Source organism: Diadema setosum, chromosome 18 (assembly GCF_964275005.1).
Source record: "Diadema setosum chromosome 18, eeDiaSeto1, whole genome shotgun sequence".
NCBI lineage: Eukaryota > Metazoa > Echinodermata > Echinoidea > Diadematoida > Diadematidae > Diadema > Diadema setosum.
In genome coordinates, this window is record NC_092702.1 from 18788292 (window position 1) to 18860380 (window position 72089).

Below are 72089 nucleotides of genomic sequence, written 5' to 3' on the forward strand. Positions count from 1 at the left end.
AAAGCCCGCTGCACACTATACGACTGACGACCTTACGACTGACAGACTTTGGATCCAAAATAAATCACAATAGCCTCGCAATACAAACACGCTTGTTTACTTCAGATCCAAAGTCTGTTAGTCGTAAGGTCGTGAGTCGTATAGTGTGCAGCGGGCTTAACTCTCAGTCGAAAAGTGAAACGCTACCGCTCGGAATTGTGGGATTTTTAAGGAGTGTGCCCTTAGTGTTGAGCGGGGATAGTTTCCAGGTGCGCTGTACTTTCCCCGTTATGTTTGTGTAGGACAAAGATGGGCTAAGACAAGAAAGAAGGTATTTTCTGTAAAGAATCATGAGTAAACGTAAGAATTGGTGCAATGCATTAAACTGCATCAATAGCTACACCAAACCATCAGCAGGTTTATCATTATTCAATTTCCAAAAGACTGGGCACAGCGAGTTTTCATCTCGCCTCCCTGGTCACTGCGAGCAGTAGACTCGCAGGTCGTGCTACACTCGCACTGTGACTGTGCACGTCCACAAATTATTGCAAACTGCCTTTGCAAAAGGCAAACTCTTGTTTGATCTATCCCCGCTCAACGCTAGTGGGCAGCAGCCACTTCGTTTCACCAGCGGCTGTGTAAAATCGGGAGAGTTGATCATCTTATGGAGTGTACGATCTTTGCTGAAAGACTTGTTTGGAATATTGAGTATGGCGTCGTTATGACAATTTCGTGGTGAACAATGCGTAGGAAAGCAGAACTAAAACAAATGTACTGTATAACCCCCCCCCCCCAAACAAAAAAACAAAACAAAAAAAGAAAAAAGAGAGAGAGAGAAAATTGGTTATAGAGTAAATCTGCTCTGAAAGATAGTAACTTTAATGTGGTAATTTGGGACAATGTATTGTGATTGTGGTGATGATGTTATTTATGGCTGATAATCTACTCAGAACAGCATAACAGTGCCTCTCTTATATTTCCATTGGTAAAGAGCATGGATGCTATGCAAGACGTGCTCTTACAAAAGCATCCAAATTGGTTTGAATGCGAGATTAAGATGCTGATGATGATGAAGGTATTATAGTACACTTTTGTACTTTGAATGAAAATGATATGATAACTAGAAAAGAAGAGTGCAGACCTCCACCAAGCAGCTCATTTCCACCCATGCATGAATGCTCAAAATTGCTAAATTTCCCAATAAAACTATAGAAGCCTTTTGTTTTATACACCACACAGCTTCCTTCATGTTGCATGCAGCGCTGTGAGCTGAGCACGCACCTTGTGCGCGCGAGCAAACCTCAAATAGTGCAGCTTGAACTTGATGTCATCGAGTCTCTATTTGACAAAAGATAAAAAATCTTTCAAGAATCCATAAAAATTCTCAGATCACTAAAAAAAAAAAAATAATAAAAATCTGTTCCTTGTGTCATTATCAACTTTTCCTGTATTCAAATTTCTTCAAACCCATTCACAACTTTTTGAGTTATTTTGCAAACACACAAACAAAAAACAAACTAACACCGATGAAAACGTAACCTCGTTCCTTGGCAGAGGTAATCATAGTAATTATCGTCATCATCATGGGCCATTCTATCACAATCGCTATTCCATAAATACAAATCGTTATTTCCATAGCAAGGCTTATGACATTATGTTGTGACACTTTTTTACACATTTCTCTTTCAGTATTTCACCTTTACTATGACAGTTTCGCTTTCACATCACAACCATCTGAAGAAATTGCAGCAAGAAAAGAAAATGATAGCAATATGTGTATCATTAATACATTCTTTTATTCACATAAATACATTCTCTTTCTCACAGCACATGTACACTTACCACATAAGCCACTTAAATGGCTGGTGAATGTATTGGATTTAAGAAACTAGGAATTATAAGTAGGCTCAGTAACAGTTTCGTAAAAGATTAGGGGGCATTTACAATAGCAAAGACCGATTTTGCAGCTATATGACACTAGCCGAAACCCAGAAGGACTTTTTGACTTTTGAATCCTCCACTTTTGTTTTGGTAATTGCATGTAGTGTGTATACCACTGCCCCTTGTGGTGGGGCATGCACAGTCATCTCAAAACGTGTGTAGCATTTTATCACTTTCATATAACCAGTGTATGACTGTGCCCAAAATGGGTGAGTTGTATAGCCTTATACAAGGAAACCCCATGATAACAAGGTTGCAGCCAGGACAGCTGATTTCACCTCGTTACAAACATACTAAAAAAGAGACCAGGTAAATAACAGTAACCAAAAATTGGGACTGTTGAATTCACCTCTTTGAAAGCAGAACCTCCTCGTAAGCGAGTTCGTTTCAACAGGGTTTCCCTGTTACTGGAATTCCCCCTATTGAGTGTTGAGCAAGGATTTATTTTGACATAAAAACAAATAGCAACAGAGGAACATGGTTTCAACCAAAACTGCACCTCAGAAGAATTCTTTTTTTTTCTTTTTTTTTTTGTTGTTATGGAAATTTTTTTGCTAATGTGAATGCCCCTGTTTCATGAGATGAAATTCCCAACCCATCAACGTATACATTGGCGTTTAGTATTAAACATCACATTTTAGCCACAATGATTAAGAGGCCAGTGGTAGAACATTGTGACATTGATTACCAATTATGAGGAATTGTGGTGATGCAATGTGAAAAGTGTAGAAAAATGAATGAATACTGATAATACAGAAACAAAGAGGAGTAGCTTGTTGTGCAATTGTCTCTTAAAAGCATGTACAGTTTACACCTCATGACACATAAAGAAAAATATACAATATATTCCGTTACAAGTTCATGTATTTACAATTTGCACAACTGTACTAAGTATATTACATCATCACCGTACATTGGTTTTGCACAAATGCAGGAACATAGTACTCTCAGATGAAAATTCTACAGAAGAGTTCAAATTGATTCTCTCCAGCTTGTGACCTGCACAATTCCTTGAATACAGCAAAGATGCTCCTCAACTTACACTTCTCAACATAACCATAAAAATGTCCTGATGAATTGCATCCACTCACATTTACGGAGGACAGTCAACTCAAATTCTCATGCTGACATGTGGCTATGCATGTGGCTGATACACCATATTGGGATATACTTTGTCACCAACAAAAATATGATTTCGACCTGCAAAGATACTGTATGACATACATTCGTTTTGCCTCACTGCAAACACATGTATTTCTCCTTTAAAGGGAAGATAAACCCCAAGAACAATGTGGATTGAGTGAAAGCAGCAACATTAGTAGAACACATCAGTGAAAGTTTGAAGAAAATCGGACAATCGATGCAAAAGTTATGAATTTTTAAAGTTTTGGTGTTGGAACCGCTGGATGAGGAGACTACTAGAGGTTATGACGTATGAGTGGACTACAATATCAAGAAAATATAAAGAAAATACTACAAAAATCCAGATTTCATGAAAATTACAAATTCCATCAACTTGATATTGACATATGTTAAGGGTAGCAATTATTCCCCCTGCTTTCTGAAAGCGGTTGGTCCACTGCTCTTTCATAATTCTAGAAAAGTGAATTTTTGTTGAATATCCTTTATATTTTCTTTGTATTGTTGTCCACTCATACGTCATATCCTCTAGTAGTCTCCTCATCCAGCGGTTCCAACACCAAAACTTTAAAAATTCATAACTTTTGCATCGATTGTCCGATTTTCTTCAAACTTTCACTGATGTGTTCTACTAATGTTGCTGCTTTCACTCAATCCACATTGCTCTTTGGGTTTACCTTCCCTTTAACTCCTGAGTTCAAGCTGATTTTGCTTCAACACCCATTTCCAATTGACACCTGCGCGAGTATACTCGGATCTAGTCTTCAACGGGTTAACAATATGAGCATAATTGACATCACTTTCCTGTCTTCATGTTTTTTCCTTTTGTTCTTCATGCGATCCTATCTATTGATCTCTGTCAAAGACTCCTCATTTCACACTCCAGATAATCTTAACATAATGCCTGTAGACGGTCATCTGATATCTTGTACAAGAGGACTACGTTTCAGTGGAAGAACATCTTACACATGTATTACGAGATGAGATTTTGTGATTATTTTTCCAGAACTATGGGTAATTACCATGCTTAACGTAAATTTCATTATGCATGTCAGAAATTTTCCAGTTATTTTGGTGTGACCAGGGGCAACTACCATCCTCAGTGTAGATTTCATTTTGTCGCTGGGGCGACGGAAAAGACCTCATATCTACAAAACGACAAATGTTCAGAAGAGCAAAAAAAATGGTAGCCAGTATATCTAATGGGACAGCCTTTCATTTGACATGCTGTGGTGGCTTCATTTTTAGGGTATGACAACTAGGATTTGGACAGGACATCACTTAACTGATTATCTACCCATTAATCAAAGAGAGTCATTTTCACAAAAAAATTTGAGATACAAGGTCTTGTCACCCCAGCAACGATATGTTAGTAATTTTGCTAGTATGGCAGAGAAGAAAAAGAAAGAAAGAAAACTTCAAGACTTCTGTTTTCCCATATATAACCTTATAATTGATAGCTTCTATCTCGCAAACATACTTTGGAAATAGTTTAAATGTATATTGCATTCAATAAGGACATTATTAGGTGCATCCCTTTGGTGGTGACATATAATGTGACATCTCGTTAACACCATTCACTGTCTGATCATGATATCACCGCTCCGGTGGCCATCTGCCGCGAGCGGCCGAAGGAGTTTAACCTCTGACCCGCGACGTCGGTTTTAATGCCCTGGGCCTGGAGGGACGCCTGTTTCTCCCGGCGCTTCTCCAGCTCCTTCCATCGGCTGTCCTCGTTCTTTTTCTGTCCCGAGTCGCAAATCGATTCGAATGGGAAGAGATGAGAATGGAAATGATGTCAATCTATCAAGTTTTGGGGAAGACTTTGCTGAAGATATCATTATCTTGTCATCTCTACATATATACAAGGCACCTAAGAATTTCACTGCGTATCTTATTGTCGCCTGGCCGGCAGAAGGGCCCTAGCATGAAATTTTTCACACCAAAATCGAATATTGGTTTGTCACATTCGACAAAGGTGTGAAATAACTTTGATTTGATCTAACCATCATTTTGTGCATTTTTTTTTCAGCGCACAAGAATTAGAGCCCTTCTGCTGGGTAGGTAACATAATGTAAAGAAAGATGACACAGAACTGGTTAAATTCATCGGATTTGCAACAGAATCTGAAAGTTTGTGAAAATTTGCCAATTTGAGTGAGAAACTGGAATTTAATGTTCCCAACTGTGACGCTGATTACAAACTCATATGAAGATTTAGTGATTAAAGGACATTTGAAAATTCTGCAGCCAAAAAAACAAACAAAAACAAAACAAAACAAACCCAAATTGTTTATGAAAAACAAAAACAAAAATGAAACCTGCGAATGACTGAATCTGGCCTGGTCAAAAGTTACTACGGATGACTTAGAGGACCAAGACTTCAAAGTTTATGTTTTAATCATCCACTACGGAGCAATTGATATAAGAATCAGTTCACTCATTATGTCCCAGACACCAACTTGCTGTGGTTTGGGTACTGCATCTTCTTTATACTGTATTTTTGTTACAATTTTAAACAGAATTAAAAAAAAAATAATAATAATTATAATGTATGAAGAATGATGCCTGACAGGTAGGGAGCAAACCTTCTGGGTGGTGAGCTCCTTGGTGCGGCGGGCAGACTGCTTGGTGGGTGAGATCTTCATCTCCTCTGTCGCCTTCAGACGCTCCTGCTTCCGCTGCTCCAGCCGAGCCTGGAGGTCCAGGAGCTTGGCATCCTTCAGCTCCTCCTTCTCCAGCTTAGCCTTGCGCTTGTTCTCCAACCTTGTGGGAGGGCAGGGGGTTTAAAACATTACCCATGGTGAGTGTGACAAGGTCACAGAGTTTAGGAAGGGAGGGGGATGAATGGAAGGGATGGGAAGACAAGAGGTTACAAATGAGATTGCAAACATTATCAAGAGCATTACTGCATGGTACTGGCTTTCGACATATCTGTCTGTGTGTTTTGCTTCATTTTTTGCTTCTTTCCAAACAGCACAGATGTTAGAATATAAAGAAGTATTGATATTTTTCTGACTTGGTATATTTTCTATCCCATGCACACTATGAGATAATCTAACATCAATCAGGTCTGGAAGAGAAAAACTTTCTGAAGTATATATACACACAACCTGACAATACCACACTCTTCATCCCTCATGCCTTGTTTCGCTCAGTCCTCACCCACAGACAGACAAAAATACAAATTTTCAAAAATATAATATTCACACATAGCTAGCATAAATGATTGCAGGTTGCACTAAAAGAATACCCAAACTAGATACAAAAAGAGAAATGATGTCAGATTGATGTTTCTTCTTCTTCCACCAGCTTGTAAGGTTTGGGGGGTGTGGGCCATGCCCTTTTCTGTCTTCCATTTCCATCTTGTATTCCCTCCGGCTTTCCTGTGTCTCTATTTAAGTTTTCCTGCTGCCTTGAGGCTAACATCTTCACACTGTTCAACTTTAAGTGAGGTGAGGCAGGTATCTATGGCAAGACTATTCTTCTGGCCTGCCTCTTTATTTGATCTATTCTAGCCTTCATTCTACAGCACTGAGTATACGTGGCCACAGGCAAATGTACGAATTGACATGTGAAGATGACTAAGTGTTACACCACATCTGTTCTTTAAGACAAGCTTTTTACAGAGAATAAAATTGTTTTTGTTTTTTTTTCAAAGAGATTCCCACTGTTTCTTTCAACCCTGACAAAATGATATAACGCAGGATTTTTGGAATTACTGTATCATTGCTTTGCTTTGTTTTTTGTTTTGCAACAGTCAATTCATATCAGTGACAGAAAAAAAGAGGGGAAAATACAAGATACCATAAATTATTTCTAGGTTAAGCTCTAGCTCATCCAGTGTAATGGAAATGAAATCCTGCAATAAGGATTTCTTCACAAAGCCCATCTACGACAATCAAACTTCAGAGACATGGTGACCCCAACACCGAGAGAGACAAACAGAATTCAACTTGACATCATTACATCAAGTAAGAACACACCAAAGGCCACACTGTGTTCCTGTGCAACTACGGTGTGATTGTGGTGACAGCTACCAACAGACAACCTTAAAAGTCCCATGTAGGTATATGGGTGCAAAAAAAAAAAAAATGATGATTGTGTACTGCACGCTTGTGAAACTCATTTCACTTTTCTCATAGCTGAAACATGACTAGTAACAGCACTTTCCATTATGTGAAAGAAGTTGTCAGCACAAAATCTGAACTGATCATCTCGGCTGATCATACATTGTTGCTTATAATATAGGTAAGCTACTATTGACCAGACTGTTCTAAAAAAAGAAAAAAAAAAAAAGAAGAAGAATCAAACTTCAAGACATAGGTCAGTCTATCTAGTGCATTACTGACTATACTTTCACTGATTTTCTTTACTTAGATTACCTACTGCTGGCTAAATAAATTGAAATGAACATTAATATGTCTAAACAAGTTGGAATAGCAAGTTCCTGTAGTTGTGACTTCACATTCAAAGTGAAAAAAAAGACAGAAAAACAACAACAAAAAAGCTATGTAAAGGTAGCCAAAGAAAAAAAAGGTATAGACCATGCACCATGACCTTCCACCTCAATTTACCACATGCTCAAGTGAACTTTGACCCCTGAGAGGTGTGTACACCACACCTTTACTATGCTGCTTGCCATGCAAGACATTTCAACACTAAACTCTGGCCAATCTTGGTAATGTGATGAGTAAGGTGGGTGCATAGCACAGAGAGAAAGACACAAAATTCCCTGCACCCAATGCCGATACTCACTCTGCATTTTCTCGCTCCTGCTTCTTTCTTTGTGGTGATGTTTTGCATTTAGGAGATAATTCAATATGTGCGCATAAAATACATATCAGTCACAACCCATCACCTATTGATTGTTTCATATGATACCCTGTTTACTTTTAATTTCATTCGTAGACTGCACTTCAACATAAAAGTGAGGTTAGCATATGTAACTACACTTGATACAAAAAAGCATTTTGATTGTAGAAACAAAAGTGAAATCTGCTTTATCAATGCATCTGCTATCCTCCCGGCTGTAGATATTCAAACTGGAAAGTACTGATGATGACTCGTCCTCTCTAACAGAACTGATATTGTTTCTTCTAAAACTTCACGATAACTTGTGGACAGTGGCGTATCTAGGGGGGGGGGGGGGGGGCAAGGGGGGCACGTGCCCCGGGCGCCACTCCTTGGGGGCGCAAAAAAAAAGAAAAAAAAAAACGAAGAAGAAGAAGAAAAAAAGGAAAAAAACGAAGAAGAAGAAGACAAAAAAAAAAGGAAAAAAAAAACGAAGAAGAAGAAAAATAAAAGAAAAGGAGAAGAAGAAGGAAAAAAAAAACTCGCCCGGAAGGGGGGAGGGAGAATGGGGGGGGGGGGGGGGGGGGCAGAAAACCAAATCAAACAAGATAAAAACAAAACATGATGATGACGCAGACAAAATGACAATGTTTATTGTGTTCACAAAAAAATCCCATGTTCTGTGAGCTGAAATACAAAAATTTTCGGCTTGCTCGCTGCGCTCGCTCGCCAAAATTTATATAAAAAAGAAGGTAAGAACAAAACGTGATGATGACAAAGTGACAGTGTCTATTGTGTTCACACATGTCATTTTATATTTAGCAGGCAAAATGTTTCACGGAGCAGCGGCTGCAATTTTGTTCTGAAGCGATCGCCAGTTGGATTAAAAGAAGGCGCCAACGGTTTCGAACATAGGGGGGGGGGGGGGGGAAGGGGCGCAAAAAAACCCGAATCAAACAAGATAACAACAAAACGTAATGATGACGCGGAAATATACAAATTTCGGCTCACTCGCTCGTACTAATTTAGAGTATTTTTTCAAGTCCTCAGTTTGTTGGTATATACTCTGAATACTCTAAATTAGTACGAGCGAGTGAGCCGAAATTTGTATATTTCTGCGTCATCATTACGTTTTTGTCTTATCTTTTTTGATTTTTTTTTTGCGCCCCCCTCCCCCGTTTGTTCGAAACCGTTGGCGATTAGAAATGTAAGATGTAATAAGCAAAAAATGACAAGAGTTTCATGATTTGTAAGCTGAAATACAAACATTTTCTGCTCGCTCGCTACGCTCGCTCGGCAAAATTTGTATGAAAAAAAAAAAGAGAAGAAGACAAAATGTTAATGTCTATTGTGTTCACTCATGTCATTTTATATTTAGCAGGAAAAATGTTACACGAAGCAACGACTGCAATTTCATTCGTTTTGAAGCGATCGCCGATTGGATCAAAAGAGGACGCCAACGGTTTCGAACATACGGGGGAGGGGGGCGCAAAAAAAAATTCAAAAAAGATAAGAAAAAAACGTAATGATGACGCAGAAATATACAAATTTCGGCTCACTCGCTCGTACTAATTTAGAGTATTTTTTTCAAGTCCTCAGTTTGTTTGTATAAATCGTTATCTATAAGGTCGTCACTATAATTGTGAGATTTAATAACCAAAAAATGACAAGAATTCCATGTTTTGTAAGCTGAAATACGAAAATTTTCCGCTCGCTCGCTGCGCTCGCTCGCTAAAATTTATATAAAAAAGATAAATAGAACAATACGTGATGATGACGAGGACATATTATACAAATTTCAGCTCACTCGTGCGCACTAATTTAGAGTATTTTTTTAAAGTCCTCAGTTTTTTGGTATAAATCGTTATCTATAAGGCCGTCACTATATCTTGATTAGAATTGTAAGATTTGGTAAGCAAAAAATGACAAGAATTCCATGTTTTGTAAGCTGAAATACGAAAATTTTCGGCTCGCTCGCTGCACTCGCTCGATGATCTATCAAAATTCATTACATCTAAATCACCCTCAAAAGATCCCTTTTAAGTGCTTGAAAAAGCATCATGTGGACTTTGTTTGAAGTCCCTACCGGGATGGTGTTGGGGTTGAACACTTTTTCAGAAATTAGGGGCGCAATTTTCGTGCTTGCCCCGGGCGCCGTTTTCCCTAGATACGCCACTGCTTGTGGAATACATCAGAGGAACACTGACATGTAGCCACATCATTTGATAAACAGGACAATGCATTTGGAAGGGGAAAAAACTTATCAGTTGGGGAGTTGTGGGGGAGGAAATTTAGATCACAGGGACCGTGTTCAAGTGCTCAAAAGCGAACAAAAGTGAACCCATACAATGTGTACTGTACCATACCATGCCAGATTAGGAGTGTTCAAGCCCTCTGTGGAGAAAGCATACCTCATGAGTCATTTTTAGAAGGGATTACACATTTTGTAGCAACGGGGTAATGCACCTGGCGAGCTTACGCTACTTACATTTGTCTCAAACAAATAAAATCAACTCTTGGCAGTATGACATATGTGCGAGTTACGCATATCCTTCTCATGTCAACTTCTGCTACGGTTGTGGTACTCTTTTGGAGCATATTGAGAAGTGGTCCACTTTTGGCATGGCATAGTATGGCACGATACACTTTAGGAGCATTCGAGCGTTCCTCTGGTGCAGGTATGGTACAGTTCAGTAAGCTTCAGGGGAGCACTCGAATGCCCCCATGGTTACCATGGAGATGGAGGACTCACTTCATTGCGGCAAGGTGGCCCTCGGTGGCCCGGTGTTTGGAGATCTGCTGGAGTTTGTCCATTAGGAGCCGATCCTTGGCTTCCTTGGCCCCCAGGATCTCGTCTCGCTTCGTCTCCCGTTCCTCCTCACGGGAAATCCTCATCAGTGACAGCCGCTCGTTCAGCTGTGGAGAGAGCAAATCATATGACACCTCTAGTTTAATTTAATCGAGAATGCCAGAATGGGCAAAAATGCTTTTCCAAATAATTTGGAAAATAATAGATCACATAAAATCTCTAGTTTACAGTAATCCAGAATGTCTGAATGGGCAGGAATGCTTTTCCAATTAATTTGAAAAAAGAATAGATCACATAACACCTCTAGACTACAGCAATTGAGATTGCCTAAATGGGCAGGAAAGCTTTTCCATATAATTTGGGACAAGAACAGATCATTTGACACCTCTAGTTTACGTGAAAATGCCTGAATGGGCAAAAATCTTTTTCCAAATATCGTGATATTTGCACATTGAAACGATATTGACAAACGGCAAATACCATTTATCTCTAATCTTAACTATGAAAAATGTGACCATACTTTAAAGTGACAAATGTACAAATTTGGATGCTTTGGAAGAAAAGGTAAACTTACATCACAGAGAAAACAGTGACAAAATTTGGGCATTAGTTCTTACTTCAACCCTGTACACTGCTTACGAAGTAATAACTTAACTGTAACATTCAACTGTATTATTAGATGAAAGAGAATGATGTTCTAATTACACTAACTAAAATCAGAGCGACAAACCGGTTTCCAAAGTTCGAGAAAAATGGATATCTTGGTCTGTGTTGCAACTGATTGACAAATTGCCCTACATTGACTTTGTCAATCAGTTGCAATGAAAACATCTCAACGGAGGAATGGATTTGGTCTCTGTTCTTTTAATTTTGATAACAACAATGACCCTGAACTGTCAATTCTGCACTATCTGAGAAAAAAAAAAACCAACAACAACATTCATAGATGTATTCCGCACAGGCTTTTACCAAAACTATACCTCAGCTATTGACATCTCTGATAGGAGGGCATGTCCTGCTGTAGCCGTCCAATCAATGAGCTTGGTTCGGTCCTTGGGCGCCGCCTCCAAGGCACGGATCTGTTGGATCAGGTCGATCTTTCTCCTCATTTCAGCCTCAGCCTGGATAATTTGGAGAAAATAAAAGGCAATGATAATTTCAGGGTTCCAAGTCTGCTGATGATAGCAGATAAAGTGATAGATTTGTGTCATAAGAACTACTGAAAAAAAACAAACTAAAAAGGACAGTGTCACTCATTGCAATGTGGGATATCATGTGAAGCTACAGGCATCACACTCAACAAAGTGATTTTGTAATTATGACACCATAGTCAGGGTAGCCTCTTCAGTGCAAACAAGGCCCTGTCTTATTCATGAACCCAGAATCTACAGCTGTATTCATTATTCCTTAGACATTCAATATTGTAAATGAACTCTTTTGAGCAAGGACTGCAATCATTTCAAACTTGATTACAAACTATTATAGACCATTGTTTCCATTTTGAGGATGTCCTTAATAGACAGAAAGTCAGAAAGTGTATGCAGCCCTAGCATCTCCATCTTTGAAAGTAGTTAATTACACTTGGTAACGTTCTGTTCACAAATAGCTAGTCCTCAGCCAACAGGCACAACAACGTATAAAACAAGATTTCTGCTTCTTCTCCAATCTAGAATATGAGACATATGTAGAGGTTTGCAATATATGATATTAGACCCAATCACCCTGTGACAATTTTTATGCTTGTGCTCAACTTGTATAACGCTTTGCTTCGATGATATACCTACATACTCTTTTGTCTGCAATGAGTCCAAACTGAACATCATTTGCCAGTTAGTTGTGTGATATTGAATTCACTCCATACAAAGACTTTGGCATTGGCTTCCTGCACTCAGGAGAATTGTTTGTTTGTTCTTTTCCAGAGCTGCCAACCATTGGAAGGACAAATTAGTACTCAGCAGCTCCAAAATTCGTATTTTTCCACCAGAATTCGTATTTTTTCAATCTCCCTCTCTTTGCTATTTTGAATCAAACTCGTCGACTTATGAGGCCTACAGGCTCTAAACATAACGTTATGACACATGCCGAAGCATCGAGCTGGTCACCAGCACGATAAAGATGCCAAACTACGCAATGTTCAGCATTGATTGATTGCTTTCTCCCAATGAATGTGTACAAGTGCAAGTACACCTGTATGTAACTCCAAAAACTAGCTGGGCTGATTATGGAAGCTTCCACTATCTAGCAGGGGACGGGGAATGCTTTCATCTTCTCAAAAGAGCTTCTGTGTGAGCGGATGCAAAACTCTGTTCTGTGTTTCCAATTACTGTTTACTATTAAAACATAATCATGCGTTGTTTTCAGGCTTTTTTCTTTTTATTGGATTTTAAACATCAGTATTTTCCGAAGTATTCCAATTCCTTTTCCCCTGACTGGAATCGGAAAGTCTGCTACAACGATGATCGCAAAATGCCGCGCTGTGTGTGGAAGCGCCGATATGCAAACACGTGGCTTCACTTTCAAGTTTAAAGGAATGCGCCATGTGCTCCTGCCTAAGAGGTTACTGCAAGTTCGATGGATCGAATGCGCCATAGCTGAGCTGAGCCGAATGGCTTGTTTACGGTAAACATGCAGTTTACGTTCGATACGAAGAAATCATTACGTCTTTCACCAGGGAAAAACACACAAAACAAACAAACAAAATACACCCACGAACGAATGTTGATAGCCAAAACTTTAAAAGTATTAAGCAGTTTTGATGAGCGTGAACTTAAATTAATTGTCATTACACGGTGTATTTTGCTGTCTAACCAGGTGATGACTGCATCTCATTGGACTTACTCGTAGTGAATTTGTCTGGGCATACGAGACCTTTCATGTATTTCTGTGATTGCATTTTTAATTGACTTGAATAATCAATCCGTTGTTTTTTTTTTTTTTATTGTTCAGGGAACATTAGATATTCGATCAAGTACGCTATAATCGACTGTTCGATGTTTCCTACTATGCGCCAAAAGAAAGGCCATAGAAATAGAATCATATCTTTGCAATGATTCCTTTAATTCAACTAATGAGCTGGTTCTTCGATCGATATTTCCAGGATATTTACACGCTGTTTATTCAAGTGCGCGCATTCTTTCGTCTGGCACGCACCTGGGTGTGGCACCTGCTTTTGTGGAAATTTCCACAAGGGAGAGGGGTGGGGTGTCAAGTTTCTTCGAGCCGAAGAGACTGCATACACAATCTCTTCGCTTTTATTCATTGTCATTCGTGTTTTCCCCTTATTCTTTGCTGATATTGAACATTTAGATTTAACTTTACGAAGGTTACTATAGCACATGGTTCTTTTTGTTGTGAGGTGTATGTAATTTCTTTTTTTTTATCATTCTTGAGAGGGGAAAGAAGAGTAAGGGGGAAAGAAGAGTAAGAGGGAAAGGGAAATAAAACAAACGTCACGTACGCTCAGCATTCACAGGAAGCCGTCTTTTTACACCAGTCACCAGCATAGTTATCATCATCACCATCAGACATCACTCAAGATCATTTTAGCCTTTTCCTATATAAGAAACACGCTTAATCCCTCGAGATAAATACCCAGGAAAATAAATAACAAATACAAAGTATCAACACCTCCCAACAACACAAACATTTAGAAAATACAACAAAACAGCACATCGAAGCGGCTGGGATCAAACTCCGTCGCTTCTGCCATTTGAAAAAGTATTGCTGCGAAGCGGAGAAATCGCCGTTACGAAAATAACAGTGCGAGACACTTAAGAGAATTACGTTTAAATACTTCAAAGTATAAAGGGAACGGATAAAGTGATATAAAATGGAAGAAATCGTACCAAACGAGGTGTGAGAAACGACAGAAATAAAACGAAGTTCAGTAGTAAGCTTCGGCCCTAGGCTAGCAAAAGTTTGCAGCACCGAAAGCTACGCGAAAATAAATACACAATGGAAACTCGGTATTGCGACGAGATCCTTGGGATCAAGTCAATAAACGATACAAAACAAAAGAAATTAATTCATTTTGACCGGAAAATAGTTTGTTATAAGTATTCTGTTATATGAGATCTCCTTTAATAGGCCTAGAAATACATCGAGTTTCCACGATACTCGGGGAAAGAAAGTTCGAACGCTTTTCACCTTCACATACTGCAGTGCACATCACTACACAAACAGAAACTCACCTCTTCCTTGCAGAAAATGATGCAATAACGTTATAAAAAAACACACAACACTCTAAAAATCATTTTGTACTTGGGAGGCAAGGAACAAGCGGATGAAGAAGAAGAGAAAAAGAAGCAGACATTGTACAACCGTACGCTTTCTACCCCGTGGCAGCTGGCTACAGTGCTAGTGTGTAGCTACTGCAGTATACTCACCGACGCTCCCCAGCCGGCCACACATGGGGATACCACGGCGATCCATGTAAACATCATCCAGGGTCGACGGTCCGTAGGCGGCAGGGATTCACGCGCGCGAAGTTCTGTTCGGTGTACACAGTACGCAAGCAGCGATATGCGTGTGCGCACACTTTTCTATTCAGCGCTTTCTACATACGGTGCGTACGCGATGCATCGATATCCCAGCTGAGAACAGATAACATGGCACATGCGACGTGCGTTTACCATTTTTTTACCCATTATTTTTTCCCACTGTGAATTCATACTTTCTAAGGACGTTTTCGTATTTTCGTATTCCCTTCGATTTTTCGAAACAAATACGAATTTTTCGGAACGGTTGGCAGCTCTGCTTTTCCATCTGAGAGGATGGCTGGATAGCCCATATTCAGCTACGTTAAGCTGGTCTTCCATGGGGTCCAGTTGGATGTGAGGTGGGACCACTTCACCGGGTCAAACACCCTGCTCTTTGCGATGAATGAATGAAGCGGGATCTTTTATGTGCATGAGTTGTTACTCTCTCATACACGGGACCTCCATTTTATGTCCTATCCAAGGGACAGAGTGTTTTGCCTCTTGCTGGAGGGGACGGTATGCTTACACACAACACTGCTCAGTCCAGACTCGGGTTCGAACCCGGGCCGCGTGATCATGAGGCAGACGCGCTACCGACTGAGCCAACTCATCGCCCTTAATAACAGAACGAATAACGGCATATCTGCCATTGGGCTGTTACTCCCATTATGCTGGAAATACATTGCTCCAAGAATGACTTCAAATAACTTGGTTACAATCCTTACCTCTTCCAGTGCTTGCCTGAGGAGTTCCTTGCTCTCACCACTGACTTCCTCAACTATTAATAGAAATAAAGATAATATCATGCAAGATATGAAAGCATATGGAACTAGAAATGTCGCTATGGCGACTGATGCCTCCGCCATAATGCATGATTCTTCCAAAAGGTGTATAGTACAATGTCTTCACAATGTGTGATGACAGTTTCACATAACTGGCAAAATATTGAAATGACAGGTTTGTCAGAAATATCTTGAATGTTCACTTTCCTTGAACTGGGTATGCTATAATTGTCTAAGAGTGCAGGTACACATATTTAGGGAATTGAGAATTTTTATTTGACTTCTGACGGACCCTTTTATAAGTTTATGCATTGAGTAATTTCCAAGGTATGAAGATAGAGTGTAATTAAAGTACAAAATAGTTTTTTTTTTTTTTTTTTTTTTTGGGAGGGGGGCATTGAAACCTATCCTTTGACCCTTAACCTTTGACCTTTGACCTTCTGGCTGGAAATTTCCCGGAGAATCTCCATTAGGTAATGCATGTATATATTAAGTTTTAAAACTAATAATGCAAGCATTGCATATACTAGTATATGAGGGAAATAGTAAAATTTTGAAGAGTTGACCTTGACCTTTGACTCCCCTGACTATTGACCCACCACCCCTCAATTCCCTAGATAATCCCTGCCAGTCAGTACATGCGTATGCACCAAGTTCCATGAAGATACATTGAACCATTTGCGAGAAAAGTGATATTGCAACATTTTCACCTAACCTTTGACCTTTTGACCTTTGACCTTATGACATGAAACTCTCTTTGGAGAATCTTTACGCAGTAGTACATGTCTACACTAAGTTTCAAGAAAATACCTTTGGGCATTGCATAGATATGAGGGAAATAGCAACATTTTTAGCATTTGACCTTGACCTTTTGACCTTTGACCTCTTGCCGATGTCACTAAAATCTACTCAACTAATTGTCCCATCATACATCATCCTTGGACCAAGTTTGGTGAAAGCTGCTTCATCCAGTTTTGAGTTATCACGTAAACAGATAAATTTTAGGATTTGTCCTTGATCTTTGACCTTTGACCTCTGTCCGATTTCAGTAAAAAACTTATCAAGTAATTGCCCCATCATACACCATCCTCCGACAAAGTTTGGTGAAATTTGCTCGATCCAGTCTTGAGTTATCGCGTAAACGGATACAATTTCATGATTTGACCTTGACCTTTGACCTTTGACCTTTGGCTGATTTCACCCAAAATCTTATCAATTAATTGCCTCATCATACTTTATACTTGGATCAAGTTTGGTAAAATTCCAGTCAATATTACTCAAGTTATCGCGTAAACGAAAGCGGACGGACGTACGGACGGACGGACAACCCGAAAACATAATGCCTCCGGCACCACTTCGTGGCGGAGGCATAAAAATAGCATATATATCAAAAAGAAAACAGAAGCAATGATTACAAAGATAAAATACATTCCTGTTTTCTACATCTTGATACAGTCTTATCCTTTGACTTACCTGCAGGGAGGATTTGTATGGATGGATGAGCATGTATATATTTTTTGTTTAGGCAGCAAACTCTATGGCTCCATGAATAACATAAATAACTACATTCTGTGGAGGAATTAGCTGAACCAATACTGAAACTTTAAAATGTGATGTGATTGCCCAATGTGTTATCTTTCATGAATCAAGTTTAAGGGTGTAATTTATTTCTCAAACAGACAAATATGTCAGCCCTCTTCAGCTGATGAAAATCTACATCCACACTCTCTTTTCCTTTTATGGGGGTGAATTAGACAAAACAGAGTACAAAACGGAAATAGCTACATGCTATCTTTTTGCACCATGGCTCAAAGGCAAGTGCCAGCTTTCTACTTGCTCCCTAACAAAAAGAGACAATCGAAAAAAGATGGTGGCCTACTGCTTTCTTGCTCACACCCTCACAGATTAAAAGCAACTTAGAATTAATTTCAGAATAAAGAGGAAACAAGTTTTTGATAAATCCCCACCACTAAAATTTGTGCAAACAATCTAATCAATCACCCTGCACTTGAAAGATCATTACAAAGGAATATTACTTGGAGAACACACTGAATGTCACAGCATTCATGTCACAAACATGTGCTCTGGAAATAAATGCAGAAAGTACTCACCGATTTTCTTCTTGTACTCCTGAACCTTGACCTTGGCCTGCTTGGCGTTCTGGTGGCCAGAGATGATGTCCTCCACCACCTGTTTCATCACCTCCTCCTCCTTCATCCTCCGCTCCACATATTCTGCCATCATCTTCTCCGCCTGACACGGGAAAGATGAAAAATTCATACGTTTACTCAAAATTTCGGCGTGAATGATCTCACAGGTATCATACATTAAAGATTCATGTGCTGTTGACGTAAGACAGGGATTGATTTCTGGAGTTCCAAGCACAGTGAAATGGAGCCCTGTGTCACACAGTTATCATAGATGTCACACATTTTAGTCAAATATGAAACATGACTGAACCGTTTTGCACGCTAAAAAAGATATGGACAAGGTCCATTGCCTGAAAGCATGAATCAAGGATCTGAATAAAGAATGTGCCCTTTGCTTCATCATAATGATAGTACTACTACTACTACTACTACTGCTACTGCTGCTACTACTACTACTACTACTACTACTACTACTACTACTACTACTACTACTACTACTACTACTACTACTACTACTACTACTACTGCTACTTCTACTACTACTGCTGCTGCTACTACTACTACTACTACTACTGCTGCTGCTGCTGCTGCTGCTGCTGCTACTACTACTACTACTACTGCTGCTACTTCTACTACTACTACTACTACTACTACTACTACTACTACTACTACTACTACTACTACTACTAGTACTCATAATAATAGTAATAATAATAATGCAATGACAATGACAATGTTATCATAATAACAGCGCACTGGAGCATTAAGTCAAGTCATATCTCAGCCTGGACAAAAGACTATTCCTCACTCCTCACCTCTTTCTTCATGACCTGAACCTTCTCCTTGTTGTCCTTGATGAGGGCCTGTCGGGCCAGGATGGCCTCCTCGTGGCTCAGCTTGCCCTCAAGACGCCGCCGCTCGATCTCTGCCAGCTGCTCCTCCGTGTCCCTCTGCCGCATCGCCGTCTGCCAGTCCAGGAACTGGGAGGCGTCCTTGGCTCCCGCCTCCAGCATCTCAAGTCTGGGATGGAAGGGGGGGGGGGGGGGCGGGGGTAAATCAAGGCACACTGGCATTCAATGGGGGGGGGGGGGGAGATTCCATCCATCTAAACTCTTCTGTGTCCCTGTGTGTACAACACTTAAGAGGTTTTCTGTGCCAATAGGCAATGAAACCACACACCAAGGGTTAAGGAGCTGCCAGGAAGAGGCATAGATTGAATCTGCCATCTTCACATTTACAAAGAAAACGAAAAAAGCCAAAACATTCACACAAAGGAGGATGTCATCCGTCATAAGGAAGCAATGAATTATTGTCTGAAGAAAAGGTGCATCAAAATGTCAATATTGCAGAGGAATTCACTCCAGTCTAGGAGAAAAATGCTAGGTCCCAATGATTCCATTAAAGCAAAATGCAGCTCTAGGTTGACTAGGCAACATCAAACAAATGGAATGCTAAAAGTTTGTTGAAATCACACATAAACTAAGAGATCGAACATTCACAATCCTACGTCTTGAAGACACTGTGATATTGGTTACAACTGATAAACTGCAAATTAGATTAGGTGACGATGTCACTAAGTCATACAACTTTCTCTGTTCTGACCTGCACACAATAATTTTTCATTCTCAGAGAAAAGCAGGAAAATTTATCCATATCGTTGGCATGAAATCATTCAACAGTTGTACTAAATTAGCATTAATAACTACACAAGAGGAGGGGACTGTCATAAAAAAAAACACAAAAAATTTTGCTCTCAACAAAACAATGAGAGAATTGAGATGCTGCACAAGCTTCTGCTATCAGAGAATGTGATAGAGGAGATGTATTGTGAAAAGGGGGGGAGGAGGGGTAGGGGATCCTAGAAATCCCATAAAAGTTTCTGGATTATTTCTTACTTCTTCATCTCATCCTCCTCCCTCTTCTGGTAGAGCTGACCCTCCCTCAAGATGGCGGCCATGTTGAGCTTGATCGGGACGTTGCTGGTGACGGACTGGGGCGGCTTCCTGGCCTTGACCTTGTTGAACTGGAGCTTGCTCTCCTCTTCCTGGAGGATGGCCGCCTGCCGCACCCGGGTCTTCTCCGACTTCTCTGTGTTGGCGCACGAGAACTGGGACTTGGCCGCGGTCAGTAGGGTTTCCTTAAGAGAAACAGATTAGAGGAGATGATAAAGACCCTTGCTTGCAGCATATGGGTCGGTTGCCAAGTTTTGTCAAGCTCATGGCAAGGCTACTTGTGGCCTTTTGCAGACCTTCCAACCTTTCTGACTGAAAAAAACTGGGATGATTTGGCTCAAGAGGAGGAAAGAAAGAGCAGTTCCCACGGGATGATGATGACCAGCATTTACAAGATTAGCCATTTATCTGTAGAACATTCAAGTGCATCATAGGCGTGTCTAGTAAAGTCATCATGAAAAATAGAAAATTCCTACTGGAACAAGATCTGGGAATGGTGAAAATTAAGGTTCTTTCCTCCGAATTCAGAATGGTTGGGAGATCTGCTTTTGTGTCATAATTTTGTGTCATAAATGATTTCAAGAATTTATAAGAAGTACACATACTCACCACTTGTGAAATATATATGCTGGGTACTGTGTACGCCAAATAAGAATTTCGCAAGATAAGAATTTCGCAAGATTTTCATTTTCGGGAATTTTGCAAGGTGGGTGCTATTAGCGAATTTAAAAACACACGAAAAATATGAACTCTGATCCTGTCATGAATGTGATGTGTACACATACAATTCTCTGTTCAGTACTACTGTACATCACAATCGCGAATGTAACCACTCACGAATTTGTCAGGAAGTCCCGATTTGCGAAAAAAATTAGACTCGCTAAATATATAGCGTATACAGTACATGTATATGTTCGAATACGTAAAAATCAAGATTGACAACGATGAGTCAACTTACCTCAGCTCGTTTCCTATTCCTCTCCTTGGCCTCCTGAACTAGGCTGTCCTCTTTGGGACCGACATATGTCGACTTTGGAACCTGGGCACAGAATGCAAAGGAATCAAGATGAAATAAGAATTTGGATATCTTTACTGACTGAAATGTTTTGTTGCGAAAATAGGTGTACAACCTGGTCAGTAACAGAATGCTCTCTTGACATGTCCACTTATATTTTCATAACTTTAATCATTCTGTAATTTCACCGATGATTCTACCTTTGATACAGTTCATATCCCCAATGGTGAAGTGCGAATCATCTCTGTGAAGTTACTGTTTTAGCTTGAATGAGATAATCACAAAATATTATTCTTATGCAATGTTAAGAAAAAAAGAACATGAAAAAGGAGAGGAAAAAAGACAAGCATCATGTCATGTGATGGTTAGTTACTATCCAAAGGTGGTCAAAGATGGAGGGACAACAATTTTTTTTTTCTGTTTGGTATTGAACTCACCGGCTTTGACTTTTTGACCTTCGGGATGACTTCTGGTACTGGAACACTCCTTGGCCGTGGCTGAGTTAGATTAAATGGCTTAATATCTAGAATCAAAGATAAGAATAGATCCAAGAAGTGAGTGGACTTGTATGTGTGCACAAATGCAAATACAAATTGCCTTGTCATTTCTGTGAGTGCTTAAACAAAGCATGCTTATTAGTCTGCAAAAGCATGATATCACTAATATTAGTTGTAACCACATATTAAAATTGACAGCGGTGATGACATCACCACCTCACAATAGTCTCCCATTGAACTGTGCACAAATCTTCAATAAATTTTCGGGTTTGACATAAAATCTACTGCAGCAGGATGTTTTCTACCCACCAAATATTTGCAGTCTTGTAATAACCTCACAATGAGGGGGAAATGGATTGCAATCCTGACAATCAACCAAAAACATGACTCTGGTGGTACTTTTCTGTACAAACGGATGGCAGAGCTGTAAGGCAATTTTTGTGCCCAAACCAATATGGGAGAGGTGAAAGGTGGTGACATGATCACCTCTCCCAGTTGCATATATTCAGCTAAAAACAATATAAAATAGCAGTGAACCTTGACATTTCTATACTTTCTTGTGTTATTACATCCATTTTTGATGAATCCAATATCATTCTGTTTGTCTAATTTTACTCCATTCATTATCCCTTTCTTTGCTTTGCTCGCCGATTGTCACACACGCTAGAGGTGCTTTCTTCTCCCAATGACACAGATGTCTGGAAACAGACGTCTAGAATCTTGTCAATGAATAGAGATTATCTACTCGCCCTAATCCCTACTGTATCACCATGGCCTTCCTATTATTGGTCTGAGGCACATTGCTACACCCCAGTGGGCTTGCTAACATTCCAACTAGGTAAAATTTGGATGGATTACTGAATGTTGATGAAGTGGCTTGGCAAATTAAAGTAGAGTGCTCAGCACATAAAGAGTTAAAGTAGGTGTGATGAGAACATGGTGTGGAATTGCACTTTAAAATCATCCTGAACTCACCTGTTGGTGTCTTTGTTTTCTGTCTGGTTGCAGATTTGTTGGCAAGCTTGTCTGCCAATTGCTCCACCAATTCCCCTATCTCAGGTAGCCATCTAGAATACAAACAATAAAAAATGGTTGTTCATTGATTCAAGAAAAGAAAGACAGCATCACATTACACTTTAATTCTCATACAACCTGAATTTTGCATAGATATATTACAAACTCAAAATGAATGACTGATTATCAGCAGAAAAATCAATCATAGAAAGTATTTTCAAAGTCTCTCTTCATGGAATAAATTATGAAAGTGCATACAGCAGCATCATCCCTTTGACTGAACAAGGGCTTCACAAATGTTTGAAAGTATGAACAAAACTGTAAATATTTCTTACACCCTTTTTTCACTTAGAAAAATGACAGTAATAGCATACAGATGATGACTGGCTCATACTAATGCTACAACTTGCATCGTTATTGGTTTCATGAAATGCTCCACTCTGCAACTGAAAATCAAGAAGCTCACCTTAAAATTGGTGAGACTAGTTCCACTTGAACGTAGCTACTCTCATATATCTTGGTCCACTCATCTTTCATCCATGTTGTGAGATATGTCTCGTTGAAGCTGAATGCAAGGAACTGTGAAAATAAACCAAACGCTATGACTTTAGCACGTTGTATCTTATAACTTTGTAGCACGATATGAAAAAAAAAATCATTGTGAGTTTTAAAACACAGAAAATCAAATGAAGTACTAACAGAGAGCAACTATGATAAACAAATGCTCTGTACCAGATGAAATGAATAACTTGCTGATGAAATTATATCTAGCCTTTCCAAAGTGCATGATATAAAATTTGATACAAATATACTTTATATCATGCTTATAGGGTAATTCAGTAATACTGTCCGTGCCATGTTAAATTTGCAGTTGACCAGACAAAGTATGCCCTCCAGAATGTAGAAATTGTGATATGTTTAATAATCCATAAAGGATAGTAATCAGCAAAACACATTTTAATATGTAAAATTGTTTCTGGACCCTTTGGTACCCTGCATTTTAAACTTCTTGTGAGAGAGCTGCAATGTGAATTGATGTACTTATTCTCTTTACTGTAAAAGTGGATATTTTTGCGTGAGTAATTTTTTTTTTTTGGTGCTCAGCTGGGTAAGATGAGTTTCACATGTTTCTAATTCCACAGAATCAAGACATCAACTATTGAAATATATGGCAAGCAAAAACATTTGTGTGCTATTATTTTCACGCTAGATGCTGGTTGTGTGAAATGCACAAAAATTTCAACACCACAAAAATTTTCTCTTTTAGGGTAAATGAATCGCCACACTATAATCAGGCCTAACTGCTATTTTACAACCATCATTTGTTGGTCATGTTTTATGTTATGAATGAAATAATTGTCTTAACGAGATCGTATTTAGAAACAGGAAAAGCACACAAGAAACTTCCTGCTGCTAAAGCAGGCATATTCTCTAACTTCTCTTGAATGTTTTCTGAGCATGTTCATTGACATTGCGTCTATAGATTTTCTTGTAAAACTGAAGCAGCAAATGGTAAATATTGACTACAGAATACACGAGATGAAAGTCTTACCTTATGCATTTTGTTGACATCTTGTGATCTGATGAATTTTCTAAAATTTGCCATCCCTAACTCATCAAGTCTGTACAGCGCTAGGTAGCATAAAACTGCCAAGAACAAATAAAAGCAGATGTCAGCATGATACTGAAAAAAAAAAAATAACAGAAAAACAGCAGAATACATGACATAATCATTTGGTTCAAGTGACAACAAAACAAAGAAAGTCAAATGTTGCTTTGATAAAATTAAAACAATACAATGAAAATCAACTCTGCTGCCAGGAATAAATTACAAACAATCCCAGGACCTAACATATGGATTTAACATCTACAGTAAAATGATGACAAAATGTCAAATTGCCACTGCATACTTTGTTTGTATGGTTCCTTGTTTCTCAGTGAGGGTGTTTAATGGTTACTGTCTATGGTATTGACAGGGCTGTTGGGTACAACATGAATGCAGAAGAGACACAGAGGTACAGTCATTGCTCTTAATTCATATGTTGTGATCATTTCAGAATTTCCCGGAATATCAAAACAACTACACTAACATGTTGGCTCACCTGTGTAGAGATTTTTGTCGGCGCGGAGACAGTTTCTGCCATCCCGGACATAAAACGCCCTGACGACAACCTCCATGATCCGGCCGTGTCGGACACAGCCCGCAAAGACCTCTGTGATGAAAGACTGCTCATTTTCCCCAAGCTCATCCTGCATGAATACAAAACAAGGAGGAAGACATAAAGCAATGACAGACAAAACAGAGCCAGCTGAGATTCTAGACCTCTTCAAGAACAACAGGCAGGCCAATGTATGCTTTGAGTCCTAAATTTCTAGGGAAGGAATCATCCAGCTGGGGGTGGCGGGGGTTGATATCAAACTGCAAACAGCCTTCAAGAATATGTATTTGAAGGCAGTCATTTTGCAAGAACCCTCTGACTCAAAGAGCACTAAATCTTACTGATCCACGCTAATCACATATTAGGATTCTTTCAACAACAGTACATAGCTCAGACACATTTAGAAAAAGAAAGGGAAAAAGTTTGCTGGGTCTCTACTTCATAAAATAGGTTTAACAAGATAAAATGAATATCACTTTAAAACAAACCACACCGCAGATATGGGATGTCTAGTATCGGTACTGCATTTTGAATTCTCTCACTGCCTTGATGCTGGTTTATAGTAATTATCATTTTGCGTGATACGAGCCTATGTCTATTACATCTAGATGGCATTGCATTTAGATGGTGACTACTTGTGGTATGGTAGGTGTCTAAAGACATTTACACTGTACGTACATTGAAACCGACACTCCTCTTTTTATAGCACTAAGCATTAACCCGTTGAGGACGAGTCCCGAGAATACTCGGGCAGGTGTCTATGGGAAATGCGTGTTATAGCAAAATCAGTCCGTCCTCAACGGGTTAAGAACAAAACTGCATGCATGGGACTATGTGCAATGTGATTCAATTCTTCACTGGGCTACCCTGGGGAGTGAAATGAGGCAAAAACAAGTAATCATTTGCTCTAATATCAAAATATTACAGAAAAAAAAAATTATCAAAAAATAGCAAATAGCAAAACAATGATTCCCTGATACATGCATGTTGGAAACATATTTACATGCACTTCATAGGTAATGGCAATAGAGGGCAGGGTTGTTGGTTTCAAAATACAGTGCAATTGAGTACAGAAAGCCAACGCCCCACATGCTCAGGTTCAAAGCCACAATCTTGTAGTTGTGTGTAAAATCAAGGAGGTTCGAGAAATGGAGACACAACAGTCTTATTCGCTTTGATCCCATGCTCGAAGCTGCCACTCAAAAATATTTGAAGTATGTGATAAACTGGATCTGCCGCTCAGATGCGAAGACAATTGACTCGTGTCTCATTGCATAATCACCAGCCACTTTCCAAGGAAGATATGTCTTTGTGATGGTAATTACTTTTCGCTATCCCTACTTACAAACGATGGGGGGAAGACAATGGTAAAGGCACGGGGGTGCGTGAATAGAAATTGCTCAAACATTGCTGAAATAGATATCAAAATTACTCGACTGTACAGTACGTGTCTGTATGCTAATCTGACATATTCATTTATAGAGAACTATACTTGAAGATGATACCATATTAGTTTCATTTTGCGGAAATAAGGAGAAAAGTGATAAAACCGGCTTTCCACGAGGGTAAAATTTCAAACACTTTCACAAAATACAGCTCAGATTTACACTTTTGCACGTATTTTCGAAAGGAATTGACTTTTGTTTTATATGCTTTATCATTAGGTGAAATTTCATTGCATTTGATATATAAATGAGCAGCATCTTCCTGATATTATGTTAGCGTTAAAAATGAATCTTCAGATTGCTCAGAAAGATGGCGGCTTCAAGCATCGAACATCAAAGGCACAAATGTACCTGTGGAATTCTTTTGTCCATTAATAGAAAACTGACAGCTGATTGAATAATTATAGTCAGTTGTAACTCCATCTCTCGAACCTCCTTGGTAAAATCTACAATGTACCTCAAATCTCTAGATGTGAATTGAGGTAAATTTTACACACAAAAAGATACACCTTAGTAAAAGATATGTAAATAAGCCCTTGTGAATTTAGAGTATTTTCTCCACATGTGAGTAAAATGTCAGGCAAATTGTGAGATATTTTCAGTTTCTATAAAACAATATAGAAAAATATAGAAAAACATTAGCCTAGGGTTTGAACAGTTTGTATAAGAGCATTAAGACACCCAACCAGACTTGTGTACAGTAGTTGTACATCTTACACTTTGTCTATATTCTACACTAAACTACAGGGACATGCTACAAACTGTACAGCTATTGAGCTAGTCATCAACGTTTTGATATCTAACATCAAGCCATTAACTAACTAGACTGATCCTATTAAACTAATTTAATACACACTAAAAACAGCTCCGCACGGCGTCTGGTCAGGCTAGCCATTCACTCACCTCATGGGCCGTCAGGTATCTGTTGACATGCTGGTCGACACCAAAAGCTGTAGGATCAAAACTGTCCAGGATGGTCACGCAGTGACTAAGAAGGGCAGCGTGGTTGTTCATCTTCTGCTTAAAGTTTGTTCCTAATGTCTAGAAGTCTATGTATCTGAGGAGAAAATGTGAAATTCGAGACAATGCACCATTTCAAGGCTGTGGGACTACAGTGTCTACACCATTCATTTGTTCGCGAAGCACTGAACAAACATAGCAACGGGTAATATTTTCATATTTTATGGCTTATATACAATCTTATCGTTATCTAACAGAGATCATACATGGAGGATATATCGACACAAACTGACATCACAAACATCTGATTATTTGACTACGGATATCGAGAAGAATTCCAAATTCTAGGCACATATTCTCACCCTCTCGACCGATTTCAGCAATTTTGTTTACCCGAGCAACAATACGCCCTCTGCGTCAGAAGTAGAGATAGTAAAAATGTAAACATTCGATTTTCGCGCACTCAAAGTCTTACTTTAAAAATTATTTTGAACGTTAAATGGAAAACATTTGTTCTTTGATGACGCGCTGGCACCAGTAAGTATATAACCTCCGGTTATTTATGTCCTATTGATTCTGAATAATAGATCCAATCATTCAAAAGAATCGAGGTTTCTCTACAGGTCCGAGGAGCATACTCACTGCTTAGTCCTATGTGTTCATTTTTGTGAAAGGGTAGTAGGCCTAGGCCTAGCCTAGGAAAGGATGCGATGCACGCTGCCGCATGCCGCGACTACTGCGAGCGCGAGTTGCCCAGTGATTGCCAGTGAGTAACGTTACTCGTTAGGCCTAGATAAAATTATGGTAGAACTAGACTAGGCCCTATAAACTATAATTGGCACTGCAGTGCAGTGCCCCTATTGAGTGCCAACCAGTTTCTGGTCAAGAATGTATTTAGAAAAAATCATAATAATCTAGACAATCGCCCAGTTAGTTATTAGATTAGCTACATTAAATTGTACTCTTGAGTCTCAATTAGTGATAATGAAATGAACCCAGGCCAGTCCAACCAACTGCACAACGAGGGCACATCATTGCATGAGAATTTAATGGCCTGAAAAATTAGTAGTACAGTAAAGCACGCCACCCACAATTTGACCACAATGCTATCCAAAATTTGACCGCTGGCTAATGTAGAAACAGGTTATGCTTTTGTGTGTAGTCGAACTTTTGGCACAGGGCGTTGAACCTTGGTTTAGGTTTTTAGGTCTAGATATTATATGTGATCGTGCATCACAAAACAAACAAAAAGTCGCACCCCTTGATCTTACGTGAGGACTCGAAAAAGGTGAAATGGGTCAACCAAATCAATCTTGAGGTTTTTGTATTTTCTGAAAGAGCTATATACTTCTACATATTATTCTTTAGTTTGGGATTAGCCTGACCAGACACTGTGCTGCGCACAGGGTCTGACATGTGTTAGTGTTTCAACGTTGTAAACGACCGTCACTATTGACGGCAAAATCACATAAAATACCTGTTATTTTGTATGATTTTAAGAGTAATATAATTGCAACACTTACCTACAGCATATTTTCCTGATGGTTGAGTTGAATTCGGCGTTTTGTTGGTATCCAGACCACCCATTGTTGAATTTTTCGGAGTAGATCGTGCGGTGGCATCTTTTCCTTCGAGAGCTTCAAAAAATCAACAAACTACCACGCATGCACATTCAGAAGTGGTTGCTTTTTACCTACGCCCGTGCGCCCGTGCGTTTCATGTGTTACTGTACGAGCTGAAATCTTCGCGTACAGATATTTTCGCGAATTGCTACTTGGAGGACATTTTCGCGTGTTGTTTATTTCGCGGTTACGAGGGTCTAACTGAACTTAGTAAATCGCGCGTTGTTATTTTCGCGTGTTGTTATTTTCGCGGTTCGAAGGCGATTCGCGAAATTCGCGAAAATAAAACCACCGCGAAAATTTCAGCTCGTACAGTATTTGACCTTTTTTAGTCGGGGTCATCCGACTATCTCATCACTTTCGCCCCGACTACCTACGTTGTAGTATACGAGAGTGAATGCCATTCATATAACACGCAGATGAGGAGTGAAGCAGTAAGGACGTTTACAGACCTGATTTCAGCCACAGATTTCGGTAAGTTTTTGACGTAATTGAAAAAAAAAAATCGCAAACCGATTATTGAATGATGGTCATAGATTACGGTAATTCCTTATATTTTAGTTTTCCACGATTAATAAAGATATTCATGAAGGAAACAGTGAACCATAACAACGTCTGCGAAGGAGTAGAGGTGCAGCGCTGTCGCTTCTCGACAGCGGCTGCGTGTAGTTAGTTTGGGATCATAACATGAATGGGAGAGTGTGTTTCCAGCAGTTTTTCTACAACCCTTTTCTGGAGAAAATAGAAGGATCAGATATGTCTTAATACTCTGTAGAGTCCCCTTTTCATTTCTTGAAATCCTTTATGCACTTCACTTTCAAGTCTAATAACTTTTGAAAAGATAACTCTACTACTTTGAAAGTTGGCATTAATCATGGACAGAAGGTGTTTATAGAACATGCTCGATTTCAGCTTAATATGATAATCCCTTCACTGTTGTTGATCTAGTGGTTTACATCCTGTCTTTTGTCCCTTTCATTGCACAGCTAGCTCGGCATGGTAAAGGTTAAGCGCCTGAAGAAATCCTGTACTTCAGAGCCTCTTTTCTCAGTTCACGCTTTTCCAGAGAGCGTGCTTTCTAGTATTTTAGATAGGTTAGGAGAGTCCATTTGAATTGAGCTATACATCATTTTAAAGCTTAGAGTCTGCTCTTTGAGAAGCTGAGCTTAACTAAAAATCCATGTCTGGCGACTTTTTGTTGGTTTTGTGATTTAGGGTCACATATATATCTATTGATTGATGATGATGTGAACAAATGTACCAACAGAATACACTGCTGCCCCAACTAGCTGCAGATCCGCAGATTTTTTTTTTTCTTTCTTTCTTTTTTTTTGAAGGGGGGGGGGTTACTTTTTACAATTATCCCTCTGCCCCCAACTCAAGAACCACTTGTGATTTATGAGTTACCATCTTTGCACTATGAATCATCAAATGATTGATTTTTTGGAATATTTCAAGTGGGAACATCGAGCCCCCCCCCCCCCCAAAAAAAAGAAATAGATAAATAGCGTATCGTACCAATTGTATGATCTAATTACATTGTATGTAGAGATTAATGGTCTACTCCCATTTACCACCAGAATATCCATTGAATTTTATCCGTGCTGAACTCATTACTTGTACCAAAAAAAAAAAGTAAATGTTTTGTAGCAATGTAATTTGGTGTAATCAATAGTTTGCAACCTTTTTTGGTACAGGCCCAATGCTTTGACATGTTGAGAACCGGGTAATTGAATCATAAATCAGTTTCACCTATTAATCACTCCTTTCAGAAAGAAATGAGGATCATTCTGCTTTCTAAGCGTCTCTTCTGCAGCAGCAGTAACAGGGGGACATGCAGCAAGGGGAAAGGCAAGCTCTCATCAGTCAAGGCTAGACGTGGAGGTACTTACTTCATCCTTCTAAGAGATTGTTTTAACCCATTCCATACTGAATTCTTAAATGCCCATAGACTTAATACGCAGGGCACCAGGTTCCCGTACAGAACAAGTTAATACTAGAGAAGCACTTCAAATGCGATCAGTGATGTTCGGTCATACATATATACATGCTGAAAAATCACCCAATTTCCAAATATGTAGAAGCCTTTTGTTACGTCATCAGCTTCTGGCTGCATGGAGCAAAGCACACGTTTTAGTGCGCGAATGCAAACCTCAAAAATGCGCAGCTTGAACTCCCAAGTTCATTGACCTACCTGCCAAAATGTTGAAAATCCTTCATAAAATCCATAAAAAAATTTCTGGATCACTACAGAATTGTAATCATCTGTTCCTTTAGTCATTCTCAACCTTTCCTGTAAGTTTCATTCAAATCCATTCACAACTTTTTGAGTTATTTTGCATACAGACAAACAAACAAACCAACACTGATGAAAACATTAATCTCCTTCTTTGGTGGAGGTAATAATGTACATGTACTACCGGGTACTCTTCTGATATCATTTTAACAGTTCAAGATCAAGATCACCATTTTAAAGGTCTCTTGCAAGGTCTACTTTGTGTCAAATCAGGCAATATGGGGCATCTATGAATGTACACTTTGATAATTAAATTGGGCTTTGCCTGTATGGTATCAGTTGTGTATTGAAGTGAGAAAGATAAAGATGATAGATGGAATATTATTCCGTATGTTTGTTTGTTTTTTTTCAACTGAGGCACTGCATGTCTGTATATTGTAAAGCTTTTATGTTTGATTATATGTTTTTCCCCAGCACAAATTGCTGCCGTTACTGCCGTTACAGCTGGGTGAGTTTGCTCTTCTCACGTCACAGCCTATTGCCCTGTGCAAACTGTACCTCCTTTGTGTCTTTTCCCACAGAATGAATCTCTCACTGAGATTATTTCAATACAATACTCTTTTATCTCTTCACAACATCATGGTGTGTATATTTCGATGTACTGCCTTTGTTTAGATTTTGCAGTGTCGCTGTGGGTTGATGTATGCAAACATGAAATTGAAATAAGTGACAATGTGTGCATTGTGGCATAGGTTAGGAAAGGATTGGTCCAATGCTGCACATTGTTGTTTCCATGCAGTGGCAGCCACAAATCTACAGCATTTCTGAAATTGAGGTAATTAATGTAAAGAGAGAACAGAGGCCAAGTATGACATTTTTATGAAGGGGGACAGAGTGAAATGCAGCTCTTGGATGATAGTTTTGTTCAAAGAGGATGGTGCGCAAAAGATGGTACGGTATATTATCTCAGTCAATGGAATCAGACTTTACACCAATGATGAAACCATTCTACTCCTAAGGGAGCATTCTAGCCAGCCAGGCATTTTTTTCTTGTGTCCTCATGCTGAAGGTTCAGGAGAAATTGTGTCAATTATTGGAGTCATTAAGTTTACATTAAAAAAAAAAAAAAAAAAATCATTATAATAATTAAGTTTAGTTCAAAGGTGTGTAGTAAATCTGCTAAATGCAGTTCTTTTTATTACCAGTGCACCACTAAATACAAATGTCATCAATTCTGTCCAAGGACTAGACAGGAAAACAGTGTCTTGAAAGCCACAAACTTCCAGTTGAAAGTATACCCTACAGTGTAGCTTAAAACTGGCAGCCCATTATGCTCATTTGTTTGAATTCTTATCTAAATCCATTATTTACAAATTAATATATCAATACAATTTTGTATTGTCCGTATCACAGAGGACTTCTGTACTTGGAATGGCAGACTCTGGACAAGGCAGTACACTACAAACCTGACTCTGTCCTTCCGGAAAAGGGAAGTGATTACATCTACATCAACATCGCTTCAGATAAAGGTTAAGAATTTTAAAGATATCTCTTGCAGAAAAAACAAAACAAAACAAAACACCTACTCTTGATCATGATGCTACAGATTATCTATATATTATATATTTCCGAAAGTATTAGGAGATATGACTAACAGTAAACTTATAACAAGTATGTAATTTTTGTCTAAGCAGTGACAATAAAAAATTGTTATCAAGAAATGGTGGACTAAGAAGTATCACATTTAATGATTCACTGCAGGATACTTTGAGCTTTGTTAAGACATGTATGAGATACAGTAGTTTAGCCTTTCCAAGCTGTGTTCAAATCAAACAGCAATTTACATTGATGTCACAAGCACTGAGTTTTGTATGTTCATTTTTGGTGAAGTTCTTTACCGATATTTAATTCTCTTGATGCTCACAATCACTTTGTTCCAAAACTAATCATTCAGATAATCTTGTGACCCAAGTGAAGAGCAAAGTTCAGTGGAGGATCAAGGCACTGGAATACATTCTGCAGGACAAAGACCAAGACAGTGGTAATTGTTGATTAGTCATTCATTCGTTCATTCCCTTCATTCATTCATTCATTCATTCATTCATTCATTCATTCATTCATTCATTCATTCATTCATTCACTCACTCACTCACTCACTCATTCATTCATTCATTCATTCATTCATTCATTCATTCATTCATTCATTCATTCATTCATTCATTCATTCATTCATTCATTCATTCATTCATTCATTCATTCATTCATTCATTCATTCATTCATTCATTCATTCATTCATTCATTCATTCATTCATTCATTCATTCATTCATTCATTCATTCATTCATTCATTCATTCATTCATTCATTCATTCATTCATTCATTCATTCATTCATTCATTCATTCATTCATTCATTCATATAGTTAGCCAGTTACAGTTGTTTCTTGGTTAGTCAGTCAATTGGTCAGCCAGTTATGATGTGTGGGTTTGTGAGACAGTGCATGTGTGCTTTGAATTTAGTGTAGTGATTTTAAACATGTGGAGGAAATGACATACATTATTAACCAGAAAAATCAATCTGTGTAGAATTGAAATTGATATTGCAGCTATCACTTTAACACTTTCAGAAACACCATCACAAAATGTCACTGACTGCATGTCTGAGTAGGTGACCAGTGACACACAGGATTAGTCATTTTATCAATGCATGCTGCCTGTTGCTAAGGAGAAGATCAGTTATTTCAGAATCAAATATGTTGTGTATAACAAGTCCATGCCTATCAAAGTAAGTACTATTTTACAACACAAAATCTGGCACTATGAAGCAATAATTCAAATATATGGCAGAGAAGGTATGTCAAGCCAAATGCTGCCGAATAAATGTCTAAATCAGTGTATCTCATTGCTGAACACAATGAAAACCTGCACAGTTGTTTAAGTACCAGATTAAGTATATATCATAAAATGCACATTCTTTTTGTCTAGTAGGTGTTTCATTAGACCTGCTTTTTAAAATGCCAGCTTTGTATTTATGTTTGATATTTTCCCCTGACAACCTTTGCTCATTTTTTTTTTCTTCTCGCCCTCTCTCTCTCTCTCTGCACCTCAGCACTGTATCCGTTCCATGTGCCAAAGCTGATCTTTGGAGAGAAGGGGCATATGTGGAAGGACCCCAAGGCTCTTCTGAAGAAGGCCCTCTCATACAATAGAGAGGAGAGGTTGCTAGGCGTGGCCGGTCTAGCCAAGAGGCATCCCACGTGGCACGGTAAAACAACTCGTTTCCATACTTTTGGGGAAAACAGAGGTGCCAAGTCTCCATGCGATTCTGTGTGGGGTTTCTTAAAAAGCAGAAATTTCTCTTCATGTCCTGTCAGTGGAGTACAATAACTTCCCTGATTTAGGTTTCAATTTGGCATATCAAAATACATGCACAGGTAGATTATTACTCAAGTAAAAGTACCTCCCTGACTGCTCTTTGGAATCTCCCTGATTTTCATGTGTGAATGTTGGCAACCCTGGGACAGTGTAATGTGATCTGTAGTCACTGGCATCATTGTCCAGTTTAACAATGTGCAGAGGATTTTGTTTTCTTTTCTTTCTTTTTTTTACTGGCAGTGTAGTATGTAAAGAGCTCATCGAGTTAATGTGGTTTTTATTTTGGCACCTACTTGCATACATGTATGTTTTACATGCTGTGCATGGAATGGAATCTTGAACGACTGTTTATACAATGTGATTCGTTTTCTTTTAATCATAAACTAATAATGTGGCTGAGTGTCTGCTGAACTCCATATATGTTACTGCGGTATACCATTTATTTTGCGAGTCTAAATTTTTGCGAATCGGGAATTCCGGACGATTTCGTGAGTGGTTAAATTTGCAATCGTGGAGTCCTGTACTGAACGGAGAAATGTACATGCGTACGTCACATCCACATCGGGATCAGAGTCAATATTTTCGCGTGTCTTTAATTTCGCGAATAGCACCTGACTCGCGAAATTTGCGAAAGTAAAAAACCTCGCAAAATATTCGACATATACAGTATATTTGATGCAGTCACAGTATCCAAACTTTAAATAGATCCTCAAATTAAGTCCAAACTAAAACATGAAGACCAAATTTAAATCTCGGAGATGGGGACATCTAATGGAAGAGAACTTAATTTTTATGAATGCCTTGTTTCAGACTCAGACTACAGGGCTGTAGCCCAGGCCTGTGATTCCCGGACCCTGATTGGTCTAGCAAGATCACCTGACAGTGATGCCAGATATTTCCTTCCTCCTCCTCCTAGCAACAGAGACAAAGAGAAACAGGTGTGTTTTATCAAGATTTTCAGACATTTTGCCAGCTATTCGAGTGTCCTATTAAAGTAGTGTGCTTTAGTTGATGATTTACGAAGGAAGAGGATCACAGTTCAATCTTTGTAATATACTGTAGTGTAGTGAACCACAAGTCTTTATGAAATTTCACAAGTTTTATGAATTGATAAAAAACTGATGCCCTTTTTCTGTATGAACTGGATGATTCACCATTTTTGTCAAGTCCACCGGAGGTGAGGGGAGACTGAGGGGAGACTAAGGGATCGCCTGCGCCGTCTGTCAATCCGTTGTCTGTCCGTCTGTAACACTACAAAAACTTGAATAACTCTCTACTGAGGACTTCAATTTTAATCAAACTTGGAGGGAAGAGTGGTTATACAAAGTTACACATTTTGACAAACATGAAGGTCATCTCAAGGTCAAAGGTCACTGGCAGGGGTCAATGAACTTTAGGGCCCAATGTTAAGTTTTTACGGTGCATTTTGATTATGACTCATAACTTTTGATGTATATGTCTGTTTGTGACCAAACTTGGATGGTAGATGTGCCTTGGAGATTTGAAGGTCACCACGAGGTCAAAGGTCACAGACAGGGGTCAACAAACTTTTAGGGGCCAATGTTAAGTTTTTATGGGGCATTTCGATTATGGCTCATAATTTTTTATCCCTATGTCTGTTTGTGACCAAACTTGGATGATAGATGTCCCTAGGGGAGTTGAAGTTCATTACAAGGTCAAAGGTCACAGACAGGGGTCAACGAACTGCCGGGAGTTAGAAAAACATTAATTTCTTCTATGTGAATGGGCGAGACACATTTTGGCACTTGCCTTGTGTTACATGGAAAGATGTTCAAGATATGCCGTCTTATGTTTGTTTATATCATTCTGGTTTATTTATTCTGCTTTATTTCATTTTGTTTTGTTGCTTGTGTTTCACAGCCAGCAATAGAGGTCGCGTTTGTAGAGCTGCTAGCCTCACTTCCCAGGAGTAATGTTGATCGATGCACACAGTACTTCACACAGGCTGCCATGCAGCAGAGCAAAAAGGCCTTGGCAGAAGACCAGGTATGAATCTGCTCCGCAAGTATGGTATTGAGATCTTAGTTTCCGGTAATCCTCAAATATGGTTGCTGTTGTTATTTACAAAAGGAAAGCAAAGTACTTGTTCAATATTTAGTTTTACAGTGACACTATAAGTATGTGTTCAGTAATAGTTATTTGAAAAATAATGTGGAAGTTGATTGTAAAAGAGAAGGTAGTTTAACTATTGATGTAGAGTCGGAAAATGACAATAGTCTAAATCAAAATGCATATGAAAGACCCTGTCACCATGTCTATGAGCCTCTTTTTTTTCACCAAAACTTTGATTCATCTCCAAATACAAACTAACATTGTTTTGTGGTACAGACTGGCTCCATAGTTTTTGGAGGCAATGCTCTCTCATTCGTGGCATCCCTGAGCAAAGTTCCAGAAGAAGCCCTGGACCAAGTCTATCTCTTGGCCCTTGTTAGCCATTCTGAGGTAAGTCATGGTCTTGTGGGGTGCAAAGTGGGAGCACTTGGCCGAGAGTGGTTTTGTCTTTTTGTCAATTCATGTCAGCTCTATAACTGAAAGTTGTATAACTTAGATAATTTGAGTGTGCCTAGTATTCCCAAAAATAGAAAGTATATTTGGAAGACAGTAATGTTACTATGGGCATTAATATTTCTATGTTACTCTTTAGAGTTTATCCTAAACACTTATTCTGTACCCTGATGATATTACTGCAATTCCATCAACATATCTTACATTGCGTGATCATTTTCCAATGCATCTATGCTTTGAAATGTTTAATCTGTGTCATGTTGTAGGTGCTTTACAACTCTGTTGGAGTGCATTCTTTGTATAAAGCTATCTGCATGATATGCCAAATATTGATTCTCTTGCAGAAGATGGGAAGTATTTCCGAGTGTAAGTTGTTTGTCTATCCATGGAGCTACTGGTCTATTCATACGTAAACATCTCATTTTCCTTGATCTCATCTTATTTTTCTGTTTCGTCTTCTTTTCAATCTTCAGTATGTTTGTGTTTTGTCCATTTTCATCTCCCTCTTCTCTGTTGATTATGTGCTACTGTTTTAGTCTTCTAGCTCACCTTTCTCTCTTTCTTTCTAAAGTTATTCTGTCTATACCCCGCTCTGTCATCTTCCTTCTCTCCTTCCATCATCTTCAGTACTCTCTTTCACTATCACGTGACATAAAATCGTCCTGTTTCTACATCTTATGCACAAATTATTTTGTGCTTTCACACCGATGCCAGGTCGCCAGTCACTGCGAGGAGATAATCAAGCTGGGAGGGCTCCAGCTTTTGATGCGTGTCTGCCAGGCGAGGGAGACGAGCCCAAAGATCCTCTCTTATGTCGCACAAATCGTAGCCAATCTTGCCGTCCACGAATCCCTTCATGCCAAAATTGTCCAAGCAGGTACGTTCTGGCATGATTGAGATTGAACTTGAACTGATTGCTTGCATGCCTCACCCCCCTCCCCCTAACTTTCAGTCACCACTACCTAAAAATGTCATGTATTTATAGTTTTGTCAACAAGTAGTAACCCCTACATGATTTTATTCAGATCTGATTCTTTTCTATTTCAATTTACAAATATTATAATTACTCATTATCATTCATTTGTCAACAACATTTTTATAAGCAGTAGCTGTTATCACTAATATGAGTCTCTCTTTGGAAGACTGTTTTGTTCAGTGCATAAAAAAGGAACATATTCAGGCACCACTGAAACCAGGCACTACTGAAAATATTCAAGTTGCTTCTGAAAAGATTCATGAAATGGAAATATGTTAGGTTCAGAAGAGTGGCTGGAATGGCAAGGAGTCAGCAACAAGTGAGCAAGAGTATAACTCTTGGTATTGACGATAGACAAGATGTTCTCACTGCAAGAAGGAAGCTTGTGCAATATCACGAGAGTAATGCAGAACTGGAGGAATGTTTTTCTTTTCTCTCATTGTATTACTAATTACATACATGCAAGGAATGTTTAACTAGGTAAATGCTTGGATGTCTGTCCAAAGTTGAGAGCAGCTACGTATAAAAGTTCTCTGTTGCAATTTTGAGAAGAGAATAATAACAGCTCACCGTGTCTTGACATCTCAGGTTGGGTGACCATCCTAGCTGGCTGGATGAAGTCCAAGCACCTGGCACTGGCCTCTCAAGCCAGCCGCGCCCTGGCCAACCTGGATAAGGACTGGTCTTCGGAGGTCTTTGACAATGGGGTCTATGTTCTGCACCCTCACGGAAGATCAAGGTGAGAACTACTTTCAAAATAGCTTACTATAATTCGCGTCATAGTCATGTATTTATATGTACATAACATATCACAGAGAAGCTGTTGGGGATCAGTGGATAAGACATGAGACTGTCAGTCTGCAATCCATGGTTCAAGTCCCCTTGCTGAGGTGTTAATGCCCCGAGGCAAAACACTGTATCCCTCATTGTCTAGTCCTTCCGTTGGGCCCTCGGTTGCTTGTTCTACAAAACAACTCATTGCTTCCTTAGCAGCCGTGTAAAACAGATTATAAGTATGGTGCGACATAATCATCTTCATTCTGTTGGTATTATCACTGTGAAGACCTTTTTTTTTTTTTCAAGAAATGCCTTATTCCTTTCTATTTCTTACTATTTATTAGCTTGAAGGTGAAATCACAATTTATCAGTAGTTTGTAAGGGGAGACATTTGTTGTCCTATCACAGCACAACATCATAAAACTCACTCAAGGCTTTGAAATGCTTGGTATTGAAGGTGTGATCTTTGAACCTCATGCATGCCACATTAATCACCTGCTCATAGGCTTGTGTGTAAAATTTGTGCACATTTGACTGTTTGGCACAGAAAGGGTTAAGAAAAGGTGTAGACTTTCTCTTTTGTGTGCTATCGTCTAGCAACTTTCACATCTAGCGTCTGCCCTATGCTCCTTGTCTGTATCTTTGCTGATAATTATGCTGTATCAGTAACTTCTCCCACTCTGTATTTTGTTCTACCATTATTCTTCCCTTGACTTCTTTCAGGAGATGAGAGACTGCCTGTGGTAAAGAATGTTCCTATTTCTTTCTTCTTTCTTTTTTTCTCATGATGGTAAATTTAGGGAGCCGATCCTGGCTGACGTGGTCTTTGTCCACGGCCTGAATGGTGGGGCTTTCTACACGTGGAGACAGGGGAAGCCAGCCGCTGAAGGTCCGTTGCCGGGGCGCCTGCAGCCAGCTCCCGCGGAGGAGAAGGTGGATGGACAGGAAGAACTGGAGAACAAGAAATTTGTCTGGTGCTGGCCCAAGGTAGCCCAGCTCTGTAACTGATTTAGAATTCATGGATGTCCTTAGATGTTTGATCAAAAGTCTGATAGGTGGAGCTTAACATTGAGATTAAGTTGAATGAAGGGTAGGGTGATGAAAAAATTGTAATCTATAGCTAGAGATATACTGGTTACACCACAGATTTCTCTAGTTTGTTTGTTTGTTTGTTTGTTTTTGTTTCTTTCTTTTTGGCTGATTTTGTGAGTCAGGTGCTATTCACGAAATTAACAACACGCGAAAATATTATCTCTGATCCCGACACGAATGCAACATGCGTGCGTACATTTTAGCTCCATACATTACTGTGCTCCACGATTGCAAATTTTACCACTTGCAAAATTGTTGTGAAGTCCTGATATGCGAAAAAATGAGACTCGCCTAATATGTGATGTATACAAGAAGCTAATTTGACAGATGGATAGACTAGATATGTAGTTCAGTAGATTGATATGTAGATAGACAGATGGACAGATCAGTGGATAGATATGTAAATATTTAGATCGATAGAAAGATGGATAGACAGGTATAAAGTAGATTGATAGCTGAAGAGGAAGACAGATGGACTGACATACAGACAGTCAGAAAGAAAGAAAGATAACTAGACTCGGAATTTGTCAAGACTGACAAATTAGGTGATCCGATCTGTTCGTAAATCAACGATTTGAGTCTCCTAATCCCAATAGGCATGACCATACCGGTTTCATCTGTGTTTAGTGGACATTGGCCGTGTGATGTTTGGATTCTCATTTAGAAAAGGGAGTCAGACCTGCCATCTATGGTACACAATTCCGTATACGCTAACGAAGATACAGAATGAAGTATATTTGACCTTTGACCCCACTTTGCACAGACAAGATGGCATCTGAGCAAAAAGTGGTTATTTTGTGAAATGATCCTTGTAACATGGTCTTAACGTGTGCAAAATATGGGAAAGATAGGACATGTATTCACCAAGATACGGGATGATACATTTATGACTTTTGACCCTAATTTACACACCCAAGATGACGTCTGATCAAGTAGTTGTAATTGTATGAAATAATGTACGTTACGTGAACTAAACATGTGCAAAATATGGGGGTGATAAGGCCTGTTTTTCTTGAGTTATTGTAAAAAAAAGTTGCAGAAAGAAAGAAATATCTCAATACATCGAAGATAAGCTTTAATTGTCCCCGCCGAACGAGTTCGAGCAGGGGACTATGAAACGGGCTCCGTACGTGTGTGTGTCTGTGTGTCCGTGTGTCCGTCCGTGCGTCCGTCCGTGCGTCCGTCCGTGCGTCCGTGTGTGATCAAAATGTTCAAAATGCTACTCCTTCGCCATTTCTAACCCGATTTTGATTCTGTTTGCTTTATATGATAGCACTACATGAGAGCTTTGAAACTTCTATACAGAATTTCAGTTGTGACCTTTGACCTTGACCTTTGACCTATATTGTACATTTTGCTTCAAAATGCTACTCCTTCGCCATTTCTAACCCGATTTTGATTCCGTTTGCTTTATATGATGGCACTAGGTGAGGGCTTCAAAACTTCTACACAGAATTTTGACCTTTGACTTCTTTGACCTTTGACCTTGATTTTTGACCTATATTGTACATTGCCTACAAAATGCTACTCCTTCGCCATTTCTAACCCGATTTCGATTCCGTTTGCTTTATGTGATGGCACTAGGTGAGGGCTTCAAAACTTCTACACAGAATTTTGACCTTTGACTTCTTTGACCTTTGACCTTGATTTTTGACCTATATTGTACATTTTGCTACAAAATGCTACTCCTTCGCCATTTGTAACCCGATTTCAATTCCGTTTGCTTTAAGTGATGGCACTAGGTGAGGGCTTCAAAACTTCTACACAGAATTTTGACCTTTGACTTCTTTGACCTCTGACCTTGATTTTTGACCTGTATTGTACATATTACTACCAAATGCTACTCCTTCGCCATTTCTAACCCGATTTCGATTCTGTTTGCTTTATGTGATGGCACTAGGTGAGGGCTTCAAAACTTCTACACAGAATTATGACCTTTGACTTCTTTGACCTTTGACCTTGAGTTTTTACCTACATTGTACATTGGCTACAAAATGCTACTCCTTCCCCATTTCTAACCCGATTTCGATTCCGTTTGCCTTATGTGATGGCACTAGGTGAGGGCTTCAAAATTTTGACCTTTGACTTCTTTGACCTTTGACCTTGATCTTTTTACCTATATTGTACATTGTGCTACTAAATGCTACTTCCGGCGGGGACATATATTACGCACCGCGTAATTTCTACTTTTCCTTGTTTCAACCAAGTTTTTGGACATGATCCCGACATCGTATGAAAAATGAAGGACATACTTTCGATAGCCCAAAGTCTCAGCTACAACATATTAAAATCTGGGAGAAATTCACCGAAGCATAAGTGAGCTAGTGCTCGATAAAGACAATCATGTCAATTTTCACATCTACAAAAATTCCCTCCCATAGAGATAACACGTCATAACGAAGATAAAGAAAGAAGTACATATGACCTTTGACCCCACTTTGCACAGCCAAGATGGCATCTGAGCAAAAAGTGGTTATTTTGTGAAATGATCCTTGTAACATGGTCTTTACGTGTGCAAAATATGGAAAAGATAGGACATGTATTCACCAAGATACAAGATGATACATTTATGACCTTTGACCCTAATTTACATACCCAAGATGACGTCTGATCAAGTAGTTGTTATTTTATGAAATAATGTACGTGACATGAACTAAACATGTGCAAAGTATTGGGCTGATAGGGCTTGTTTTTCTTGAGTTATTGTAAAGAAAGTTGCAAAAAGAAAGGAATATCTCAATACATCGAAGATAAGCTTTAATTTCAACCAAGTTTTTGGACGTGATTCCGACACCGTATGAAAAAACGAAGGGCACACTACCAATAGTGCAAAGTCTCAACTACAACATATCGAAATCTGGGAGAAATTCACCGAAGCATAAGTGAGCTAGTGCTCGAAAAAGACAGTCATGTCAATTTTCATTTCCAGAAAAACTGCACTCCCATAGAGATAACACGTAAACTGGTCAAATTTGACAAGATTACATTCAATCCATTTTTACGAGGTGATGCCGTCATCCAATCAAAATGTTATTACATTTATGAAAGAACATTTAATAAGCTACAAGATACTGAAATCTGGGTGAAAATTGGCAAAGGATAAGTGAGATACGCTCAAGTAAACTTGAAATTTGATGACGTCATTTTAAAAATTTACTCTTTTTACTTTATAAAGAAATTTGATATCTTTTAATCATTTTTCCAGCATTGCAAACCCATGAAATAACATGTACAACTCATCAGCTTTCAGAATATGTAAAGAAAATTGGGGGTCACCGTCCATCCTGACGAGTAAAATCGGATTTAAAATTGGCGGTTTTTTGGCATTGTTGCACTGTATATCGCCATTGACGCGAGCGCGGAATTTCAACTTTGACGGGCCCGTATGACGTCATATTGAGTCGGATTGACTTGAAACTTGGTATAAATATTCCTTGACATTTTAGGCAGCCGATAAGTGTAAAAAAACGGGATATTTCTATTGCATATGAGCTGTGCGTGCGTATATGCGCGCGCGCGTACGCGTCCGTCCAATTTTTTCAATTTTTAAAAAAATGCTCTAAATGGTCTGAAACATGTGCAAAAAAAATTTGAGCTCGATTTGAGCATACAAATATTTCAACGCGCGCGTACGCGCACGTTTTAAGAGAAAGTATGAATTTTGAAAATATGAGTAAAATGCCCATAACTTGAAATGTATGCGACGTAAATTTCATTGAAAAATTCCATTCCAGTAATGAGATATGAATGAAAATATGTTTTCATATAATGACGTCATAGTGACGTCACAGCCGACTGATCACAATGATACATTAGATTTGTCGTCTTTGGGACATGATACATATATGGTATGAGTTTGAAATTGATACTCTGAGAACTTTTTGAGTAAGTAGATACACAACTTTTGTCCAGAAATAAGAAGAACCCAACAAAGAATCCGTACAGATACAGAAGGTGATCCGAGAGGATACTCGGATCACCTAAAAAGAATATAATAGAGAGATAGATCAGAGTTATCCGTTTAAGATGGAGATATTGCATGTAGACTCATTTGTTTTCTTATTTGTGTTTCAGTCTTGGCTGGCTAAGGACTGTCCTCATATGAGAATTGTGACTGTTTCGTACGACACGCAGATTACCGACTGGGCCTCAAAGTGTCCATTTGAAGGGGAAAAGTGAGTAATTTAGAACCCCAATAATAGCCTGCAGTGAGTGATACATTGTATTTATATGATTTATCATCGTACAATAGCTAGTGGACATACTGATCTTATTCCTGTTCGAAATGGTTTGATGAACCGAACCTCCTTGGTGGTATATTATGTTAACAAACTATGATGACAATATGCTAGGACAAAGTAGCATTAATATCTCATCTTACTACCAGAATATGCATGTATGTATTCAATGATCTACATTCTGTGGATACTGTGAAGTGATGTTGTGCATGGTATCATAAGTGTAATTGTCACTAATGTTATCTGTTCAACTCCTTATGTGCCATGGTGTAAACTCCCTGTGTGCCACATTATTCTTAGATAGTAATGTAGTCATGCTTTGGGAAAACATTTTGCATTTCAAATCTATGTAACTTTGCTAGATTTTTGTTACCTTGGATATACTATTAATGAGCAAAGTTGTAGAGAAAATGCCAAGCTTTTCTTTGATGTAGATTGTATGTAACAGGAATGGAATTGCAAGAAACGCTTTCACTGTACTGTGTGATCGCTTTGGGCGGGTTTGTGCGTTTGAGCAGAATATGCGAACTTGGCACGCTGTCGACTAAGTCAGGCGTGCGAACGTAGCACATAAAGAGTTAAAAAGAGATTGACTTGTGCTTAGTTTGGACTGATGTTCACTAATGAAACCACTTTGTATCTACTATCATAGTTCAATAACTCTGCCCTCTTCCCCCTAGGCACTCACTGGTCCAGCGTAGTGGAGAGATGTTAAGGAAGCTACACCAGGCTGGAGTGGGGCAACGACCAATCATCTGGGTCACACACTCCATGGGAGGTGAGATGTGACCCCTTATGGCTGGTAGACAAGGGGTGATAACAGAATAGTCAGTCTTCAAAAAGTGCTTGTGCACATTACTTGACACTTAACAAATATTTACATCAGAACCAGCTCATAGAAATTGCTGGAGGATAGTATTTATCTAATCATGTGGTGTATTGCTCACTGTGGTGTTCACTGTCATTTTGAAATTTTGATGATGTGAGTTCTTGGGAGCAGTTGGTTAGATAGTATGTTATCGTTACTTCAGCTTCAGTGCAATCTCATTATTTTGATTTTGAGATAACATCTGGGGAAAAAAATCAGTAAAGAGAGAAGGTTTTACTTAGGATTACTGAAAGCATATGAAGATACAGTCAACCTATGCCTAAGTCAAATGTATTTGGTCTGAAGAAATAGCTTCAACTTAGAGAAAATTTGACTTATGAGGGATTCAAATCAATAGAATACGTGCATAAAGAGAAGAGGACTTGAAAAGGCCTTTGACTTCATCAGCGATTGTCTGACTTATGTGAGGTCAACTTATGCAAGGTTGACTATATGTGTCTCATTGAGGGCTAAGTCAAGTATGAGTTTATGTATCATCAAAAGGAGAAAAGTACTGAAACATATGAACAACAGTTAAAACAAGACATAGTATTTACCTACACTACTACACATAGTCAAAATATTTATCAGTGAGGTCCAAGAAATATTTGAAAACAACTAGAATTACCACACATATGATATCACCCCTTATCTTATCCCTGTTTACTTTACTAACCCAAGCTCTTCATCTGATTGACTTGTTGTGTTGTGAAGGTCTTCTAGTGAAACAGATGCTGATTGATGCAAGCCGGAGTGAGACCATGGCCGGCGTCATGGGGCAGACCAAGGGCGTGGTCTTTTACAGCACCCCTCACCACGGCTCCGCCCTGGCAGCCTACTCCCAGCAGGCCAAGTTCCTCCTCTACCCCTCCACGGAGGTCAAGGAACTCAGCGCTGGTAAGATAGACTTTAATATGTCAGTTTTGAAGGATGGATCATGTCCCTCTCCAACATACATCAATATGTAAAAGGTAAATCTATCTGGTCACTATGAGGGAATGTAACATTTTGCTAAAGATTGTAAGATAAATTTTTGAATTCACATTGGTACATTTAGCATCCTTTTGATGTCATTCTTTGATGCTAAAGTCTATAACTCATTGGCCCATATGCATGAAGTAGGTTTAAATTTAGTCACGGTGTATGTAAATTTTTTCTGCATAAATGCGCATGACAGATCGCGTACACCATCAGACATCTAATAATGACCATGCATTGATACTTGCATAGGAAAGGTATGCCTATTTCACTCTTACTGTCGTCCATGGTCCAAATTCAAACCATCTAGTTTTGATTTGAACCACCTCAGTGAGGCCACTAAATCCATCTTTTAAGTCTAAACTCTACTTTTCGATCTCGTTATAGACTCCCCTGTGCTGAGGAACCTCCATGGTAGGTTTCGAGCTCTGGTGCAGACCCACAAGCTGCCGGTCCTGAGCTTTGGGGAGATGGAGCCGACCAATATTGGCCTTTCTGTCAAGACTCTGATTGTTCCTCCTCTGTCTTCAAGTAAGGAGCACCTCTTTTTACTTTTATTTTCACTCAGAAACTCTTTCACCTTCTTCTTAGCTAGAAATGTGACCTGTCACCGCAAAAGCCAGATAGAGGGGCTTTTCTCAGCTCTGTTTAAATTTCAAAGTCTGTAAATGTTTTGAAACATGAAATTTTCCAATTTTTTGAAGCATGTAACTTTATCATTTGAAATAAGCCAATTGTATTTGAATGCCTACTCTCCTGACCACTTGACAATGTCTAAACTTCTAAGCCATATATCTTTTATACTCTGCTTTTTCTCGTGGCCAGCTTTCTTTCGCATTTCCTTGGTAGGTTTTTGGGACAAAAAGTCCCCAATATCCAAACAGGTAGTAGTCACTTTATCAAACTTTGGAAGTTTGAACAATTATTAAACTCCATGTTTTTTCAGCTGAATCACCTTATTTGGAAATTTTCTCAGCTTGATTCATTCTGGCAACTGTGTAAAGGTATTTTGGTCAGTGATAGATCACAGATGTTGGTATATGTCACTTTCATCTATCCACACTGTTCTTTCTGGACTTCAGATCCCGGATGCGGCGACTTCCACGAGATGCGACTGGACCACCAGAACATCTGCAAGCCGCACAGTCGCAACTCGCTCCTCTACCAACTCACACTGCGCTTCATCCAGCAGACCATCTCCCTCCCGCTGTCTGTCGCCCTCTCTGAGCGACTGGAGGAACTTCTCCAGGACCCCGAGGAGGAGGAGATATTCTATCCTCTTGGGATGTCGTTTGGAGAATAGACCTCCATATCTTTGCCGCCATCCTGCCAATGATCGAAGCCTTTGTCCCCACGAAACCTTGATGCTTGACAAGTTGTGGTCACCAGGAGTGTTTAAAAACAGAACTTTACCGGAGAGATAATACTGTGTGTACTTGCTCTGGTTATGTCAATTTTTATTTTTTCATAAGATTATTCCGATATCACTCCATGCTTTCAACAAAACTTAAGTCACAAAATCTTGTACTCCAGCTGTTGTTTTGCAGTGCACTGGCAGATGAAGAGTGTTTTGGAATGAGGCATACTTGACAAAGTAATCATCTTTGACTTTGAAGGATATCAAGCTTCGTTCAGATTTCTTTTTTTTTTTTTAAATTTGCATCGGATTAGGTGTATTTGGTTTATAGTGAAATATAAAGGTCATGATGTTTTACACCAGCCATATGGACTCCAGGCTTACTAAGTTGACATGCTATAAGTCTCTGATTTAAGTTTGACCTAACTTACAGGAAAATGAATAGTCTCTACAATTACAATAAAACACATAAAGACAAAAATGAGTACAAGTAAGTGAGCACTGAGACTTGTTTTGTTTGTTTTTTTTTTAAATCCACAAAGTATGGCAAACCAGAAGGTACTGTAAAAGTGGATATTTTTGCGCGACTAATTTTTCGCGCTGGCCAGGTAAGAAGAGTTTTGCGTGTTTCTAATTCCACGGAATCAAGACATCACGCACAGGAACATATGGTAAGCAAAAATATTTGCATGCTTTTATTTTCGCGCTAGTATCTGGTTGCGCGAAATACGCGAAAATTTCACAGTATTGTGAGTCTAGAAAGGAATGGCAAGATATTCTTTGGGACAATCAAAGCCTTCTCTTTGTCAGCCTTGCTCCAGTTACATCTGTGAAAAAGGAAATATGGCAGAACCATTTCTAAAATTTCCTTCTTTCATTTGAGAATCATTTACTCAACCACATTTCATTTCAGTATCAATGGTGCTACAGTATTACATGCAGATTTTTCCTTACATGACTTTTTTTTGGGGGGGGGGGCCTACATTTGAGAGGATGCAATTTGGTTGTGTGCATTAGAACATTCATTATACTGTATTGCTAAACTAGATGTTTAAGTTAAGTATATTGTTCAGAAGTACTTATCAACTCATTAATGGCAATGCTGCAAATGAATTTTAAGGCCCGGTCCCACTGCACTTACGGATGCAAAGGGGATGTAAAGCGTACAAAAAATCTTGCCATCCGTTGGAAAACGCTACGAATCCGCTGTGTACCCATCGCATACGTGTTTCATCCGCTCTATCCATCGAGCATCCGTCCACTGTGATTTCATCCGCGCAAAAAGTTTTAAGCTGCTTAAAACTTTTAGAACGGATGAACTTTCCGCTGTGTACGATGTAAATCCGCGACATACGAGCAACAAACGTTGTATGTCCGTGCGGCATCCCTTAAACGTCCGCTGCATCCTCTCTGCATCCTCTGGGCATCCTCGCAACTCACATCCGCTGCAGCTAAAAACGGAAAGAGGGAGGAAAGATATGGTACGTGGAACGTCTTTACATCGTTAATAGCACGTTAATAGAAAGGATGTAAGCGTATGCATCTCGTATATAAAGCATTTCGAAAGCATCCCCTCTGCATCCGCTCTGCATCCGCTCTGCATCCGCTCTGCATCCACTCTGCATCCGCTTTTTCTGCTATGCGTCCGTTTCGCAATTATCTCCGGTAACCCCTTCAGAGCTGTCATCCCCTTCCATCCGCTTTCATCCGCTAGGTTTCCGATGGACATCCGTTTAACATCCCCGCTACATACTACCCACGTCCGTTCTATTTCCGTTCTATTACCGCCAATTTTCGCCAATTTTGTCAATTTCTGGAGCGGATGACAGCGGATGAAGCCATCCCCGAAATTTTGCTCTTCCGCTGTGTCCTTTCTGCATACGCTTTGTGTCCGTCGGCCAGTGGGACCGGGCCTTAAGGCAACTTAATCACCCCACCATACAATCGAGAAAGACTTGTCATAAAATGGCATTTCTGGGAAAGATGAGTACCAACTCGGCATCGGATTAAAAAAAAAGATGCTGCTGAAAGGAGGAACTCGAATGATAAGAATGATGCAATTATTTTCAATATGCAGCGCTACCTAGAATTATATTTATATCAAGATGCATATTGAAGAGAATAGTAAAAATTTGTTGTTGTTGTTGTTGTTGCTAGCATCATAGCTTCAGAATCATACTGCTGGTTGCATTGTGTAGTACAATCTTTATGTAGTGTTGCCTCACATGCAGGATTTGAGGGTAGAAGAAACATACCTGGATACGTTTTGTGTGCACAGTGTTTTCATACGTTGTAGCCACATTCTGTCTTATTTTGTTGTTTTTATAAAGTATGCTTTGTATGTCAACCAAAGTCAACTCAGGTTGTTCAGGCACAATCAGCTTATGTGATCTGATTGTGATTTCCAGTTGTTCCGATACCTGCCATGAGTTTGAATGTATTTTGTGCCTGAAAAAGACTGATGCATTAAGTTTCTTTTGCCAAGCTTGTTTTTCAGTGATGGGAAAAAAAGAATAGAGAGTAGCTGCAGATTTGTGTATAACATGGAGGTTTACCTTATTCTTTCATATACAAGTACTGCAGAGACTCCAACCCAAAGCACCTTCTGATCTGGAGATTCTCCCGCCTGAAACCCCTAGCAAACGGGAGACTCCAAGTTGATGTGTGCAAAGCGCGAAGTTCCTAGGGTTCTAGATGCTCTCTGGTGCTATCTAAGGCTTATTTTTTTCAACATACAATAGCAATAAGTAAGAAATCCTTTCCAACGGGAGACACAGAGCCAGGGCGGGAGAAATTAAATCTCAAGCGGGAGAACAGGAGATTTTGAAAAATGGGTTTTCGGCGGGAGATCTCCCGTCGAAAACGGGAGAGTTGGAGTCTCTGGTACTGTGACTTTTTATTTACTTAGATTACCATATACATGTACTTTCATGGCATGCTCCCTTTCAATGTTGTAGAATTAACAAATTGAGTTTTGTTAATGGCAAAATAAGTTTATAAATTTGTAATTCTATGCTTATGATATCACCCGTATTTTTACATACCTGTGGTACTGTTTACCTTCGTGATAGAACATATTTATTGGATGCAGGATATGTTTTGAATTTGTAATGAAATATATTAGATGAAGAGGTTTATCGCAAAACGAGCTGACTCCATTCTTGTTAAGTTGAGAGATATTTTAGATTGAAGCTGCTAAGAAACAAGGAAAGTGGTGAGAAATGTGGGATATTTTTATCATAACTTGAAGATGTTTCCTTGTTATGTTACAAGTGATGTACAGTATCACAAAAAATGTCTTATCTCACTCTATCTGATGATGGACTTACTTTAAAATGTTTAAAAATGGTGCTCAGCCCATTTTGCGATGAAATTCTCTGTACGCTGTACTCATAGACTTTTAAAGCACTATTGTACTATTGCTTACAAAATGATGAGACATACAATGCAATATTGATAGTGATGACAATACTGTGGTAGGAAAAAGGATATATGTTGAGAATTCATCGGGATTTGGGAGATGTATTGTCATAATGGCCACTTGAGGAAGGGGAGGGAGATGACCTTTGCAGACAGGTTGCCACTGTAGACAGGTGAATGGACCACTTAGGTTTTATCACTTAATACCTGTAACAGATGTCATGTACATATGCCCTGTAAATGTGAATGCTTGTGGGAATAAGATGTTGCTAATTGCCTTGTCATAGAAATACTGGAAATGAGTGAACTTCCCCCACTATAAAGTAAACAAACAAACAAAAGTCAAAGGGATGGTACAGTATTGGTGGAGATGAGAATTGGGTTTTTAACTTTTTGCGAGATACTAAGAAAACACTTATGAAATAGTAAAGAGCATACCACTATGAGCAATTCAAAGTTTATTTGATGAAAATCGAGTTTGGAATGACTGAAACATCCAAAAACAAAGTAAAACAAAGCGATCGTAATAAAAGGTGGGTCCCACACTTATTAGAATCGCTCTGTTTTGGATATCTCAGGCATTTCAAAACCAATTTTTCATCAAATAAATGTTGAATTCCTTATGCCTCATGGAATTACATGCTCTTTCATATTTCATGAGAGGTTTCTCATTATCTCACCAAAAGATGTTAGAAAACTGATATTAGGTCTCAACCAAAGCATACGATCCCTTTAACGTCAATCATGTTGGTTTAGTTTCTTTTACCCTCAATTAATAAAATTTGGTTGGTCCTGGAAAAAGGCTTGTTAAGAAGTGTAGAAACTGTGGGAAAAAGAAAAGTATTTGTAACAGTAACTGATTATTGACCAAACAGACTGTGCTCAACCTAGAGTCTGCGGCCACTGTACATATTGAAGTATTGTCCACAAAAGACATATTATAGGTGTCCTTTTGACATATTAGACAGATGGCCACTGTGAACAAGATCAAACAAAGAGTTATTTCTATGGAAATTGAAAGTGATTGTTCATGACAGGTGGATACCCTTGACAGGTGGTTGCTAAAACAGGTTTTACTGTATGCTGATTATGAGGTTTGTATGCGGATGGATGCCGCAGTTCAAATTTCAGTGCATGGGACTCTGGGTAAAGAATATATGCAACTGTGTAGGGCAGATATTGGTGGATTAGTCGGGAGTTTTCTGATAAGCTTATTTGGGAGTCTGTGTTGCAGGGACATGGATTTGGGGAGATAATGGTGCATTTGATGATGTTTTCAACTATACTAGTACTTGTGTGGATTGTGTGTGATTTTCAATCCCTGGCAAATAAAAAAAGAGAGAGTATTATTCATTTGGTATTTTCTATGTTTTTAAGCATGGTTCTTCAGATAGATGAGAAAAGTAGAGTATAATATTGAATACAAAGCACCAATAAGGACTCACGTGGGGAATATGTTAGATCAGCCGACTGTTTTCACAATGTGAATGTAATCTGATAAATCGATGTTTTATCAAGATCTGTTGACTCGTAGAAGCAGCAAAACCTTTATCAATGAAATAATAAATGAGGACAACTCCCACTTCACACTGCCATTAAAACTTGTTGGCAGTTTAGAGTGAAATTCAGACATGTTGAGACTGATAGGAGATGTCTTCACACGAGCTGTGACAGATTTGTGCAAACTTGCAGGCATGCCCCTTGTCAAAAGCCACTAATTTTGAATTTCTGCTACTTTGTCAACTTTCCTCTTCTTAAGCGAGGTGTACTGGTCTTTGTGTATGTGTTTCATGCCACACACCAAATTAGGTCCCTCTAATGAAGGATGTATACCATCTATATATATTTTGAATGACGAGAGTATTTTTTTCAAGTATCTGTTAGCCCATGTGCACACACTTCAGTCATTGAAATACACCGCGAAAAGGAGATTAGCATTATTCAGTGATGGCTTATGATTGATAATTTTGAAGGTCACTTCTGCAAATCATCATACAGTATCACCCGTTAGTAGTAAAATGGCTGTAGATGCATTGTTTCCAAACAATAAGTTGCCATATCATTGAAGAGGTTCTCGTTTTACAAGACTATGATTATTGATAAGAACTCAGATTTTATCTTTTGATTTCAGTTTTATTTATCTTCATTTTTTCTATTTATCAATGTGGTCGTATATATATGAGAATATATTTAAACGATGTAATCGTATTTTTTAAAAATTATTTTGACGTAAAGGAAATGATGAATAAATGTGCTGCCCAGTGAAAAAACACTTATGAATACTCTTCTTTTATTTGAGACTTTGTGTATAATGTGGTACAAAGAGGATGGTAAGGAAGATGGATCTTGATACTGTATAGGGCCTACTGTTAAAGGGGATGGCTAGTATATGTAACTGATCAGTGGGAATGCTGGGGGATGATTATTTGATTGAAGTTTAATGTTTCTAGGTTAGCATGCCTGTACACTGACGGGGCATTAAACTGCACATTACTCGAATATGAGACCATTCTGAAGCAAATAATTTTCATACAACAATAGATATATAATGTACTCTTAAATGAATCCCACAAGAATTGGAACACCATTCCCCAGCATTCCCACTGATTCCCACTGATCAGTTACTAGCCATCCCCTTTAAACAAAAAGTTTTAGTTTTTTCACCATTGCTCCCCAAATCAGATATACATAAATCGCCATTGTTTAGTTTGATTACTTAGCTGATATAATATGACAATCAACGCCAGTATTAAGAAGGAAAGCCGGACGACCTCAGATACGATGTGGAGAGACTTTATTCACCGAGCCCGAGAGGACTCTAACTTGTTAACAACAGAGGGCGTTAATCATGTGTACATACAAATGTACATCTTACATGTATTCAACATAACCATAACATATGGCGTGACTGCCTTTTTCTTCTATTTTCAACACAACTGAAACTATCATAAATAAAGGGTTAACAATTATGCATCTAAGCAAATCTATGAAATATATGTCCTGTGGGTTAGTAGTTAAGTAAGACCTGACCACAAATATATCTGTGCTTAGTCCACAAACAACACTACTTTAAACACAGTTGTCATACCTATATATGACTGTTATTTTATACTCATGAACTCTATGTCACTTGTTACTTATACTACATTCATGATGGTTGCTGCCTAATTACCAATTTGATATCAACTTCCTAATAAAGTTTCCAGTGATATGATATTGGAACTTCAAAGAATCTGTACCATCCCATATGCATATTATGTATAATTACTGTGGCTCCTTAAGATAAATCTCCGACATCTCATGTGGCCAAAAAAGAATAATGAACACAACTTACAAACAGTCAAAATACATATGTAGAATATGTATACAACATATCAACACCAATTAACTTTGCTGACATAGCATTATTAGATACAAAACTAATTATCATATAACAGTTGACAAATTGTTCCTAATTACAAATCTTCCGTCATTCATTGTGACATATGACTAAAAACATAAAAACTCAACACTGCAACATGTAGTATTGTACATCATTCAACCCTTCTGTTCCCTTTCTATAAAGATGGCTACGTCACCACTCTCTGTGAACAAAATAATGTCCCTTCCAAAACTTTAAACATCGAAATAATGGCATACACACAAGTAGTGCTGACTTAAATGTAATGCGCCTTTTATGAAAAATAAAATGTCCCTGTAACAAGAAATCAGAGTAACCTATCACAAAGTACAAACTTGCATCCCAACAGGGATGAGGACCACTGCTGTGACTATCTCAGTTAGACTCATTGAGTTCCATTGTATACACTTACCAAATATAATTAGGCAAAACTCATTAATGATTTCCTCAAACAAACAAAATTTACATTGTACAGTGAACAACTGTACAACATTCCGTAACCCTCTACCGTCATGCATGCAGACTACCATCCTCTTCTGCAGAGACCATGTCATAAAAATGACGAACTTACACCAGCTTGAAACAAAATGAATACTTAGAACTACACCGTACAGAAAACAACAAATCAATCACACATGATTTTAACATGTTCCCAGTACAATGTACCATAATACATGAATTGAAACAGTACAATATAATAAATCGGCTTATGAGCAAACAGCAAATAGGGGTACACAAAAGGCTGTGAGTACTCAATAATTAAACTGATGAAGTGGTAGGCAACTGTCACATACAAAAACATGACATAATCAACACCGTCACTGTTAAAATTAAACTAACCAATAATATTAAGGTACATCACACAAATTTATGCAACAGTCCAATCACGCTCACTTTTGTAATGATTGGCAAAAATCACAACATACAGGTACATGTAGTTGGTATCGGCCTCACGCACTGAAAAATCAAGGGTACATGATAAAAACCCATCTGCATTGATGCACTGGGTACATACATGTATACACATCTGACAAACTAATTTCACTGGCTGTTATATCCCCATTACAAACAACCATAAAAACATTCATGTTCCCAATTTGATGATTGAATATTTTGTTTTCTCAAGAATACTGATATGGTCTAATGCTGAATGAGCAAAACAGTTATCAAAAAAATATTGGAACAAATGTTAAACAATGTGACATGAGGAAAAACGGTACTCTACCACATATGCCCATGGGGGGGGGGGGGGGGGGTACACTTTATCCTGGGGAAAGGACATGGGGCAACTTAGGGAAAATTGTACCTGTACATGGGGAAACACTGTCTGGGGGGACAAGCCCGATCCCTCTCGGCAGGGTTAAATATGGCACAATGGGGTGCAATCCGAGTCCATAGGCTAGGGGTGGGGGACTAGGTCGGTGAACTATGGCCACATGCGGGACTGAGGGTGGGGGATGAGGTGGATGGATGCTCGTCCCATGGTCAGTTGAAGGGTGGAGACTGAGTTTGACGCAACAAGATCCAAGATGAACGTCACGAGGAGTCGAGGGGTCTTCGCTTAGAAACGAGTGGAGACCATAGACTGGAGGCTCATCATCATAGGCCTGCAGAAGCATGTCGCATACAGGGCTGCGGTCAGGAGGAAGCGGATCGCTCACACTGACTAGGATGACCTGCTTCAGAGGAGGACCGTCATCGACGACCATGGAAAAGTCGACACTAGCCACAGGGATGGCATCAATCTCCCGGTAGACATCATCGCGAGCTGGGGGGCTCCCATCATCGTGCTGGAGGATGTCGTTGACATTGGGAATGGTGTCATCAGCAGGGAGTAAACCATCAACATCTAGATGGTGTCTGTTGACATCAGGGTTGCCGATGACGTCGTGGTGGGAATTATCAGCAGGGTGTGGTTGGCTGTTACTGATTAAACCACCATCTAGTGACTGATCATTGTGAACGGGTGACCTAATCATAGCCGTCGTTATCTGAAGTGACAGAAAATTGTCCTCAGTAGAACTGGAGGGCAGCAGGTCAGATTTGTCCCCTTGTTCGGGTGGATATGGTGAACTTCCACCACCTTCGTTTTGATGATACATGTGTTGCGCAAAAGCCGGCGCATGCAAGTCTGCATAAGACATACTGTTGTGCGAAATAGCACCTCGCTCTGCACAGTCACGCAAATCACATTGACTGGAAGTGTCATTCACCTGTACATCAACACAGGAATCCATGAAATCAGGACAGCCAAAACGGTCAGAGTGCTGGTCATCAACCAGAAGCTGGGAGAACTTCATCTGTACCTTAGAGCTGTGCTGGGTATACACATCCTTTTCAGAGCTAGGCTCAGTGCAAACCTCAGGCCCATCAGATCTAAGCGCAATGCAAGTCTTGTCAGAGCTAGGCTCAGTAAAAAACTCAGAGCGAGGCCGAGTGACAATCTGATCAAAGTTATGCTCAGCAGACATCTCACCTGCTCTGCTATACTCACTTGCAGAGCTAGGCTCAGTACACATACCACCTGCAGAACTATTCTCAGTACACATCTCACCTGCAGAGCTATGCTCAGTACACATCTCACCTGCAGAGCTATGCTTAATACACATCTCACCTGCAGAGCTAGGCTCAGTACACATCTCACCTGCAGAGCTATGCTTAATACATGTCTCACCTGCAGAGCTAGGCTCAGTACACACCTCACCTGCAGAGCTAAGCTCAGTACACATCTCGCCTGTAGAGCTATGCTTAATACATGTCTCACCTGCAGAGCTAGGCTCAGTACACATCTCACCTGCAGAGCTATGCTTAATACATGTCTCACCTGCAGAGCTAGGCTCAGTACACACCTCACCTGCAGAGCTAGGCTCAGTACACATCTCACCTGTAGAGCTAGGCTCAGTACACTTCTCACCTGCAGAGCTATGCTCAGTACACATCTCACCTGCAGAGCTAGGCTCAGTACACCTCTCGCCTGTAGAGCTATGCTTAATACATGTCTCACCTACAGAGCTAGGCTCAGTACACACCTCACCTGCAGAGCTAGGCTCAGTACACATCTCACCTGTAGAGCTAGGCTCAGTACACATCTCACCTGCAGAGCTATGCTTAATACATGTCTCACCTGCAGAGCTAGGCTCAGTACACACCTCACCTGCAGAGCTAGGCTCAGTACACTTCTCACCTGAAGAGCTATGCTCAGTACACACCTCACCTGCAGAGCTAGGCTCAGTACAAATCTCACCTGTAGAGCTAGGCTCAGTACACCTCTCACCTGCAGAGCTAGGCTCAGTACACTTCTCACCTGTAGAGCTATGCTCAGTAAACATCTCACCTGCAGAGCTAGGCTCAGTACACCTCTCGCCTGTAGAGCTATGCTTAATACATGTCTCACCTACAGAGCTAGGCTCAGTACACACCTCACCTGCAGAGCTAGGCTCAGTACACATCTCACCTGCAGAGCTAGGCTCAGTACACATCTCACCTGCAGAGCTAGGCTCAGTACAAATCTCACCTGTAGAGCTAGGCTCAGTAAACATCTCACCTGCAGAGCTAGGCTCAGTACACCTCTCGCCTGTAGAGCTATGCTTAATACATGTCTCACCTACAGAGCTAGGCTCAGTACACACCTCACCTGCAGAGCTAGGCTCAGTACACATCTCACCTGCAGAGCTAGGCTCAGTACACATCTCACCTGCAGAGCTAGGCTCAGTACAAATCTCACCTGTAGAGCTAGGCTCAGTACACCTCTCACCTGCAGAGCTAGGCTCAGTACACTTCTCACCTGTAGAGCTATGCTCAGTAAACATCTCACCTGCAGAGCTAGGCTCAGTACACCTCTCGCCTGTAGAGCTATGCTTAATACATGTCTCACCTACAGAGCTAGGCTCAGTACACACCTCACCTGCAGAGCTAGGCTCAGTACACATCTCACCTGCAGAGCTAGGCTCAGTACACATCTCACCTGCAGAGCTAGGCTCATCTGTACAGAATAGTTCATGCTTGTGAAGCCTGTCTGCATGAGCAGACCTTGAACCATAATGGAATGTCGATCCATCTTCAAACAAGATCTGTTGTTTAGCCGGTCGAACAACAAGATCATACATTTCCAAAAACGGAAGTCCAGCCACGACATCAACATCCAAATCTCTGACCACTGCACCATCAATGCAAAACTGCTTGTCATTGAATGTGATGCACACGTCTGTGAAGCCTATTGCACCAGGCACTCTCATGCTGTGACCATACTCATCAGCTGTAATGTCACACTCAGATAGCATATCAGCAACAGACTCACTGATTAAATTAACTTCCAAACCACTACACACACTCACATGTACATCTCGGTTTCCTTGTTGGGCAAGAAAAAAGGGTGATTGTATGTATGATCGAGGCTTACTTCTACGGAATTCTGGCTTGCGCTCGCGCTTGGGCGCTACTGGCTCATGCCACGTCGTCGGCATGTAACTGCGGCTACCGCTGGCCGAAATGCCCCCGGGCTCGGTGAAGCACCACTGCGTCGGTGCACGTAGACCCCGCATAACTGTGTATACGTGGGACTGGTCTAAACACGAAGAGCGTAACTGACGTTATCACAACACTTATCTGCTGAGCGCCCGACCTCTATTTTGAGAGCTGATTCCTCCTAGTTTGGGTAACTATGTTAAGTTCTCAGGATGGACGTCGAATCGAATCCCGACGCTGCCACCACGCCAGTATTAAGAAGGAAAGCCGGACGACCTCAGATACGATGTGGAGAGACTTTATTCACCGAGCCCGAGAGGACTCTAACTTGTTAACAACAGAGGGCGTTAATCATGTGTACATACAAATGTACATCTTACATGTATTCAACATAACCATAACATATGGCGCAATGCTTTGAAAAAAAAGGAAAAAGCAAGGGAAGAATAAAAGAAATCAAGTCTTTTATTCACGGCTACCAGATTAAATATCAGTCAAGATGGAGCATACAAAAGTGTACTTCCTAGTCCTACAATGTTATTACAGCTACAACTGTGTACTAAATGTTTAAAATCTTATTCTACTATGTGCCAGTTGTAAAGAAAATTATACACTGACTCCTCCATTTCTCTCCAAAAGCGCTCCTATCTTTAAACCTTGTGTTACAATACCCGAAGCCAGACAAGATTTCTTTCAGCTGTTCACTGAAATTCTAACATCATTATTAGATCACCCAGTGTTTGTACCGTACCCTTTTTTAAATTCTTCTCGTGTATCGAAAATCTGGCAACATAAAGCCTTCACTTGCATTTATAAACATAAAGACTTGCGTTCGAATCCGATCCGATACGTTCGTTTTGGACGAGATTATTTTACTCACAATGTCTCGAGACTCGCGGTGTATAAAAACTTGAGTAGGCCTACCTATGATGGAGCTGTTGTAGATCAGTGGATGAACCACGGACTGTCAAGCACGAGGTCACTGGTTCGAGTCCGATCTGGCTGCAGTGGCTGTGCCCCTAATTAACAAGGCAATTTATCCTCATTGCTGGGGGGGGGGGGGGGGGGCTTAGTTAGTTTAAACCTCCTTGGCTCCTTTTTTATTTTGTTATTGGGTTTAGACGGTTGAAACCCCGTTTGAGCTCTTTTTTGTAACCTAATCCCCCCCCCCCCTTTTTGGGCTTTTTGTTTTTTGTTTGTCCCTTTTTAATGCTTGTCAGTGGATTTTGGAAGAGAAGTATCGGCAAAAATGTGAACATTTATTGTTTTGTTGTGTGGTGTGTGTGTGTGTGTGTGTGTGTGTTGTTTGCTTGTCATGACCATTCGTCATTGGATCAAACGCCCCCCCCCCCCCCCCAGCAGAAAGCTAGATCCGCCCGTGTGCTTGCTAACAACAGCCACTGTTTTGTAACTAAATGACAATGTTGAATTGTTTTGTAATTGTTTTGTATTAAAACTAAACTGGATTGAATCTATATGTTTTACGTGGCCGCTATTAAATTTGAAATAATTGCAAACTTAATGGCGGCCACGTAAAACAAATCAATTCAATCCAATTTAGTTACAAAACAATTACAAAACAATTCAACAATTGTAATTCAGTTACAAAACAGTTACAAAACAATTCAATTGAGACAGGCGGCTCGGCTCTAAGCCAACGTTCTACAGCTCTTTGAGTCAATCATACGACGTAACCTCTGGATGATAGCCCTGATCGTGACCGCGGCGCCACGTTTTCAAAAGTGCGGGGGGGGGGGGTCACTTCCGGGTTTCATCAGCTGACAAGCAAAAGGTTTCATTCTAAATTTCTAAATTTTCCAGTAACTTCCGGGGTAAACAAAGTGAGGGAGCCAAAAGTGGTGACAACCTGTGTATTCCTATGCGTGGTGAAAAAAAAAAAAAACGTGCCCCCCCCCCCGGTTCCGCCGGCTCTGCTGATGAGTCTTCCTTGGCCGCGACCACGAGTAGTTGGATAACACGATCCATATCCACCATGATATTTACATGTATGATGGTTGAATATAGGGCCCAACATAATACTATGCTAAGACATGTCACCCGACAAACAAAACGACATCGACATATATACATCAGTGCACCCAACACATGAACCCCAACAAGTCCAGTGTAATATCTAAAGGAGTTTAATATGAACAGTTTTATCCAAACATCCAAACATAAACGAATAACCCAACAGAAAGATGATGAAATGAAAATAGAACAATGTCGGGAACAGAGAACACTGTTTTATAGGGGCCGCGGGACGAAGTTGTTTTTTTTTTTTAAAGTAGGACAGTGTGTGTGTGGGGGGGGGGGGGAGTGGGTGTATAAACAGGTGCTCGTGGCTAGGACAAGTGGCAATGCCCCCCCCCCCCCCCTTCCCTTCGATGGGAAGAATCTCGAGGCAGAACATTCGGAAAGTCCATAATGTTGTAGGTATTTTTTCTTCTTTTAGGACCACAATTTAATGTGCGTGTCCCACAGCCCCCGTTTCCGCGGCCCCTGCTTAATTTTTAGCGATAGGAGAGATGAATAATGGAACATAATGTTACTGGGAATCTAATCATTCATATAAAACGCTACAGTTATGAATCATTTATCAACCATAAACGTCACTTTGAACAAAGCAATATTTCCCGAGAACTTTGAGGCTGTAGGACTCCATTCGGGCATTGCTCCTACGCAGTTTTTGCCAGAATGCAGGCAGAGCAATATCTCCATAAAGCATCTTTTTAATAAGACGATGAATAAAAAACAAACAAACAACAACCAATTATAATTGAGTTTCATTTGTTATGAACTTGAAATGTATTTTTCTCGAGAAAAGGGCATTAGCATAGTTATTCATGTGGATGTATGTGTGAATTCACTTTTAAAGGGATCGTATAGTTTTGGTTGAGACCTAATTTCAGGTTTCTAACATTTTTGGTGATATAATGAGAAACCTCTCACGAAATATGAAACAGCATGCAATTCCGCGAGGAATTCAACGTTTATTTGATGAAAATTGGTTTTGAAATGGCTGAGATATCCAAAACAGAGCGATTCTAACAAGTGTGGGACCAACACTTTATAACAATTGCTTTGTTTTACTATGTTTTTGGATGTTTCAGCCATTCCAAACCCGATTTTCATCAAATAAACTTTGAATTCCTCTTAAGATGGTATGCTCTGTACTCAAATATAAGTGTTTTCTTGGTATCTCGCGAAAAGTTAAAAGCCCAATTCTCATCTCCACCAATGCTGTACCATCCCTATAACTCCGTATAGATGATTAAACATATTTATTCATAACTTCCAAGGCCGAGTGAAGGAAACAATTTGCATAGCCTGTTTTCCTTGACGCGCGGTCATACCTATATTCCTTTGAAAGCTGAGAACCAGGAAATATGGAAGGGGTAACTGACTTCTTGTATTACAAAGTTATTTGTATTACAACTGTTCTCATTATGACTTTCAGTGTTCATGTTGTTTGGACTGCAACAAGACTGAAATTGAGTTGTTTCTAATTGCACCGTGTTGTCAGAATATGCAGTTACATTAATCCTTGCCAATTTTATAATCTTAGCCACTTCTTATTTCATCGGCTTTCCAGACAAAGACAGTGACAAACAAAACCCAAGTTGAAAAACAAAACAAAACAACAACACTCAGATTTAACACGACTAACTTCAGGGGGGCGTTTCATCAACGAGTTCGTCGGAGTTTTCACCGACAAATTTGCTATCAGCCAATCAGACCAAGGATTTCATTAGCTTTTAACAGTTGTCAGTGTAAATCCTTGCGTCTGATTGGCCGATAGCAAATTTGTCAGTGAAAACTCCGACGAACTCGTTGATGAAACGCCCCCCAGGGGTGTTTCATGAAACTTTTTGTCGGTGATTTACACCGACAACTGTTAAAAGCTACTGAAATCCTTGCGTCTGATTGGCTGATAGCAAATTTGTCGGTGAAAACCTCCGACGAACTCGTTGATGAAACGCCCCCATGATGTACGTGTTATATATTCTGATACGTCCAACTGTAGAGGTAGTAAAAACTCCATCGGTAGAATGATTTAATCTAATACTGACAAAATGCAGTGGCTGAACCCAAACTTAGAATAAGACATAAAAAAAAAACACTTTTTTTTTCTTACTTGCACCTTAGGCCTATGTAATAGGACACTCTTCACTTCACTTCATTTGCGACACACACACACACCTGCTTTCATCTGCAAAAATCTTCAAGACTGAAGGAGGCAGATTACAAAGAAAAAGATAAGAAGACGCTCAAGCGGTATTATCCCTATGATATCTATTTTTACGTAGAGATCAGAGCATGGTACACAGTCCCCGCATCGCGCAGGGAGCGGACATCACAGAAAGGCCCGACTGGTGTCAAGAGCGTCCCATAGCAACGGTTACTGGGGGCTGTACTGTGTGCTAATCTGTGTACGTGGGAGGAACCGCGAACCGTTCATACGTGCGGAAAGCGACCCACACCGAGTCATGGAACCACGTAGCGGGCCAGTAAAAGGTCGCGCAACACAGATCAACACACATTTCACGTGTAGGCCTACACTACAGGCTATACGGTTTTCAATGCGACCCATTGTTTAGACTAAACTTGAATGAGCTCAGTTGCGGATCCCATACCTAACATATGTTTTGGATACTTCATTTTGGATTAAGCTTTTGGTTCAAATCCCCTCGTCACAATTTCGCTTTGAAGAGGAATATTTTTCGAACACCACGGAAGGCTTCTCTGGCACTGCTGAGCAGAGAGCTAGAAAACTCTAACACGTTACTGCCACTCTATCCTAGGAACCTACTGCCTACAAACAGGTGTCTGACTCTCAGCTGAACAATAAAAATGGAGGTGCATACTGTCGTGGACAGATTGAATGGAGGATGGTTTATCGTGGACCTTTATTAAACACAGGAGACTTTTCTATAGATTTTCAACTCTGAAGTAAGAGGCACCAGGGATATCGAGATGACTTTCAATAATTACTCTATGTAACCTTCATTTGCAGTCCTATCGTACAATTATCACATTTGAATCAGTTATAACCAATTTTGAGACTTTGACTATCAAGACACGGAACGACAGTCATGGCAGAAACGACCCTGCTTCGGAATTTGTCTTCTGGCACGTCTCATGCCTCGGGTAGACTAGTCCTGCCGTACTTGCCGACGACTCCCCCGAAGTACAACCCTGTAGCTCTCTCCTACAGCCTGTAAGTATTTGTTTGATGTTGGTCGGTGGGTATTCTCATTTCTCACACCACCACCACCACCTGCCCACCCCCTCCTCCCCACCCCCCCCCCTCCCGAAAAATTTTCATTAAAATAGATGGTAATGATTGGTTAACAAAAATTTGAGTGACACTGTACGTACATGCATGTAATTATTTAAACACCAGACATGTATCATTATTAAACATCAGAAACTGTGTAAGTGTGACACAAGACAGACAAGCATTGTTATGCGACACAACATTCCTAGAATGCCTAGATCGCTCTATGTAACATTGATGGAAACATGTACATTGTAGACTTAGATCTAACGTATGTTAGATCTGATTCAAGTCTACACAGGTGTATATTGCAGGTTGTGTATTGTATTTGTAGGGCACCGTATTAAGATCAGAGTGGTTGAGTGTTTTGCATGCTCCCAACATGGCCATTAAGATTTGTGTAGATGCCAGTGTATTGTTGATTTATTGAGAATATTTGTATCTGTATTATTGTCTTTTAATCGAGATCTATACTGAAGTATGAATGCAAGTCTCATATGAAATCATTTCTCCCTTGTAGAGCCCTACAGAAAGCTCCATACACCGCGCTGAAGGGTGTCATCATTGATGGCAGACAACCCCCAAGGGTGAGTTTGTGTTTAGAATCTCAGCATGTTTCGTCATGAAATTCCATCTGAACTTATCCAATGCATTAACCTCTTGTAACTGGGTTATATTTTGACTGGATACAGACTCCCTTCTGGTTCCTCAATACTATTTTTAATGCTATCTATTAAATTTGATAAGTTTTGAGAACGCTAAATTTTTTGACTTCAGCAAATATTTTATTGTTTAACATTTTCTGAAGAGATGCCTCTTCAATTTTTTTTTCCACAATTTAATTCATTATTAATATTTGTTAGCACAGCTTGTCTAAAATACAATCTCTTTTGAAGCTGAAATACAGTTGCTTGTAGTAGCATGAGCTGTCTACATATAATATTTCAGCAGAGTTGAGCTCAAAGGATGTAATTCCTTCCAGTTAACCACCTAGTCACTTTGGATCTTTGCCATAGTTCTATATTAGTTGCATAACTTTTTAAAATCATATATTTATTACCTGGTAAGCACTGAAATCAATATTTTCCCCACTAATATCTGGATGTCATCATCGATCTCTTTTCAATTGACCCCCTCCAGCACCCAGAGTCGCCGCGCTATAGAGTCCGCAAGCAGGTTGGCGGCACCAATAGGTGGCGCCTTCCGGAGTCCCTGGGGGGAGACCTCCTAGGCACGTCTCAAGCCATCAAGTCCATCAACGAGCCTTACAACAAGAGCACAGTAGCCATCATGACAGGTCAGTGATGGACACATTAATGTGATTCATCTAGGGCTGCGGGGAGGGATAGGTTCAGTAAGTCATGAAAAAAGATTAAAGGGGCCCACCGGGTTCGCACCCCCCTTTACATTCTTCTAAAAAAAAAGAAAAGTATGCATAAATTTGTACGATGATCTTTATCAGCCGATTGTAGTGACACCAGGAAATTGCGCTCAAGTCTTTTTGTTGTTGTTGTTGTTGTTTTGCTTGTCAACTGATTAACCCCAGAAGTGGTACAAGAGAGTACCTGTCAAGGCCTTCTTTTCTTTTTTTTTTTTTTGCTTGTCAGCTGATCATTAAAGCTGGAAGTGGCACCAGAAGTATACACTGCTTTGCGCCCCTACCCCCCCCCCCCCCCCTTTACGGAACTCCTGGATCCGCCCCTGCCTTGCAATCCATGAATCTATACTGTACCTACAGTCTTGAATGAATTTATTCTGTGTATACTGGTACATGCGGAGAATGTGTTCAAATATGTTCAAAATAAAAACAAATTTCCAAAAATGGACAGTAAAATGAACTAAATGGAATGGAAAGAATCAAATGCCTGCAAGCATTCAAAAGCTTAGACTATTCCTGCAATGAAAGAAACAAAAATCATATGTTTTAGACAGATCATCATAAGACAATTGCTTCCAAGCTTTGAGATTTCTTAGAGGGAAAACCCGATAATATTTATTTTTTGTGACTTACCTGTCCAAATCTAGGGTTGTTCTGTTTCTTTTTTTTAATGTATATCTACTGTCGAAAATTATGTAAATTGAGCCTCAAAGTAATGGCTATATATATTCTCCACTCAAACTGTTCTGTTAGCTTTTTTTTTCATAATGGAACTTTGACTAGATTATTATTAAGATGTGATTGTGTTGTCTTGTGTGTTTCAGCCGATAACCCAGCCACCTCAGTAAACAGGGATCTGGAGAAGCCATACAAGTTCTTCTATGGAGAGGAGCATGAGAAACCCAAGACTGCCCCGCAGCTCAGCTCGTCCAGCAGGGATGGCGACTACAACCAGAGGCTCCCCAGCCCGAAGCCACCGGCCACCGCTCCCGAAGTCAGGACAGCAGAGTGAGTGTTGATGTGACACGGAAGGGGGCAACGCTCACCGAGCATTCAGAGTTTTCTTCTTCTCCTTCGTATTGCTTAGCCGCCGTTGTAAAGATAGCCGAATGTTTACTGTTAATAGGGAATGAGCACATTCCCAATCATTTTTCTTTCTTTAGTTAGAAAATGTGCACACTGGTTGTTTTGATGGCAGTGTGACCTTTCTTCAAACATACATATATCGAGCATGTTAAGATATTATCATCCCCATCCCTCTATTGCAATAAATGGCATTAAACTGCAATGATATGTGACAGTGAGTTCCTGTGATATAGTTTGAATTTGGGTAAATTATGATGGTCACTTATCATTATTGATATTGTTGCACATTTCATATTGTGAATCATATAAACGCAACAAAATGTGACCGTGCACCTCAAAACGAACATAAAGTCGCACACACTGATTTTGCGTGAGGACTGAAAATAAGTGAAATGGGTCAACCTAGCCGAACTTGACTTTTTCATATTTTCTGAAAGAGCGGGTCTTCTTTTACATTATGCTAAAATTTGGTATTATAAAACGGGCAGGAAAGTGTGTTTTTTAGCAGTTTATCTCGAACATTTTTGGTAGAATAGTGTGATTAGGTGTGTCTTTAGAATCCCTTTTTCATTTTTGAAAAAATAGTGCTACTGCTTTGAAAGTTGGCATTAATTATGGACATAATGTGGTAATGAGGCATGCTTAATTTCAGTTTAATCTGGTAATTCCTTCATTGTTGTTACTCTGGTGGTTTACTTCCTGTTTTTTGTCCCATTCATCGCACAGCCAGCACGGTTTGGCAAAGATTAAGTGCTTGAATAGACACTACTTCAGAGCCTCTTTTCTCAGTTCACACTTTTCCTGAGTTTGTGCTTTCTTTCCAATATTTAGATAGGTTAGGAGAGACCATTTGATTTGAGTTATACATCATTTTAAAGCTTAAGGTCTGTTCTTTCAGAATATGGTCTTAACTAAAAATTCATGTCTGGCGACTTTTTGTTTGTTTTGAGGTGCAGTGTCACAAATAGTGATGTCACACAGAGCTACCAATTTTTGAGCAGTTTTGGGGGATGAATTAAACTTTTCAGGGAAAGAAAAAGAGTATATTATAGCCAAGATAATTGAAGTAAAGAGAGTAAAAAGAATAGAGAGATTTCATGTAAACATCTCCTTTGCAACCACGACTTTCTGAATCAGAATCAGAGAAGGGAAACCAAACGGGTCATTTCCTTTGGAAGACTACACGGGAAGATTCAGTTTCCTTCTTTTTAATACCTTCATCCACAGAGCCCCAGCGCCCATTGAGAAGTTCCGTCCTCTCTCAGCGAGGTCAGCGACCCCAGTGGACATCTTTCACTACCACTCTGCTCCCGTCCACAGCTTAGTTGGTCCTGGTAAGTTGCTTAACTTTTTTGCGATGTTTGATAACGAAATAACTGCAATCTTACCATCCCTTGTCTTAGTACATGTATGTATGTTAAACTTTGGAAAGCATTTGACGAGATGGATAAAAAAGACCAAAAAAAGTGAAACAGCACAGAAGAAATTAATTCAAGACTGTTATATTCAAATGGATATAGGTGATGGTGAAAATAATGTCTGAACTGCCATTTTAAAAAAAAGAAAAAAATGATCTAAAACTGAGACAATCTCAACCTTTCTTTGATGAAGAAAGATCATAACACACTCAGCTTTGGTTGATTTTAAAACACACTTCAAGCCACTCTTCATATCCTCCTTAAGACAACAGACACAAATAATAGGACCTCTGTAATCATGGATAGCTGTAGATGCGTTTCAACAAGTACAGCAATCTGTTCAATCTAACAAAAGAAATTACCTCTGTTGTAGGATCAAGTTTGCATTTGGAAGCAAGTACTTTGTGAACTTATTAAAACTGAACCACGATTTTTAGTGAGGAACCACCATTAGCTGTAGAACAGTTTGCCTATAAATAGCTGCCATGTTTCATGAAGACACCCCCTGGATCCCTACACCTCCTAAACTTAACTGTGTTTTCCAACTCCCCAACCCCTACGCCCTCTCCCCCTTCCCTACCGATACTCCAGACATCCTGTTACAGTGCCTGGAAACGAACTGGGAGCTCCACCGGCCCTACATCCGCAAGGCCTCCACCCTGACCCAGCTCCTGCAGAAGGCGGAGAACAAGCCCCAGGAGGAGCTCTACTACCGGGATCCCATGGCGGCCACTGTAGACCAGTACATCAGCAAGAGCAACTTCTACAGGTACAATGTCACTCTGCGGGAGTCTGGGTTGCATAATACTGCTTGTTGCATGATCACCTTTCATTTGAATGATTCCATTGATTGTACCTATGTGGCATAATGCCATTGGGGCGACAAAATCAATTATCTAAAAAATGTCACGTGTTCAGGAGAATGAAAATATGGAAGTATTAAAAAGCACTAACACAAATGGGATCGCCTTTGATTTAAGATACCCATGTGGCTTTTATTTTATTTAATTTTTTTTTTTTTGGGGGGGGAGGTGGGTCGTAAGACAGCTGGGATTTGGACAGGACATTACTTAACTTTGGACAGGACATTACTTAACTGATTATCTGACAATTTTTTTTTTTCACAAAAATTTGAAATACATATTCTCGTCACTCCAGCAAAGATGAGTATGTTTTCTGTTACTATGAATGAGTGAAGAGAACAATGTACCATTCTTAGTTTTTGTTGTTGTCAAACTGTTTACTCTCCATTATAATTGATTCATCCTGATATCATATTTAGAGGCTTTGATATGAGATTAGGGAGCTTTAGATTTTGACGTGCGGACGTTTGAGCCGACGCTTGCGCTGGACGTTCTCCTCTCCCTGCGTCGTGTGGAAAAGTAGCTTTAGATTACGCTGGGACGCAATTTAAGGTATAAAAAATAAAATCGCGCCCCCATATGATCAGTGCATGAAGAAGCTCTCTACGTCGCAAACTGTGCGGACGTGAAAATAGCCGAGTACGCGTAGAGAAAAACTCAGGCGATGCAAGCTGAAAATAGATTGACTTTACGCGCGCTACTGCGCACGCTCAGAACATGTTTTTTTCCTTTGAACGTCCGCGCGTCTAAAATCTAAAGCTCCCTATTAAATGTTGAGAGGGAGAGAGATAAAGTTTGTAAATTGTATGCTGACTGGAAGGACTTTATCTGTGGTTGCTTGTCACATTGATTGTGATTGCTGTACATGGTGAAATATTGCCCATGGGGGACATATTAGGTGACAGCTACACAAACAACCTTAACTCAGAAAATTCTTCTTTGAGGGATATTGAAGTGGTTGCATAGGGTAAGGGGCCACAAGTGACCACTATATATAGACAGGTTTGGTTGTATTTCATCGGCATAACCACGCTGTGCACAGCCCATCAAGATAGCCTCACCCCCCAAGAATACAAATGAATGGCAAAATTTCACATCAAAGTGTCCGTAGATGATCAGCTCAACACGACCGGCAGTGCATATCCAGTGAAATGCTTTTACAGATGTGGTGACCTTTTTTATGCTTGCTTTCTAGAATCTAGAATCTTTCGGGGTATATCAGGTTTCCCGTATATACCAGCAGAAATGTGCCTCTCGTACTTCATGCTGCCTAATTTTATATGCAGACATCAACACTTTTTATTCTTGACATCTAGCTGCCATGATAGCAGTGGTCAGTTTATGACTTCATTGGGGACTTTGAAATAAAAGAAAAAAAATAATAATAAAGCAAGAAACATGCTAGCTAGTGTAATGTGATTAAAGGTGTACATCTCAAGTAGGGCATTCAGGTTGCTCTGTCATAAAAATCTGACTGCAAGAGCACAATTTGTTTTTACTCCAACACAATGTTTTATATTATCATATTTTGTGATGTGCTTTCTTCCCCCAGTACAGTGAAGGAATGCTTTGTACAGCTTCATGATATCTTTTTTTTCAGTTCATCTAAAGAATTAAAAATCAAAGCACAACAGGGGGGCATTTCATGAAGCGTTTTTTCGGACAAATTTGTTGGACAAATTTGCTCTCAGCCAGTCAGATGCAAGGATTTCAGTAGCTTATAACAGTTTGTCAGACAAAAATATCTGACAAAACACTTCATAAAATGCCCCCAGGATATTTCAGCAATATTTCTATCTCAGTACCGAGTATTTACCCAATATGATACTGCCCTTTGATCCTCTTGGTATTTTGACAGGACACTAGAAAATGTAGTGTGGGATGGTTGTCTAGAACATGTGACTCTTTGCCCAACGTAAATGATAAAGGCTTTCAGTATGTGGCGGCTTAAGCCACTTTCCCTTTCATATGATTATTGCATTTTTTTCCTTTTCTCTCTTTGCTCTCTGTAGTCCTGAGTACCAGAAGATCAGTCGGCAGCTGAGTGTCCAGACAGCATCCCAGGAGAGCTTTCAGCAGGCCAGGAGGAAGGACATCAGCCACCCGTCCCACATCGTGGCTGCCCGCACCAGCAACATGGTCAAGCTCAAACTCAAGGTCAAGGATGCCATGGTGACCAAAGAAAGTAAGGGTCAACAAAAGAGTGGCAAATTTTTTTTTTGGACTCAGAATTAGCGCTAATCATCACTTCTGACATTACAATTAATTGTCTAGTATGAATAATGTTAGACTAGTTTACAGTGTGTAACTTAATTGTCCTATATGTGCTTTAAATCTGTTTTCAACATGTGATACATGTATTCAAAACTTGTTTTGTAAGTGCTCAGTTTTTGACAGAACTTACAGATATATATGTTTTTGTGCCAGTTGTAAAGACCACCTGAAAGAGACTCATTTAAAACAAGGCTATAATAATGAAATGCCATGTGCTCCATCCAATGCAGAAATAAGAATATGTGGTATATTTGCAGGAATGGTCAAAAATTCTTTTGTTTTCCGTCTTCTCATTACCTCTGTAACTTACTTTATATGCCATATCTAGGCTGTATAACTTTTTATGAATCAGGATTTACCGATAATATTTGATCGCAAGTGTTTAATTCAGTCAAGGAGTGCAGCATAATCAATCACCTTGTTCATGTACTGTGTAGTGCCTACCAGCTACATGGACATGTGCATGTCAATGTCGCATTCATGTCAAGATCAGAGTGTTATGGATACATGTGCATTGTACTATCATTTCTGGGCACTTTATTGTTCCGCGGAGGAATATGTAAATAAAGAGTTTGACAAGATGACCGAGATCGACCAAACACCTTGTTTGAGATTCTGGGTATTTTTTATGGTTATGATGGTTCGTTAGGCCAAGTTAACCTCCGCAACAAGAGTTAATATTTTTGCATGTTCTTAAATTTGAAAATAGCACCCAACTTGAGACATTTGCTAGAACCCTGCAAAATATGTGCCATATAGAGAAGTATACATCTTATCTCTATATCATGAATAGATAGATATGCCCCTCATATATGTATAAGAGGAATCTCAGTGGGTCAACTAAAGGAAATGGTTCTTTGTTTGGACTGCTTAATGGATAATAATGGAGGATCACTTCTCACTTCTCACTTCTCCATGCGAATGTCTCCAGCCTTTGCCATAGCCCTGGGCAACCTGTACCACGAGGGGGTGGATCCCGAGAGGATCGACGTTGTGGGGGTCCTGGCCTCTGCCCACGCCCTGGGATTCTCAGAGCTAGAGAGAAGGTAGGTTGTTGCAACTAGCTCCTCAATTGTCATGAGTAGACTCTTTGGATTCAAACTTACTCAAAAAATTACATATTATTGTTATGCTGCCAATCCACTTTGCAAGTCTTTCCCAGAAAATGTCATACATTATACCAGTGTGCCATTAATAAGATCACTTGACTACTATTTCTTTGCAATGAGGAGTTTAAGTGTGAAGGAAATTGCATACATAGATGTTATTGTTGGAAGTATATATTATGTGGGTCTTTCTTTTCAGATTCTGTATAGTTTAACTACTTGTTAATCCTAAGTGATAGTGA

General features: G+C 39.6%; 3 protein-coding genes across 3 annotated transcripts in view; 2 read left to right on the plus strand and 1 right to left on the minus strand.

Annotated features, from left to right (window-relative positions):
* Positions 1-3714: 3714 nt before the first annotated feature.
* LOC140241638 (cilia- and flagella-associated protein 99-like) lies at positions 3715-27505 on the minus strand. The gene is made up of 16 exons (XM_072321377.1): positions 27477-27505; positions 27058-27211; positions 24653-24800; positions 24103-24197; positions 23017-23129; positions 22512-22603; positions 21477-21562; positions 20983-21063; positions 19968-20209; positions 18888-19092; positions 18034-18175; positions 15866-15918; positions 11643-11783; positions 10606-10769; positions 5648-5825; positions 3715-4804 (listed from the first exon to the last, which is right to left on the minus strand). The coding sequence occupies exons 2-16, from the start codon at positions 27166-27168 to the stop codon at positions 4649-4651; spliced, it is 2007 nt and encodes a 668-aa protein (XP_072177478.1). The 5' UTR covers positions 27169-27211; positions 27477-27505; the 3' UTR covers positions 3715-4648.
* A 55-nt stretch (positions 27506-27560) lies between these two features.
* On the plus strand, positions 27561-47513 carry LOC140241807 (protein SERAC1-like). The gene is made up of 17 exons (XM_072321557.1): positions 27561-27651; positions 30509-30620; positions 31447-31480; positions 32386-32501; positions 32927-33013; positions 34080-34235; positions 35156-35283; positions 36227-36352; positions 36695-36808; positions 37586-37748; positions 38436-38586; positions 39425-39611; positions 43791-43891; positions 44635-44732; positions 45537-45719; positions 46188-46331; positions 46883-47513. Exons 2-17 carry the CDS (start codon positions 30515-30517, stop codon positions 47101-47103), a joined length of 2115 nt encoding a protein of 704 aa, XP_072177658.1. The 5' UTR covers positions 27561-27651; positions 30509-30514; the 3' UTR covers positions 47104-47513.
* A 15801-nt stretch (positions 47514-63314) lies between these two features.
* The window catches only part of LOC140241620 (BTB/POZ domain-containing protein 16-like), a 16011-nt gene continuing 7236 nt past the window's right edge, over positions 63315-72089 (plus strand). Inside the window, exons 1-8 of the mRNA XM_072321359.1 lie at positions 63315-63662; positions 64243-64309; positions 64863-65019; positions 65925-66108; positions 67414-67520; positions 68196-68373; positions 70480-70652; positions 71673-71787. Of these exons, the coding sequence (XP_072177460.1) occupies positions 63538-63662; positions 64243-64309; positions 64863-65019; positions 65925-66108; positions 67414-67520; positions 68196-68373; positions 70480-70652; positions 71673-71787 (1106 nt within the window). The 5' untranslated portion in view covers positions 63315-63537. The remainder of the gene's footprint in view (positions 63663-64242; positions 64310-64862; positions 65020-65924; positions 66109-67413; positions 67521-68195; positions 68374-70479; positions 70653-71672; positions 71788-72089) is intronic.

Excerpts from the sequence above, each read along its gene's own strand:
- LOC140241638 (XM_072321377.1), bottom strand. The coding sequence starts at position 27,168 with ATGAACAACCACGCTGCCCTTCTTAGTCACTGCGTGACCATCCTGGAC. Across the intron at positions 24,198-24,652 it reads CGACAAAAATCTCTACACAG|TTTTATGCTACCTAGCGCTG; the intron begins GTGAGCCAACAT and ends TGTTCTTGGCAG. Across the intron at positions 23,130-24,102 it reads ATGTCAACAAAATGCATAAG|TTCCTTGCATTCAGCTTCAA; the intron begins GTAAGACTTTCA and ends TTATTTTCACAG.
- LOC140241807 (XM_072321557.1), top strand. The coding sequence starts at position 30,515 with ATGAGGATCATTCTGCTTTCTAAGCGTCTCTTCTGCAGCAGCAGTAAC. Across the intron at positions 37,749-38,435 it reads TGCCAAAATTGTCCAAGCAG|GTTGGGTGACCATCCTAGCT; the intron begins GTACGTTCTGGC and ends TTGACATCTCAG. Across the intron at positions 39,612-43,790 it reads TTGTCTGGTGCTGGCCCAAG|TCTTGGCTGGCTAAGGACTG; the intron begins GTAGCCCAGCTC and ends TTTGTGTTTCAG.